This window comes from Mobula birostris, chromosome 24 (assembly GCF_030028105.1).
Source record: "Mobula birostris isolate sMobBir1 chromosome 24, sMobBir1.hap1, whole genome shotgun sequence".
Classification (NCBI taxonomy): Eukaryota; Metazoa; Chordata; class Chondrichthyes; order Myliobatiformes; family Myliobatidae; genus Mobula; species Mobula birostris.
The window spans coordinates 50,652,282-50,724,370 of record NC_092393.1 but is presented as its reverse complement, the minus strand read 5'-3'; the positions used below and the strand labels follow the sequence as shown (position 1 = coordinate 50,724,370).

General features: G+C 43.4%; 1 long non-coding RNA gene across 2 annotated transcripts; it reads right to left on the bottom strand.

Moving 5' to 3' along the window:
• Window positions 1-21,500: 21,500 nt before the first annotated feature.
• Window positions 21,501-66,781, bottom strand: LOC140187407 (uncharacterized). 2 transcript variants are annotated; one of them, XR_011883091.1, is made up of 4 exons: window positions 66,598-66,781; window positions 59,208-59,344; window positions 26,669-26,908; window positions 21,501-24,469 (listed from the first exon to the last, which is right to left on the bottom strand). It is a non-coding gene; the product is annotated as an uncharacterized lncRNA (long non-coding RNA). The 2 variants fall into 2 exon arrangements; XR_011883092.1 differs by lacking the exon at window positions 59,208-59,344.
• Between the last annotated feature and the right edge of the window lie 5,308 nt (window positions 66,782-72,089).

Sequence of the window (72,089 nt, the reverse complement as noted above, 5' to 3'; positions counted from 1 at the left end):
TTAAAGCAGATACATGGACAAACTTTAAAAGGTCCTTGGACAAGATACATAGATAGGAGAGGCTAAGAGAGGGATATGGGCCAAATGCAGACAAATAGGACTAGTTTAGTTGGGAATCTGGGTTGCCATGGACCAACTGGTTCAAAGAACCCATTTCCATGCTGTATGGCTCCATTAACTCCATCTAAATCTCATGCTTTGGAAACTTCTGCTTAAGGCCTCTTTCTCTTTCTACATCTGTCTCTCCAAAAAGGGCCTCTCAGTAGTTCAGCTCACAGAGCTGCTCTCTGATAGGTACACATTCAACGATTCAGGAACAGCTTCTTCCCCTCTGCCATCAGATTTCAGAATTGTCATTGAACCCATGAACACGACCTCATTACTTTTTTTAATTCCTATTTTTTGCTCTACTTATTTGGACCATAAGACATTGAAGCAGAATTAGGCCATTTGGCCTATTGAGTCTGCTGTGCCATTCAGTCATGGCTAATGCTTCTTTCCCCTCCTCAAACGCATTCCCTGGCCTTCTCTCCGTAACAGTGTCCAATCAAGAGCTTATCAATCTCTGTCTTAAATACACCCAATGAGCTGGCCTCCATAGGTGCATGTGGTAATAAATTCCTCAAATTCTCCACCCTCTGGCTAAAGAAATTTTTCCACATCTCTGTTTTAAATGGATGCCCCTCTATCCTGAGGCTGTGCCCTCTTGCCCTAGAATTAATTTAGTTACTATACATATACTTACTGCTTTTCACAGTTTTATTTTTCTTTTATTATTCATGCATTGCATTGTACTGTTGCTGCAAAGTTAACAAATTTCACAACAAGCTTCTTGCTTTATGGCTGCCTACAAGCAGATGAATATCAGGGTAGTATAATTTATACATAAACTTTGGTATAAATATACTTCGAATCCTTTGACATATGCTGGTGATATTAAACCTGACTCTGATTCTGATTCAGATCTGACATTCGTGTCTGAATGTGTGGAGTTTGTATGTTCTTCTATACGTTACATGCCTGGAGAGGAGGAATGCTTATTGAGAATGCTGTTCCTGGGCTACAGTTCAGCATTCAACATCATAATTCCCTCCAGGCTTGACAAAAAGCTCAGAGACCTCGGCCTTAACCCTGCCTTGTGCAGCTGGATCCTGGACTTCCTGTCAGATCTCTGGCAGGTGGCAAGAGTGGGCTCCCTCATGTCTGTCCCTCCGATCCTCAACACAGCAGCCCCCCAGGGCTGTGTCCTAAACCCCCTCCTTTACTCTCTGTATACCTATGACTATGTCACCACCCACAGCTCCAATCTGCTAATTAAATTTACTGACAACACTCCACTGATTGGCCTAATCTCAAATAATAATGAGGCAGCCTTCAGAGAAGAAGTCATCACCCTGACACAGTGGTGTCAAGAAAACAATCCCTCCTTCAATGTCGCAAAAACAAAGGAGCTGGTTGTGGACTACAGGAGGAATGAAGACAGGCTAACCCCTATAGACATCAATGGATCTGGGGTTGAGAGGATGAACAGCTTTACATTCTTCAGCATAAACATCACCAAGGATCTCACATGGTCTGTACATACCGGCTGTGTGGTGAAAAAGGTACGACAGTGCTTCTTTCACCTCAGACGGTTGAAGAAGTTTGGTATGGACCCCCAAATCCTAAGAGCTTTCTACAGGGGCACAATTGAGAGCATCCTGACTGGCTGCATCACTGCCTGGTTTGGGAACTGTACCTCTCTCAATCGCAGGGACTCTGCAGAGAGTGGTACGGACAGCCCAGCGCATCTGTAGATGTGAACTTCCCACTATTCAGGACATTTACAAAGACAAGTGGGTTAAAAAGGGCCCAAAGGATCACTGGGGACCCAAGTCACCCCAATCACAAACTGTTCTGGCTGCAACCATATGGGAAATGGTACTGCAGCATAAAAGCCAGGACCAACAGGCACTGGGACAGCTTCTTCCACCATGATTCAGACTGATTAATTCATGCTGACACAACTGTATTTTTATGTCATATTGACTGTCCTGTTCTACATACTATTTATTGTAAATTACCATAAATTGCACATTGCACATTCGGACGGAGATGTAACGTAAAGATTTTTACTCCTCATGTATGTGAAGGATGTAAAAAATAAAGTCAATTCAATTCACTGGGTTTCTTCTGAATGCTCTGGTGTCCTCCCACGTGCCGTTCAATAGGTTAATTGGCCAGGTAAACGAATGGTGAACCTGTGGGGAACTGATGGGAATGTAGGCAGCGAATTAGGGTAGAGTTAGTGTAAAAATGGATGGTTGATGGTTAGTGCGGAGACAGTAACCGAGGGGCTTGTTTCTGTGCTGTATCTGTCTATTACCCAGTGACTCTACAATCACTATCTCACTCTAAAAACTAGCCTCTTTGGCCAAACTATCTGTCATCCCATCCCTCCATCCAATATCACTCAATTTGGTTTGCCACCTATTTCACCACCATTCCCTGGAGTATCAGAATCAGATTTAATATCACCGGTATATGTCATGACTTTGCGGCAGCAATACAAGGCAATACACAGTAATAGTAAAAAAAAACTGACTTGTAGTCGATATGTATATATGCCGCCTTTTTGAGGCATCACTCCTTGAAGGTGTCCTGGATACTGCGGTGGCCAGTGCCCACAATGGAGCTGACTAAGTTTACAACTGTCCGCAGCTTATTTCGATCCTGTGCAGTAGCTGAAATCTATCTTGAGGTAACTTTTGGCATTAAGGCAAAATATAAATATAATTTGATTATATTTAGTTATTTCTCTCAAGACCAGCATTTGAAATAAATTGCTACTTTCAAAGTAAAATGAATTGCTAAACCTTGATTTGCTCACCCTTCATTTATCATCTTACCTTGGGCTGCTGCAGTCCATTCATCCTACTGACAGAGGAAATGATGCAAGAAGAAAAGACAGAATAACAAACACAGTACCAGCAGAATACAATTAGACCTTCCTAATCTCAATCAGTCATCTTGTTACCAAGGCTACATTGCCCTCTTGAACTCCATCACTTTTTCCCTTAAGCACAAATGAGACTTAGGCTGACATTTTCCAAAGCATCTCAGACATTATTGAGTAGTTTAACATGTCCATTCATCCTCCTTATCTGCAGAAGTACTCGTGCCTTAAAGGCCCTCAAAGCAAGTGCATTCTTCACATACCTAAGTTTACCAGAAGCTTATTATGTGATCCTACCACTCAGTGCTTAGGACACTGAAAACCCCAAAAAGAAATTACTTGGCATATTGCTTTCACAACGTCCCAAGATGCTTTACAAGCAATGAAGCACATCTGAAGATTAGTCTCCATGGTAATGAGGATGGGCAGCCATTTTATATACAGAAAGAACATTTTGACTGGGCAATTTTTTTTTCTTAATGTCGGGGATAATTACTGGACACTGTACTAGGGATAAGAGTCAGGTTCATTTATTTAGCACGTGTACATCAAAACATACTGTGAAATACGTCAATTTGCATTAACAACCAACACAACCTAAGGATCTGCTGGGTGTTGCCACATCCAGGCGCCAACATAGCAGAACAACACAGAACACAATAAGAAACAGAACAACAATAGCAAAGCAAGCCTCTTTCCTCCCTCCCAGCCAGCCTTACACACAGACAATTCTCCAACCCCAAGACAGGCCTCTAATCTCCGTTCCATGGAAGAAAGAGAGGACCGAGAGGGAGCTTGTCGGCAGGTGAGAAGAGGCGAGAGAGTAACCAGAACTTTCTGGAAATGCTGCCTGATTTGCTGAGTTTCTCCAGAATTTTGTCTGTTTTTGTTCAAGATTTCCAGCATTAGCAGAATCACTTGCACTTATGAGCTATATGTTCTTGGCCAGATTGTTCCTGTGAATAATCAGGCACAGCTGCAGTCAGTCATTTTTCCATCTGAGAGAATTTCCTAAGCTATCCCTGTCCCTTTTAGAGTCATAGGGTTGCACAGCACAGAAACAGGCCTTTTGGCCCATCACACCCATGTTGACCCTTTAATCCATGAGTATTAATCCCACTTAACGACAGTAGGACCATGTCCTTCCATACGTTGCCTGTTTAACTGCCCATCTTAATGCCCCTTAAACATCATAATTGTGATGTTAGAATGTTATAAGTTGCAGGAGAGGTTGACTGGGATGCTAGCTGCATTGGAAGGCATGTGCTCTAAGGACCAACCTGGGCTGTTTCCTCTGGAACAACAGATACTGAAGGGAGACATGATAAGTTTATAAGATTCAGAGAGGCATAGATAGACAGTGGCATCTTTTTCCCTGGCTCAGTCTAATACTAGAGCACATTCATTTAAGATTCACTTGGGTGGGGGGGGTAGTTTTTTCACACAGTGGTGGAGTGTGCTGCTCTGTGGTGACAGCAGAGACAAACACACCAGAGGCAAAGACAAGCCCATGAATGTGTGGAGAAAGGAGGGATATGGACATTAATTTAGTTAGGCATTTAATTACTAATTTAATGAGTCTAGCACAACGTTGTGGGCTGTACAGTTCTAAATTAACTCAATCTAGTTCAGTAACATTGATGCAATTGCTGAAAAATCTTTTCAATTGACCCCCCACTCTTCAACTAAGCCTTTGCTTTAAGGAGTTTATGCTTCCAACATCACTCTCTGACTGTCCCGGTATCAGCTTATCCCCCTTATCTTCACTGTGCTTGCTGCAGCCTGTGGTTATATAATTATTTTTTAAATAACAATTTGAAGAAATACTTCGAGAAAACATTTTTAAAGAGAGGGACCTGATTGGCTGAACAGTCAGACAGATGGCTTAGGCTGCTTGCTGTGGCTTACTAAGCATTCGTTCCAGTTTATTGCAAAGTTCCTGGTGAGTGCTCTAAATATGAGTGCAGATTTAATGTGCTCTAGATTGTAAATCACGTGACTTTTCAGAATCACAGGTACCCAAGTGCAGCTGTATTTTTTGAAACATTAACCTAGCTGCCTTGTAAAATCTGTGCCCTCAGGCAACATTCAGCCACTGATCGAGCTGTCTGCTGTAAGGCTCAAAAGTTCAAAGTAAGTTTATTACCAAAATACATATATGTCACCGTATGCAGCCCTGAAGTTCATTTTCTTGCAGGCATTCACAGTAGGACAAAGAAATCAGCGAAGAACTACACACAAAGTCTGACAAGTAACCAATGTGCAAAAGAAAAGCTGTGCAAATAAATAATTATAATAGATAGATAAACAATCAAGTGTATTTATTTATTGAGATACAGCGCGCTTCTGGGATTTTGAGCTGCACTGCCCAGAAATCCCCCGATTTAACCCTAGCCTAATCACAGGACAATTTACAATGACCGACTAACCTATTGATCATCCACCTTTGGACTGTGGGAGGAAACCAGAGCACCCGGAGGAAACCCGCATGGTCACGGGGAGAACGTACAAACTCCTCAGAGGCAGCAGCGGGATTTGAACCCGTGTCACCCGTACTGCAAAGCGTGGCACTGATCACAATGCTACCATGTTTATTCAGTCATTCATGACTGACAGAATAAATAAATAAATGCATACAGACGTACATCCATACTGAGATTTTGAGCTGTAGAGTCCTTGAAAGTGAGTTGTAAAAACTACACTTCATAAAAAAGACACTTCAGATGTGAACCAGCATATTGTCCATTTCATACAACTGAACCACACCTGTTTCATTGTGGGAATGTAATGCTGAACATACCTGGTGAGAGTACTGTAGGTAACTTTGCACTCATTAACATTGTGTTTTTGACATGTCTCACCTTGCTGAGTTAGTAGAACTTTTCGTGGTGACTGGGCAGCACCCTTGTGTTCAAGCACAACTCCAGAGGCTCAGACCGTAGGACCATAGCAGGGCAGAATTAGGCCATTTGGCCCATCGAGTCTGCTGTGCCATTCCATCACGGCTGATTTATTGCAACACTCACAACACGCTGGAGGAAATCAGCAGGTCGGGCAGCATCCGTGGAAACGATGAGTCAACGTTTCGGGCCAGAACCCTTCGTCAGGACTGTAGAGAGAAAGAGCAGAGGCCCTATAAAGAAGGTGGGGGGAGGGTGGGAAGGAAAAGGCAGGTAGGTTACAGGTGAAAAACCAGTAAGGGGAAAGATAAAGGGGTGGGGGAGGGGAAGCAGGGAGGTGATAGGCAGGAAAGGTGAAGAAGGAATAGGGGAAAACACAATGGGTAGTAGAAGGAGGTGGAACCATGAGGGAGGTGATAGGCAGCTTGGGGAGGGGGCAGAGTGACATAGGGATAAAGGAAGGGAGGGGGAGGGAATTACCGGAAGCTGGAGAATTCTATGTTCATACCAAGGGGCTGGAGACTACCTAAGCTGATTTATTATTTCCCTCAATCCCATTCTCCTGTCTTCTCCCCATCACCTTTGACGCCCTTACTAAGAATCTAGGTTGAAATTCCTGCGCACATCCTTCAGAAGTGCCATCCTGATGACCAAGGCTCTATTCGTTGGTGAGATGGTTTTCCAAAGATCGTACCCGGACCTTTTGTAACTTTCATGGTCGCCAAAGCTGAATGCCTCTGATCTGGCCCTCAGCAGATTGCGGATCTCATGGTTCATCCATGGTATCTGGTTGGGGAAGACTCTGAATGATTCTGTGGGGATACGCTTGCTTGCAACTTTTCTTATAAAGTCTGTGAGAACCGTGGTGTACTCTTTCAGATCTACAGATGAGTCCTTGAACATGGCCCAGACCACTGACTTGAAGCCATCCTATAGCGATTCTCTGCATCCTACGATGAGCTCTTTTGTTGTACTAATCTCTGGAGCTTTGCTCTTTAGCCTCTGCCTGTGTGCAGGTACGAGACGGACAGCCAGGTGATCAGATATACCGAAATGTGGTCTGGGCATGCAACAATAGGCAGTCCTTATTTTGTATAACAATAGACAATAGACAATAGGTGCAGGAGTAGGCCATTCTGCCCTTCGAGCCAGCACCGCCATGCACTGTGATCATGGCTGATCATCCACAATCAGTACCCCGTTCCTGCCTTCTCCCCATATCCCTTCACTCCGCTATCTTTAAGAGCTCTATCTAACTCTTTTTTAAAAGAATCCAGAGAATTGGCCTCCACTGCCTTCTGAGGCAGAGCATTCCACAGATCCACAACTCTCTGGGTGAAAAAGTTTTTCCTCAACTCCATTCTAAACTGTCTTCTCCTTATTCTTAAACTGTGGCCTCTGGTTCTGGACTCCCCCGACATCGGGAACATGTTTCCTGCTTCTAGCGTGTCCAATCCCTTAATAATCTTATACGTTTCAATTAGATCCCCTCTCATCCTTCTAAATTTCAGTGTATACAAGCCTAGTCTCTCCAATCTTTCAACATATGACAGTCCCACCATCCCGGGAATTAACCTCGTGAACCTACACTGCACTCCCTCAATAGCTAGAATGTCCTTCCTTGAATTTGGAGACCAAAACTGTACACAATACTCCAGGTGTGGTCTCACCAGGGCCCTGTACAACTGCAGAAGGACCTCTTTGCTCCTATACTCAATTCCCCTTGTTATGAAGGCCAACATGCCATTAGCTTTCTTCACTGCCTGCTGTACCTGCATGCTTACTTTCAGTGACTGATGAACAAGGACACCTAGATCTCATTGTACTTCCCCTTTTCCTAACTTGACACTATTCATAACAGTGGGTTGGGACCACTGGTGCTGCGGGTTATATGCTGATGGTAATTGTGCAGAGTTTTCTTCAAGCAAACCTGCTTGAAGTTCTTGACTATGACTTGAAATGAGTTGGAATGGATTGTTTTTTGTTTGGAGAATGACAACATGCAGCATCTCAAGCACCTGATTACAGTCAGCTGCTGGTGATATGTAAACTGTGGTCAGGATTATGGAGGAGAAGTCCCTAGGTAAACAGAAGAGTTGGCGTTTTACCATTAGGTGTTCAAGGTTGGGGGAACACAAGTTCGACAAAACCGCCACATCGCAGCACCACTGAGAGTTGATCATGAAACATACACCCCAACCTTTTTGTCTTTTCTGAAACAAAAATTTTCAGGTTTGGTTGCTGCATCTGGCTGCTGGAAGAAAGCCACGTCTCGCTCAAGCATAGAACACAGTAATCTCTCATTTCCCTCCGATACTGCAATCTTGCCTCAGGTCCTCATTTTTGTTCTCCAGTGACTGCACATTTGCAACAAGATGCCAGGGAAGAGGGGGCCTCATCTCCCTGTGTTTCATCCTGGGCTTGTAGTCTCCCCTACCAACCCCACCCCCTGCCACCCCACCTCCTGACTCGCTTCTGACCATGGTGATGAACTTTCCTCCACTTAAAGTTTCTGTTATAATAAAAGGAGCAATAAAATATAGATCTTATTCAGTCAGCTCTATTCCTTATGCAGTAGTAGTGCTTGTTCATTAATAGTAAGTCTGAAAACAATTGTTGAAGAATATCATAGCCCTAGATATTGTTGCACTGTTTAACAATAGGACTTTTAAATAGAGTAGAAATCCTGCCCGTAATTCAGTCATTGTATTCCTCTTACTGGAAATGTGAATTCTGAACTGAGGAAACTCTAAAGAAAATAAGCACATTGTAAAAGTGAATGTTTGAACTGTGAGTGTATAGTGTACCCTTCTCACTGAGCACTGAATTTGTAAGCATTTGAATCCAGTAATTTTGTTCTGTAATCTGCTTCAAACTGGTCCTGTCTGGAGCTGGTTAGATTAGTTTTGAAAGAGGCTGCATTGTTTAACAGATGGGGGATCTAGCTATTCAATCCGAAACAGATAATGCAGGAAGCAATCATCAGATCACTCACAGTATCTGAAAAGTGACAGCCTTGTGGGGAAGAGCTTTGAATGCATGATGTGAACTGGACTACCCACCAAAGAATACGCTCCCCTGGCACCTCAGGCGCCAAGACCTTGCCTGGCTGGCAGTGAGAGGGGCCCTCCCAGTCAGACCCTTCCTGTATGCCCAGAGAATTGTCCCCTCATCCCTCTGCCCGCGAGATGACTGCAGTGGGGAGGAGTCAGCGGCTCACCTCTTTGCAGACTGCGGGTTTGCGAAGAGTACGTGGAGAAGGATGGAAGGGGCCCATATCACAGTTCACCCCGTGTGGCTGCGTGGCAGGGAACTTACCGATCTAGGGGCTATTCCCGAGGGCTCGTGAGGAGTCGAACATCAAGTGCTGCTGGCAGATCATCAGCTCAGTGAAAGGGGCCTGAAACCTGTTGCTCTGCCAGCACATGGAGAGATGCTCGTGGATGAACGCTGCCAGCTGGCACATTCCAGCTTACAGGCTTATGTGCTGAGAGACACACAAAAGCTTGGTGCAGCCATTGCAAGGGTTCAGTGGGGAAGCCCACGGTGTAGGGTTCTTCTCAGACTGCAGAAGAAGTGGCTGGGTGGGGAGGGGAGGAAAGAAGCCCTTCAATTATTGTACTAGTTATTTTACCAGCCCAGAGGGCCACATGAGTGGCAGCTGAGCTATTAATGTGTATAAATAAGACCATAAGACCATAAGATATCGGAGCCGAATTAGGCCATTCAGTCCATCAAGTCTACTCTGCAATTCTGTCATGGTTGATCTTGGATCCCACTCAACCCCATACACCTGCCTTCTCGCCATATCCTTTGATGCCCTGACCATTCAGTAAACGATCAACTTCTGCCTTAAAATATGCCCACGGACTTGCCCTCCACTACAGTCTGTGGCAAAGCATTCCAGAGGTCACTACTTTCTGGCTAAAAAAATTCCTCCTTACCTCAGTTCTAAAAAGTCACCCCTCAACTTTGAGGCTGTGCCCTTTGGTTCTGGATAACTCCGCCATAGGAAACATCCTCTCCACATCTACCCTGTCTAGTCCTTTCAACATTCCATAGGTTTCAATGAGATCCCCTTGCATTCTTCTAAATTCCAGTGAGTACAGGCCCAAAACTGCTTAACGCTCCTCGTATGTTAACCCATTCATTCCTGGAATCATCCTCATGAACCTCCTCTGGGCGCTCTCCGATGACAACATATCCTTTCTGACATATGGGGCCCAAAACTGATGACAATACCCCAAGTACGGCCTGACTAGTGTCTTATAAAGTTTCAGCATTATCTCCTTGCTTTTATATTCTATTCCCCTTGAAATAAATGCCAGCATTGCATTTGCCTTCTACACCACAGATTCAACCTGTAAATTAACCTTCTGGCAGTCTTACACAAGGGCTTCTACGTCACTCTGCACCTCTGATGTTTGAGCCTTCTGCTATTTAGATAATAGTCCGCACTATTGTTCCTTTTACCAAAATGCATTATCGTACATTCTCTAACATTGTATTCCATCTGCCACTTTTTTGCCCAATATTCCAATTTGTCTAAGTCCTGCTGCAATCGCATTACTTTCTCAGCACTACCTACCCCTCCATCTATCTTCATATCATCCGCAAACTTTGCCACAAAGCCAGCAATTCCATTATCCAAATCATTGCCAAAACAATGGTGAAAAGTAGTGGTCTCAATACTGACCCCTGAGGAACATCACTAGTCACTGGCAGCCAACCAGGAAAGGCCCCTTTTATTCCCACTCACTGCCTCCTGCTTGTCAGCCATTCCGCTATCCAAGCCAGTATCTTTCCTGTAACGCCACAGGATTCAATCAGTGTGGCATCTTATCAAATGCCTTCTGAAAATCCAAGTAAATGACATACTCTGCCTCTTCTTTGTCCATCCTGCTTGTTACTTCCTCGAAGAACTCTGCCAGATTTGTCAGACAAGGTTTCCCTTCACAGAAACCATGCTGACTTTGACTTATTTTATCATTAGTCTCCAAGTACCTCGAAACCTTGAAACTTCATCCTTAATAGTAGACTCCAACACTTTCCCAGCCACTGAGTTTAGGCTAACTGGCCTATAATTTCCTTTCTTTTGCCTTCCTTCCCTCTTAAAGAGTGGAGTGACATCTGCAATCTTCCAGTCCTGCGGGACCATGCTACAATGAAGTGATTCTTGAAAGGTCATGACTAACGCATCTGTTATGGTTTCAGCAACCTCTCTCAGGACCCCGGAACGTAACAAAACAGTATGGAAAACATTGACCGTGTATGTAAAGAATGAAAAGACACTGAACAATGTTCAAAGTTCAAAGAGAAGTTTATTATCAGATATGTACATGCCACCATATAAAACTCTGTGGTTCTTTTTCCTGCTGGCATACCCAGCAAATCTACAGAAAGTAACTGTAAACAGAATCAGTAAAAGAGCAAGAGCATAAAAGACAACAACAAATACAGTAAAAAGTTACGAGAATATGAAATAACAAGATAAAGATTCCTTAGAGTGAGATCATTGGTTGTGAGGATCACCAGAAATACGTGAGTTTAGTTATCCCCTTTTGTTCAAGAGCCTGATGGTTGAGGGGTAGTAACTGTTCTTGAACCTGGTGGTGCAAGTCCTGAAGCACTTGTACCTGCTACATGATGGCAGCAGTGAGAAAAAATCATGGCCTGGGTGGTGAGGATCTTTGATACTTCCCCACAACAATGTTTCATGTAGATGTGCTCTACAGTTGGGAGGGCTTCACCTGTGACATACTGGACCGTTTGTCAGATTTTCCGCTCAAAGGAACTGGTGTTCCCGTACCAGGCCATAATACAGCCAGTCAGCACAATTTCCACCGCACATCTATAGAAGTTTGCCAAGGTTTTTGATGACATTGCAAATCTCCACAGACACCTGAGGAAGTAGAGGCACTGTCGTGCTTTCTTTGCAATTACATTCATACGATGGGTCCAGGACAGGTCCTCTGAGATAGTGACACCCAGGAATGTAAAGTGACTGGCCCTCTCCACTTCTAATCCTGCGATGAGTACTGGCTCTTGGAAATTTGATTTCCCTCTCCTGAAGTCTACAATCACTTCTTTGGTCTGCTGAATTTTTGTAAGTTATTTTTATTATGAATACTCTGTATAGTCTTTATAAAAAAATTATAAATGCTAGTCATTAGGCCAGATCTTGCCAGACTAATGTGTGGAAGGCTTACAATAAGGCATGTGACCATAAGACATATGAGCAGAATTTGGCCATTCAGCCCATCAAAGTAGATCCACATTCTATCATGGCTCAAGTTTGGATTTACTGCTATCTGACTGTATGTATATACAGTACAACCAAAGGAAACAGCTTTCCTCTGGACTACAGTGCACCCACACAGCATACAGTATATTATGCACATCATGTAAACCAAAATATTATGCTATAAGTAAGTTGATAAATTATAATTCAAAATGCATGTAGTAAAGCACAGCACAGGTAAACAGTACACTGTCCTAGTGACAGGACCTCAATGGTGGCAGAGAATTCATTCTTTTTTCTGAGGGAAGAAACTGTCACCCAGTCTGGCAGTCCTAGTTCTGATGCTTCTGCACCTCCTTCCTGACTGTAGTAGATCAAAGAGATTGTGGAAAGTGTTAGAGTGTATTCTGGAGTTATGATATATAGAAAATACTTACTTCACCAGCATCGGTCATCAGACCTGACTGTGGATTGTAGATTGAACTTAAGATGCAGCCCTGAACAACAGTTTTCCTGGAGCTGTGAACTAGAGTTGATTGCAAACCAGACAATGCTGATTAATATTCATGTTGGGTGTCTGGAGTGTGGGTGCAAAGAAGGAGGTGTGTGAAAACTATATGTAATTCAAAGGAAGCATTGTAGATACTATTCTGCTGCTACCTTTGATCTTTAGCATATCAAAATGTCATGTAATATTGGGCAACCGTGGTCTTGTGATCATGATTGGTCTTGGCAATTTTTTCTACAGAAGTGGGTTGTGATTGCCCTCTTCTTTGCAGTGTCTTTACAAAACGGGTGACCCCAGCCATTATCAATACACTTCAGAGATTGTCTGTCTCTCATCAGTGGTCGCATACCCAGGACTTGTGATGTGCACCAGCTGTTCACACAACCATCCATCACCTGCTCCCATGGCTTCACGTGACCCTGATTCTGGGGCTTGTGGGGTGGGTGCTAAGCAGGTGCTACACCTTGCCCAAGGGTGATCTGCAGGCTAGCAGAGGGAAAGAATGCCTTACACCTCCTTTGGTACACTGCTGTTTATATTTAGTTCGTTTAAAAATAATTGCAGAAATTAATAGATTCTGCAGGACTGGTTTTGGTTTTCCTGGCTTAGTTTGGCCTGTTCCCCTGGCCTTTCCTACTCTCTGTGATAGATACCCCATTTAGTAGTATGTGAGGAGGTGCACGTCTCTCACATCTAGTACAGCCTCTTGGGGTACTGCCAAGTGCTTGTTTCAGTGAGTAAGTTCTTTGTAACAATTATTACACACAGCTAGTTTCTGATCTTTATATGCCAGCATTGTTCCTGACATCTCTTTGTAAACATACCAACAGTGCTTTCTCAGTAGAGTTCCTTACTGTAAATCTATTGTCTATTACACTTGATCTGCCCTCACCATTTCTTTGCCTTTATTTACTGCAATGCCCTGTGGCTTTATTTCTCTTCATCACTTTTTTGTACCAGAACATTGCTTTCTGAGAAATGATGTCAAGCTTTATTACCCAATTAAGTCTGATAGGGTTTCTCTGTAAGAAAATGCACACAGTGGCCACTTTATTAGGTACATCTGTACGCCTGCTTGGTGATGCAAACATCTAATCAGCCAATCATGTGGGAGCAGCTCAATGCATAAAAGCATGCAGGCACAGTCAGGAGGTTCAGTTGCTGTTCAAACCAAACGTCATTATAGTTGAGATATATGTTCTAAGTGAATTCCACTGTTGGTGCCAGACCGGGTGGTTTGAGTAGCTCAGAAACTGCTGATCTCCTGAGATTTTCATGCACAACAGCTTCTAGAGTTTACAGGGAACGGTGCAAAAAGCAAAAAGTAGGTAGATCTGTGGGTAAAAATGCCTTGTTAACGAGAGAGGTCAGAGGAGAATGACCAGACTGGATCAAGCTGATACTAAGGTGGTAGTAACTCAAATAAACAGACGTTACAACAGTGGTGTGCAGAAGAACATCTCTGATTGCACAACATGTGAACCTTGAAGTGGATGGGATGCAGCAGCACAGGACCACGAATGTACACTCAGTGGCCACTTTTTTAGGTACAGCAGGTAGTTAACATAATGGCCACTGAGTGCATAATTAACCTTAAGTTTAAGAAGAATGTTGCAAATTAGTTGGGCTCCATCTTTCTATGTAGATTGAGGGGACCTCTTGTTGAACGCCTTCGCTCTATCCACAACAGGAAGAATTTCCTGCTGCACAAACATTGTAATTCCACTCCCCATTCCCATTCCCATTCCCATACGTTGGTCCATGGTCTCCTCTACAGCATGATGAGACCATTCTCAGGCTGGGAGAGCAACACCTTATAATCCCAATCAAGAGTTGTGGTCGAACTGAGGTCCCATCTGCTTCCCAAGGTGACTACGAAACAAAAACCCCACGGACAAAGGGAGTTACCTTGATACTCTCCCTTAAGAATCATCACCAAAGGAAATGATCTAGGTATTTATTTTATTTTTTTTCATTTAGAGATACAGTACAGTAACAGGTACTTCCAGCCCAATTACACCCACGTTGCCAATTAACCTACTACCTTGTACATCTTTGGAATGTGGAAAGAAACCAGAGCATCTGGAGGAAGGCCACAGAGAAAACGTACAAACTCCTTACAGACAATGACGTAATTGAACCCGAAACGCTGGTGCCGTAGTCGCATCACGCTAACCGGTATGCTACCGTGCCTCCCCTAAACCACATTGCTGTTTATATATTTCTGCATGAGAGCTTTCTATGCTCAAATGGTATAAAAATGACTACATTTTATGAGGACCTCAAAGAATTCTTGAAACAGTGAAAGGAGCCATTTGGCCAATCATGTCCATGCCAGCCCCAGAAGGGGCGGCATGGTAGTATAGTGGTTAGCACAAGGGCTTCACAGTACAAGTGACCCCAGGTTCAATTTCTGTTTCTGCCTGTCAGGAGCTTGTACGTTCTCCCTGTGACAGCGTAAGTTTCCTCCATGTGCCCTGGTTTCCTCCCACAGTCTAAAGACGTGCCAGTTGGTAGGATAATTGGCCATTGTAAATTGTCCAGTGATTAGGCTCAGATTAAAGCAGGGGATTGCTGGGGCAGCATGACTCAAAGGGCCGAAGGGCCTATTCCATGCTGTATCTCAATAATTAAAAAAATAAAATAACTAATCAGGCGAATGCTACTTCTCGGTCTTCGGTCTATATCCTTGTAGATTACAGAATACCAAGAGCTTAGCCAAGTTTCTTTCAAATATGATGAAGGGGAGCTGGCTGTAATACTGATTCAGACAGTGCCTGCAACACTCTCTAAACCCTTCACCTCTTCCTTTAAATCTATGCTCTTCTGGTTAATGAACACCCTACTGAGGTAAGTAGGGTGGCGGGGTAGAGATACGTCCCTACCAAAGGAGGTGTAAGATGCTCCTTCGCTCCTCTAGTCTGCAGATCACCCTTGGGCAAGGTGTAGCACCTGCTTAGCCCCTGATCAGGGTCACCTGAAGCCATGGGAGCAGATAGTGGACAGTCATATGAGCAGCTGGTGCGTATCAAAAGTCCTGGTTATCTGGCCACTGACGTCAGGCAGACAATCTCTGAACAGAACTGATAATAGCTGGGTGTTACCTGTCTTGTAAAGGCACTGCCCAGAAGAAGGTAATGGCAAACCACTTCTGTAGAAAACTTTGCTAAGAGCAATCATGGTCATGGGACCATGATCGCACATGTCATATGGCACCACGCACAACGATGATGTCATACAACACGGCACATAATGAGGATGATGACTGAGGTATGTATTCACATTCTGAACCTATTAAGGCATTGGTCAGACCACACTTGGAGTACTGTGAGCAGTTGTGGGTCCCTTATCCAAGAAAGGATGTGCTGGCGTAGGAGAGAGTCAGAGGAGATTCATGAGAAAGATCCCAGGAATGAAAGGGTTAACGTACAGTATGAACGCGTTTGATGGCTCTGGGCCTCTACATGCAGGAGTTTAGAAGAGTGCCGGGGGGTGGGGGATATCTCATTGAAACCAGCCAAATATTGATAGGCCTAGATAGGATGTTTATTTCAGTAGGGCAGTTTAGAGGGCACAAACTCAGAATAAAAGAGCATCCGTTTAGAACAGGGATGATTAGGAATTTCTTTCGCCAAAGGATCGTAAATCTGTCAAATTCATTCCCACAGACCATTGTGGAAGCCAAGTCATTGAGTATATTTGAAGTGGAGGTTGATAGATTCTTGATTAGTCAGGGCATCAAAGGTTATGGGATAAGCCAGGAGAATGGGGTTGAGAGGGATAATAAATCAGCCATGATGGAATGGTGGAGCAGACTTGAGCCAAATGGCCTGATTCTGCTTCTATGTCTCACAGTCTTATTACAGATTTATGCCATAAACAAGTTGCAGATGGTGGAAATCTGAAAAAAAAACGAATGTTGCGAATACTTGACAGGCCAGACAGCATGCATGGACAGAGAAACAGAGTTAAATCGGGTCTTTTGGCTGGGACTTACTTTGTGAGGCTCTCAGATAGAACACAATATAAAAACGGGAAATGCTGAGAACGCTCAGCTAGTCTGGCAACATCTGTGCAAAGAAACCAAGTTAATGTTTCATCAGAACACATTATATAGATGCTGATCTTTTGTTTCTTTCTTTGGACAGTATCATCAGGGATTTTTGCAGTACAAGACTTTTATTTCTGAAGCACAACTTGCCAGTTCATCGTGGTCTGGAGTTACTTTACTATCTTTTCTATTGGGTTTCTTTTAGTTCTTCTTGATAGTTTTGAATCGATGTTCCTGCGATCTGTTCATTTATTTATCTATCTATCTATCTATCTATCTATCTGTTTGTTTATTTATTTGTTTATTACTTAGAGGTGCAACATGGTACCAGGACCTTCCAGTCCAAAGAGTCCTGAACACCCAAATATATCCATGTGACCAATTAACCTACTAACCCTTATGTCTTTGGAATGTGGGAAGAAACCAAAATACAGGAGAAACCCCATGTGGTCATGGGAGAATGTACCCACTCCTTATAGACAGTGGCAGGAATTGAACCCCAAATATTGACACTGTATAGCTAACGCTACGTACCATGCCTTCCCTCCATTTATTTATATCTATTCCCCCCCCCCCCATTTCTTTGCCACTTCTGGTCTTTGGGTGGTATTTTTAAGTATCCCTGCCTAACAGGACACAGGCTAAGATGAGTTAATATTGCCTGAAAGAAGAAAAGAACATCAAGGCCTTGATCTATTCCCAACGACTTGGTTTATTCATAAACTCTCTTCCATGCAATGGCAAGAAATCCCACCTAAAAAAAACAGGAGTCGTCCTTCAAAGATTTTCTAGGTTGGCTTTATTTGTCACATGTACATTGAAACATACCATGAAATGTATTGTGTTCGGGCCTCTGGAGGTGCAGTTTGTGTTGTATGAACATCATTTCCTGTACATAAGCTGTTTTTGGTTCACTTCCAGCGTGGGTTAACTTGGATTAATTTTGAAGCACACAGTGGAAAGACATCCATTTCCATATCTGTTTATTTGCCCTTGAAACAGCAATATCTGTGTATCTTAAGCTCTGCTAATATTGGTAAACTTTCAGTAGATATATTTTGAAGGAAGTATTATATTTGTTGCTTATCGTTACTAAGATATCATTGCGCACGAGTTCACTCTTGTTTACACAGCATGGTAATGCACTGTTGCATGTGTATATTATCTTGATTGTGAGAATAATCAGTAGTATTAGTATATTTATGTACACAGTGATTCTTTATTCAATACATATTTTACTTTATGCAGTTTCATGAGTACAATCTCATTAAAATGCTGAAGGAAGCTTCTGGCTCGGGTGTTTTTTGGTCAACTCTCTGCTTAGCTTTGCGGGGCAGATGTGCTTGTGTCAATGACCAACACGTTTCGAAGCTGTGCTCGGGGCATACCACAGGTGTTGCTATGTTTCCAGGGCCAGCAATAGTATGCCTACAACTTACGAACCCTAACCCTATCCTACACACCCTTGGAATGTGGGAGGAAACTGGAGCAGCTGAAGGAAATCTACGCAGGGAGAACATACAAATGCCTTGAAGCCAGTGGTGGGAATTGAACCCCAACCGCTGGTGCTGTGCAGCGTTCCACTACCACACCACCTAGAAGCAGATGACGCTAGTCACATCAAAGTATTAGCAAACACCTTGTGCGACAGCTTTCTTGCAAGATGAAGCCTGTGTGGGAGGAGGATCTGGGCCCACTAGATGCCCCAACATGTTTGATGTCTCTTAGTTATTTTTCTTATGGGACTAGAAGTGACTGGAGTTGGGTTAATTCTACTTTGAATCATAGATAAAGTCATACAACATAAAAACAGTCCAAAGAGTCCACACCAGCTGCAAAGCTCTGATTTACACTAATCAAGTCAAGTTTATTGTCATTTAACTATATACATGTATACCGTCAAACTAGACAAAGTTTCTCGGAACCGCGGTATAAAGCACAGAAGTACATACAGCACATATGAAAGTAAGGATGAAACCTACAGATGAATCACTCATAAATAACAAACTAAAGTGCATAAGTTACATATTGTAAGGTAGAGAACAGATTAACTGGTGACATTTTGAATGTAATACGGCAGGGAGTTCAGAAGCCTAATGGCCTGAGGGAAGAAGCTGTTTCCCATCCTGACTGTTCCTGTTTTTATGCTTTGGAGTCTCCTGCCTGATGGTAGAAAGTCAAAGAGGATGCTGGATGGATGGGGGGCTCCTTAATAATACTAAGGGCCCTGCGTAAGCAGCAGTCCTGATAAATATCCCTGATGGATGGTCAGGAGACTCCTGTGATCCCCTCAACTGTTCTCACGGTCCTTTGTAGGGACTTCTGGTCCAATGCTCAGCTGCTTAGACGCAATCCAATTTTATTCTACCGCCACGCCCTCCTTCCTCACTGACCCCTCCCAAATTCTACCAGTCACCTACATATAGCAGGTATATTACAGTGGCCAATTAACTCCCCAACCTTCACGTCTGTAGGATGCAGAAGGAACAGAGTGTCGCATGCAGAGAAAGCGTTGCCTCCACACGGTTTGCCCTGAAGTTCAGGACTGAACCTGGCTTGTTTCATTTGGTTGTATTCATGTATGGTTAAATGATTATTAAACTTGAACGTAATTTCATTTGCTGGTGTTGAGAGGGAACATCTCCAGGGGAGGGTGTTGTTAGAAGCCACGTGTCTATCCTCTTGTCCTTACTGTCTAGAGAAGTTGGTGCAAAAGTCTCTCTCAGAGCCATATATCCTTCTCCTACAGCAGGGGTTCCCAACTTTTATTTTATGCCATGAACCCTTACCATTAACTGAGGGGTCTGTGGACCCTCAGTTGGGATCCTCTGCAATAGACCACTACAGGACAAAAACAGGCCTTTCGGCCTGTCTAGTCCATGCCTAGTCCCATCAACCCACACCTGGACCATAGCCCTCCCTCTCATCCATGTTCTTATCTAAACTTCTTCAAAATGTTGCAGCCCAACCCACATCCACAACTTCCAACGACAGCTCGTTCATACTCACACCACCCTCTGAGTTAAAAAGTTCTCCCTCAGGCTTCACTTTTCACCTTTAACCCATGACCTTTAGTTCTAGTCTCACCCCTCCTCAATGGAAAAATCCTGCTTGCATTTACCCTATCTACACTCTTCACAATTTTGTATAACTCTATCAAATCTCCCCTCATATTGATAGAGTGTGGGATGACGGGTGGGTGGGTGGTGGTTCAAAAAGCAGAGTTTGCACTTACCTCTGTCCAAGCATGTTGACAGCCTTCCAAGGTTACAGCTGAGCCTCCATACCAGTTGGTAGTGTTGTGGTTGGAGTGTTGGACTTCAGCCCAATGTGGACAGAAAAAGAACGACTTTCTAACCAGCTGGACTCCCCCCCCCCACCCCCTCCAACAACCCCATCATAATCTTCCCTGAAAGATGGCATCTGATGTCGTACAAAGTTCAGGAATTTTTTTAACATCTCATCCACCTACTTGTTAAAGATCATGGTTCCAGCAACAGAGAGGCAGGGATTTTCTTTGACTTTCTTACCCCTTGTCTTGGCCAATGCTTTCTCCTCAGCCAACAGCATTTCAAATGGACTAAATGATTAATAGAGAACGATAGGGCACAGGGCAAAGGCTTTGTACAAATTAGGTTCCATATCACCAGCTTCAGGAACAGTTAATAACTGACAACCTCCAGAACCTGTCTGGAGAACGTCAATCACCACTACTCTGAACTGATTCTACGACCTGCAGACTCACTTTCAAGGATCGTTGCGACTCACGTTCTCAGTATTACGGAATTAATTTTTTTATTTGCACGGTTTGCACATCGGTTGTTTGTCAGTCATTGTCTGCTTATGCACAGTTTTACATAGATTCTACTGTAATTTTTTTCCCTGTAGATGCCTGCAAGAAAATGAAACTCATGTTCTCAGTATTAGTTACTTATTGAGATACAGCGTGGAATCGGCCCAGCAATCCCCTGATTTAACCTAATTACAGGACAAATTATAATGACCAATGAACCTATCAAGCACTACGTCTTTGGATTGTGGGAGGAAACCAGAGCACCCAGAGGAAACCCATGCAGTCATGTACAGTTAGTGGTGGGAACTGCACCCGGGTTACCCATACTGTAAAGCGTTGTGCTAACCACTAGGCTACTGTGCCGCCCCGTTGAGCTGCTACTATCTTTTTTTGCACAGTTTGTTATCTTGTGCACAGTGTTGTGTGCTGATTTTGTTTGTGTGTAGTTTTGCACTGATTCTATTGTAGCTCCTTGATCTACTGTGAATGTCTGCAAGAAAATGAAGGTCAAGGTAGGATATGGTAACACATACTGTATGTACAAGATAATAAATTTACTTTGAACTTTGAACTTTTTGATCTGCTTTCTCTACAGCGTCATTTCACTTTCCAATAATTCATTATACCCTATTAATTCAAACAAAGAGATGATTCCCCACCTGAATGACATAATAAATCTAGAAGCTGGTGGGGCTGCAATTGACAGAACAAGTCACTTTTATCCGATAGTTACTAAGTGTGTGAGTGCCCAGGAGAAGGGAGGCTCTGTATTGTAGAAGTGTGTGGATCATCGAATCCATCGAAGCAAATCTCTTTCCCTCTTGTCAGTGCTGAGAACCCCTTTTACAGGCCCCCTAATTCTGCATTATCTGAGATTAACTAACCGCGCACGGATGTGCCAGAGTAAGGCAGCCGACCGTGAAACATAAGCACCAGAACTCTGCTTCCAATTTTGTGCAGGAATGATTGAAAGTAAATAATTTCCTTTGATGTCAGCATGCCACATGACTTCTCAGAACACAAATTATTTCAAAAAAGCGACTTTAATCAAATAATTACATAGAACACACATGAATTTTTCGTTGCTCTTTTTCTGGAGGTATGTTTGTCAGGGAGTCAGCAAGTTCCTTTTGGAAGAGTTCATTTATATAACCCTTTAAGTGCTGTTGCATTTTTGGGAGTTTTTTTTTCTGGAGGTTACTTCATGAAAACAATTCTTCCCATCCCTTAGGCTACTCAAAGTTTGAATGAGATCCAAGGACATATCACATGATTTACCAGCAAGAGATGCCTCACTGAAGGGACTATAAAGGAAAGGGTGAACAGCTTCTAATGCCAGTGGCCACTGACTGTATATTCATTGTCTTGGAAACATAGAAAACCTACAGCACAGTACAGGCCCTTTGGCCCACAACGCTGTGCTGATCATGTACTGACTTTAGAAGCTGGTGGGTATTCTTTTATCAAAGTTACCTTTATCCAATAGTCTTCTGCTACTGTTGCCCATCCACTTCGAGGTTTGACGTGTTATGCATTCAGAGATGCTCTTAATGCGTGGTTATTTAAGTTCTGTCAGCTTGAATCGGACGGGCCATTCTCCTTTGATCTCTCTCATTAACAAGGCTTTTTTTTGCCGCAGAACTCATTGGATGATTTTTGTTTCTCGCTTCATTCTATAAACTCCAGAGCAGAGGTTCCCAACCTGTTTTATGCCTGGACTAATACCACTAAGCAAGGGGTCTGTAGACGCCATGTTGGGAACCCCTGCTCGAGAGACTATTGTGCATGAAAATCCCAGGATAGCAGCAATTTCTGAGATACTCAAGCCATCTCATATAGCACCAACAATCATTCCTCAGTCAAAGTCCCGTAGATCACATTTCTTTCCTAGTCTGATGTTTGGACTGAGCTGCAGCAGAACCTCTTGACCAAGCCTGCATGCCTTAATGCATTGAGTTGCTGCCATGTGATTGGCTGATTAGAAATTTGCATTAATGAGCAGGTTTACCTGATAAAGCCGCCACTGAGTGTAGATGCAACCATTAAGAAGGGGCTCTACTTTCTTAGAAATTTAAATTTGGCATGTCATTGATAAATTTTGACTCATTTACAGTAGAAGGATTTCTGACTGATTGCATCACAGCCTGGTACGGAACACACGAGGCTGCGAAGACTGCACTCGCCTGTTCTGTCGCAGATACATCTCTCCCCTCCATTGAGGGCATCTGAGGAAGGCAGTGCCCGTCATCAGCGACCCTCACTATCTGAACCTCGCTCTCTTCTCACTGCTGTCATCAGACAGGAGGTCCAGGAACTGGAAGACTCACACTTCAATGTTTACCCAAAGCTTCCACATTGGACCATATTTCTCTCAGCTTGCACTAGCATCATTACGTTTACTTATTTAAAATGAATTTCATTTATGTTAACTGAAATTTGTAAAGTACTGTGCTGCTACTGCAGCACAGAGCTAATAATCATGGCATTTATACCCTCTGTATGTAAAATTATGACACTATGACATTAGACTTGAACCCGGACATTGCCATGCTGTTCTGCTATAGACAGGTGGTACATCCAACGTAGAAAGAGAGCATTCAGCCCTTCAGTCTGTACTGGGCCTCTGAACAAGTAAATCAATCCATTCCTCCTCATGAGACCTTTGCTTAATACTGCAGATAACATTGTTATCGGACACGATGGGGGTGAATTCATGCTTCTTGTAAGTGGTACTATGCCTGGCCTCACCTATCACCTTCCAGCTTGTACTCCTCCCCCTCCCCCCTGCCTTCTTACTCTGGCTTCTGCCCCGTTTCCCGACGAAGGGCCTTGGCCTGAAGCGCCGATTGCTTACTCCTCTCCAGGGATGCTGTCTGACCTGCTGACTTCCTCCAGCACTTAGTGTGTGTTGTTCTGAGAATTAATTCACCCTGTCCTCCGCACGGCCAGTCACATTGTATGTGCCATGCACAGAAATGGATGTGTGCTATCAGAGAAAATGAATTGGGCTGTGTTTATATTGGCTGCAGCACTTTGACGTTAGTCCAAAGAATCTCATCCTGTTTCGGAGTTGTTCCAGTGTTGGCATGAGCAGGGAATGAATTATTCATTATGGTACATTCTGAGTTATTTTATTTTCATCTCAATCCAAAGGAAGATTACAGCAGAGTATTGCTGGAGTATCTGATGGATGATGCTTCTCTGGAGAAACCCTGAATCATGCGGACGTAAGAGCTTCAAAGAAGAGCAGAGAGCTTACATGTGTCCTGGCCAACTTTTATTATTTGGACAGCATTTAATGACACATTTATCAGGCTGCTCTTTGTGGGAGCTCATTGTGTTTGCTATCAATGGCCACTTTATTAGGTAGGATCTCCTGTGGTCTTTCCTGCCGTAGCCCACCCACTTCAGGGTTTGTTGTGTTGTGTGTTTGTGGATGCTCTTCTTTATGTCACTGTTGTAATGTATTGTTATGAGTTACTGTCGTCTTCCTGTCTGCTTGAACCGGTCTGGATGTTCTCCTCTGACCGCTCTCAATAACAAGGATTTTTCATCCAGAGAACTGCCACTCACGGGATGTTTTTTGTTTCTCGCACCATTCTTTGTTAACTCTAGAGACTGCCATCTGTGAGTATCCCAGGAGATCGGCAGTTTCTGAGATATGCAAACTACCCCATCTGGCAGCAACAATTATTCTACGGTCAAAGTCACCTAGATCACATTACCTCCCCATTCTGATGTTTGGTCGGAACAGCAACTGAACCTCTTGACCGTGTCTGCATGCTTTTATGCGTCGAGTTGCTGCCACGTGATTGGCCGATTAGATGTTTGCATTAATGAAGAGGTGTACCCCATGAAATGGCCACTGAGTGTATGTTGCCTGTTACATCTCCTGAAGGGGAAACTGTTCAAAAGGTACTTCATTCGCGATCATGTACCTTGGTTCATCCTGAGCTTGGGCCAAGGGAGTGCTGCAAAACAAAAGCTTTGTGCTCAGTAGGATTCATCGGTGGTCATATTGCGAGTGTGACTTTAATGTCCCTGTTGAAAGACATAAAATCAAATTTTGATTAGATCTAAAAATTCATGTGGAGTGTTTTGTGAGTTTTATTTTATTGAGTTTATTTTACGTAGAGATACGGCACACCACAGGCCTTCACGACCCAGTCAGCTCACTCTGCCCAGTCACACCCAGGTGACCAAATAACCCATCGACCCGTACATTTTTTGAAATGTGGGAGGAAACTGGAGTGCCCAGAGGAAACCCGTGCAGTCACGGGGAGAACGTATAAACTCCTTACAGAGAGTGGGAATATCGAACCCGGAATTACTGGCAGACTAACAGCTAGTCTACCGTGCTCTCCTAATAATTGGTACTTCCTCATCAAAGGGAGCAGCATTCATACTGTCATCAGATCTCAGGATAAAGGCATCCATTAGTTTTGCGAGACCATGGACCTGTGCCTAGGAAAGTCTTCAGGCCTGGGCAAGGTTGTATGGAAGACCAGCAGTTGCCCATGCTGCAAGTCTCCCCTCTCCACGACACTGATGTTGTCCAAGGGAAGGGCATTAGGACCCATTTTTGGCACCAGTGTCATCGCAGAGCAATGTGTGATTAAGTGCCTTGCTCAAGGACAAAACACGTTCCCTCGGCTGGGGCTCGAACTCACGACCTTCAGGTCGCTAGTCCAACGCCTTTTCCACTTGGCCACGTGCCCACAGATCTCAGGATAGTTTGCAAGTAAAGACACTCTAGGAGCTATGGATGTAGGAGAAGTGACTCAGAGGAGATCAAGTCTCTGAGGTCCAAAGGAAGTACTGCCATTTCTTCCTTAAGTCACAGTCACAAACTACATATTTAAATAAATAAATCTCTACTCAGTCACGCTCAAGATGGCCACTGTTGCATTTTACGTATGGTAGTGGAGAAGAAAGGTGCTGGTTGTCATATCCAACACTGGCAGGAAACCTGTGTAGGAGAGTTTTTAAAAGTAAAAAGCTATCGCACTGGGGCTCTTCCACTCTCTTGACCTTAGAAGTCTGAGCCCAGTGGTGCGAGCAAGCATCACAGACCGGGGTCTTCCTTGGTTGCAGTGGATGACCCTGACTTCTTCTGTGCCCTGTCATGCCCTTCGCTCTCCATGGAGCATTGCAGTATTGCCTTCCCGGCCATTGGATCTCACTGTAGATCTCATCCACCCAGTCTGCCAGAGCTGACTTCACATGCTGGAACGGGCGTGTCCCTAACTCACCAGCGTATGACGCCACTGGCTACCCTCACCTGGTTTAGCCCGCCCGTCGAAGCGGTGTACCGGGGTGTGGTCGCAGTCGCATGCAAACGGCTACTTGGAGGCCAAAGGTGAGAGCTGAGTGTCCCTTGGGGACCAAAGGTGAGTGAGCTGCCCCAGAATGGACATGACAAGCCTCTTCGCCAGAGGTGCTACCCCTGCCTGGACACCCCACACACCCCGGAGAAGAATACTGTATTAAAATTCACTTGACGGTTTAACTATCGGATATCATTTTATTGGTTTAATTGTATCAAATCAATATCTAGGCCATTGACAATTCCTCAAAAATATTTTTGCATCTTGGAATCAATTTAATTAATGAGGATAGAAGGCGATATGTGTTGTGTCACCTTTTCCCTTGGGTACAACCTAACTGAGTTTGCAGCAGAAAGCTCATGGCCAACTGTGGGAGGGCAGGAGAGTGGTGGATCTGGGAGAAGATGTCAGGGACAAGGGCAGCATCCCGGGCCAACCCTCATGGGGATCAAGGGAAGGATCCCATGGTTAACAACAGTAGCGTTTCAGGGACGAGGTCGATAGCCTGTTATCCTGTTATACCTGAGTAAATTGTTTGTTGTGGTTTGTCAATCTTTATATTTGTGTGTGGTTATTCATTGATTCTACTGTCCTTCACTGTTCTACTGTGAATGCCTGCAAGCAATGAATCTCACATGATGACTCATACTAAATTTGAGAATAAAGTTACTTTGAAATTTGAACTTTGAACTAAAATGGCCCTGACCTTTGCTTTAATTCCCATAGTTAAGAATGATGGGGGGCAATACTGGAGCTGAAACTCTGCTTTGCACGCCTGTCCCCGATAAGATCATTTGTGAACATGTTGCTGTGTTTTAATTAGAATTTGTGCTGCGATATCAGCAGTGTTGCTCCTTCACAACGCCCAACATCAATTGCCGCCGCCCTCCCAACTCCAACCCACATGTCTGACCTTGGTGTCGCTTGAGTCCCATTCCTGGCCTGTAGTGAAATGGTGGACTGAAGAGGTACAGTTTGCACTGGCAGCCCTGTTCAATACCGGTGAGGTGCCAAGGAGTGGTTGTTGACCAAGATAAGACTCAGTAGCTAATGGTGGCTTGTAACTTGTTCTCTGGTTCTCCCACTACGACGTTGCCAAGCCACAGATGAAAGCATTCTTTTGCTACAATCATATCGTGACCCTTGCAATGTTCTGATGGAAGAAGAAAACCTCAGATGAGATGAATCATGGCGAGCTTAAGAACCACTCAGACCGCACTGACCACAGCCACCCTGGTACTCACATTGTGGCTTCTGTTACCTCAGCCAATGTGGGAGGAGGGATGTGACAGAGGAAGATCATCACACAGAACCAATTTAATTGCTGTTTGGGCTCACACAAAACAGTCTGTTTCCATTCTCTTAATCATCAGTCTGAAACCTGTTGTACCTCTGTTTCAGGTCAGAGTATCCAGATTAATATAGAGGGAAGTCTTCCATCACAAGAGATTCTGCAGATGCTGGGAATCCAGAGAACCACATGGAACATGCTGGAGGAACCCAGCAAGTCTGGTCCTGATAAGGGCCTTGGCCTGAAACGCCGACTGTTTATTCCCCTCCATAGATGCTGCCTGACCTGCTGAGTTCCTCCAGCATTTTATGTGTGTTGCTCTGTGAAACATTGGAAATAATTGGACAGGTTTGGTTGAAGGAGCCTTTGGTAAAGTTTTGGTTGGAAAGTGAGGAAAGGGAAAGGTTATAGATCAAATGGGTAGATCTTTTAAAGAGCCAGTTTTGAGTCCAAAGGAGAATGCAGTATTATGCAGAATATTAATGGATCTTGGTGGTATTTATAGGAAATAATCTTATTTTGGTATAAATGATTTATCTGCTGATTAATAGTACGAGTACTGAGTTAAGTATCTGCTGGTTCTGGACTAATGACAGGTACTAAAGGAACTGACACCAGGAAAAACTTGACTTCCTTCTGTCACAGAAATTATGGAGTGAGTTGGATCTGCAACTTCATAGACCCTGTAAAAGCTCAGTTTTGGCTTTGTAATGAGGGCATAACAACTATTACGTAAATGGTAGACTGGTAAATGGATGACTGTGGAACGAGCTTCCAGTAGAAGTGGTAGAGGCAGGTTTGATTTTGTCATTTTAAAAAAATTGGATAGGTATATGGACAGGAAAGGAATGGAGGGTTATGGGCTGAGTGCAGGTAGATGGGACTAAGTGAGAGTAAACGTTCGGCACGGACTAGAAGGGCTGAGATGGCCTGTTTCCGTGCTGTAATTGCTATATGGTTATATGGTTATCTGGCTGAATATCCCTCCTGTACCATCCTGAGATTTAAGTGCTGATGGACAGAGAATGCCTGCTCAATGCAACAATCAGCATGTATCTGACAAACAATCAGTTGAAGAAATAATCAAGACTTGGGGTAGAAATTCTACCTTACTTCCAAGTACTAAAATATACCATGCAAATACACGTGAGTTGAAGTCTTCTTCAGAAGTTTATGCCGAAGTTACTGGTCACCCAGTTGTTACTAGTTTGAAGATTTAGTGCATAAAACAGAAGATGGATTTCCAGATCCTGGGCTCTGGATGTAGGAGAAGTATTTTCACTAAACCAGATCAGAGGTGAATTGGTGAAGGGTCTTGGAATGAAAAATCAACTGTTTATTCCTCTCCGTCGGTGCTGCCCGACCTGCTGAGTTCCTCCAGCATTTTGTGTGTGTTACTCTGTGAGGACGGCAGAGTTCAAAGACAATGTTGTTGTTCTGCAGTCATTCACTAGTTCACTCTCACAATAAGTCACGTGTTTTGAGCACAAAATGGAGGCTATCAATTTGAGGACAGATGGAAATCTGAAGTACCAAGCTACAGCTAAAGTACACTCAGCGGCTAATTTACTTAGCGCAGGAGGAGGAGTTACCTAATAAAGTGAAAGCTGTGTGTTTTTCTTCATGCTTCTGGTCTTCTGCTGCTACAGCCCATCCACCTTAACATTCAACATTTCGTGAGTTCAGAGATGCTTTTCTGCACGCCATTGTTGGAATGAGTGGTTACTTGAGTTACTGTTGCCTTCCTGTCAGCTTGAACCAGTCTAGCCATTCAACTCTAACCTCTCTCGTTAACAAGGCATTTTTGCCCACAGAACTCCCACTCACTGGATGTTTTTTTTGTAATTCATACCATTCTCTGGAAACCCTAGAGACAGCTGAGCATGAAAATCCAAGGATATCAGCTGATTTTGAGATACTCAAACCAATCTGTCTGGCATCAACAATCATCCTGTGGTCAAATTCACTTAGAACACATTTCTTCCCCATTCTGATGTTTGGTCTGAACAACAACTGAACCTCTTGACCCTGCCAGCATGCTTTCCAAAGGTTCAAAGGTTCATTTTATTGTCAAAGTATGTGTGCAGAATAAAACTCTGAGATTAGTCTTCTCCAGATAGCCATAAAATACAGAAAAACCATGGAAGTTGTTGAGCCACCCCCCAAATGAAAAAGAAAAAGGAACAAAGCTCGCAAACCCCAAACACCCAACCTCTCCGTTGCACAAACTCAAACGGATCACCCACCCGAACACATCAGCTAAGAGATCAAACCCCAAACCACACCCCCCCCCAACCACTCCATTGCACAAAAACTAACAGATCACCCACCCAGACACCATATGACATAGAAGCAGAATTAGGCCACTCAGCCCATTAAATCTGCTCCATGATTCCATGATGGCTGATCCCGGATCCCACTCAACCCCATACTCCTGCCTTCTTGCCATATCCTTTGATGCCCTGATCAATCAGAAAACTATCAACTTCCACTTTAAATATACCCACAGACTTGGCCTCCACCGCAGTCTATGGCAGAGAATTCCACAGAGTCACTACTCTCTGGCTAAAAAAAAATTCCTCCTCACCTCTTTTCTAAAAAGTTGCCTCTCAATTTTGAGGCTGTGCCCTGTAGTTCTGGATACCCCCACCATAGGGAATACCCTCTCCACATTCACCCTATTTAGTCCTATCAATAGTCGGTAGATTTCAATGAGATTCCCCCAAACCCCTGCATTCTTCTAGATTCCAGTGAGTACAGGCCCAAAGCTGCCAAACGTTCCTCATATGAGAACCTTTTCATTCTCAGAATCATCCTCGTGAACCTCCTCTGGACTCTCTCCAATGACAACACATCCTTTCTGAGACATGTGGTCCAAAACTCCAATACTCCAAGTGCGGCCTGACTAGTGTCCTATAAAGCCTCAGCATTATCTCCTTGCTTTTATATTCTATTCCCGTAGAAATAAATGCCAACATTGCATTTGCCTTCTTTACCAGACTCAACCTGTAAATTAACCTTCTGGGAGTCTTGCATGAGGACTTCTAAGTCCCCCTGCATCTCTGATGTTTGAATTTTCTCCCAATTTAGATAAAAGTCTGAACTATTATTCCTTTTACCAAAATGCATTATTATACGTAGCCCAATGTTGTATTCCATCTGCCACTTTTTTGTCCATTCTGCCAATCTGTCTAAATCCCACTGCAATTGCATTGCTTCCTTAGCACTACCTATCCCTATACCTTTAATACTAGGCATCCGTTAGTCTCATGAGACCATGGATTTGCGCCTTGGAAGGTTTCCAGGGTGCAGGCCTGGGCAAGGTTGTATGGAAGACCGGCAGCTGCCCATGCTGCAAGTCTCCCCTCTCCACGCCACCAATGTTGTCCAAGGGAAGGGCACTAGAGCCGATATAGCTTGGCATCAGTGTTGTCGCAGAGCAATGTGTGGTTAAGTGCCTTGCTCAAGGACACAACATGCTGCCTCAGCTGAGGCTTGAACTAGCGACCTTCAGATCACTAGACCGACGCCTTAACCACTTGGCCACGCACCAACACTCCCTATACCTATCTCTGTATCATCTTCCAATTTTGCCACAAAGCCATTATCTAAATTATTGACAAACAATGTGAAAAGTAGTGTTCCCAATACTGACCCCCTGCAGAACACAACTAGCCACTGGCTAGAAAAGGTCCCCTTTAATCCCAGTTGCTGGCTCCTGCCTGTCAGCCATTCCTCTATCCATGCCAGTATCTTTCCTGTAACGCCATAGGATTTTATCTTGTTAAGCGGCCTCATGGGTGGCACCTATCAAATGCCTTCTGAAAATCCAAGTAAGGGACATCCATTGCCTCTCCTTTGTCCACCCTGCTTGTTACTTCCTCAAAGCTCTCTCAGGACTCTGGGATGTAGTCCATCTGATTGAGGTGACTTATCCACCTTAAGACCTTTTTCTTTTCCCAGCACTTTTCCCTTTGTAATAGCAATGGCACTCACTCCTGCTCCCTGACACTCACGGATCTCTGCCATACTGCTAGTGTCTTCCAAAGTACTCATTAAGTTTACGTGCCATTTCTTTGTGTCCCCCCCCCCCCATTACTACCTAACCAGCATCATTTTCCAGTGGTCCAATATCAACTCTCACCTCCTTTTAATCATTATATAACTGAAGAAGATCTTGTAGTATCCTGCTTTACATTATTGGTTAGTTTGCCCTCATATTTCATCTATCTTTTTATAGCTTTTTTAGTTGCCTTTTGTTGGATTTTAAAAGCTTTCCAATCATCCAACTTCCCACTCACTTTTGCTACCTTGTATGCCCTTTCCTTGGCTTTTATGCAGTCTTTAACTTCCCTTGTCAGCCACAGTTGCCTAGCCCTGCCATCTGAGAAATTCTTCTTCTGTGGGACATAATTATCCTACACCTTGTGATCTATTCCCAGAAACTTCAGCCATCTCTGTTCTGCCATCATCCCCGCCAGTATCATTCTCCAATCCATCTGGGCAAGCTCCTCTCTCATGTCTGCATAATTGCCTTTATTCAATTGCGATACTGATACATGTGACTTATGCTTCTCCCTCTCAAATTGCAGTATGAATTCAATCATATTATGATCACTTTCTCCTAACAGTTCCTTTACCTTAAGCTCCCTAATAAGATCTAAGTTATTACAGAGCACCGAGTCTAAAGTAGCTTTTCTCCGAGTAGGCTTAAGCACAAGCTGCTCTAAAAAGCCAGCTGGTAGACATTCAACAAATTCCTTCTCATGCAATTCTTACATCAACCTGATTTTCCCAATCTCTTTGCATATTGAAGTCCTCCATCACAATTGTGTCATTATCCTTTCCATGCCCTTCCATGCCCTTTCCAGCTCCCTCAGCAAATCTCAACCCCACATCTTGGCTACTATTTGGAGTAGTCTCCAAACAGTATTTGGAATAGCCTATATATGATTCCCATAATTTTATTTTACCCTTGCAGTTTAACTCCAACCACAAAGATTCAACATCCTCCGACTCTATGTCACCTCTTTCTAAAGATGTAATTCTATCTCTTACCAACAGAGCCACACCACTGCCTATGCCTTCCTGCATGTCTTTTTGTTACAAAATATATCCTTTGATGTTAAGCTCCAACTATAGCTTTCTTTCAGCCACTACTCAGTGATGCCCACAGCAACTATAGCACCAAAACCCAAACCCCACTAACCTCTCCCTCGCACAAAAACTAACAGATCGCATATCCGGCCACAGCATCTGAAACATCAAATCCTTAACCCCCAAACTCTCCCTTGCTCAGAAACTAACAAATCACCCACCCAGACATGACGGCTAAAACATCAAACCCCAACCTCTCCCTTGCAAATAACCAGTGCCAATAACATCAAACGCCCAATCCCTCCCTCACCCAAAAAAGTAACATATTGCTCATCTGCCAATTGGCAACAAGAAAGAAAACACAGAAAACTGAAGGAGGCCAGTATAAACTACAGTCCTCACTGATAATCACATATGTCACAGAATTTTGAAAACATCCTCCGTCAGCATCGAGGAGAGCGAAAGGTCGAACTCGGTCCTTGCATGGGGCGTTCATCCGCCGAGAAGCAGCCTCCCGACATCCGGCCTGAAGTGGCCTTCCATGGGCCGCATGATGGGCTGATTAGATAGTTGAATTAATGACTAGGTGTACAGGTGGACCTAATAAAATGGACACTGAGTAAATTAAGCAGGCATGCCCTCCTCACCATCCCTAGAAGACTTCTCTGTACTACACGAATAACAACAAGAAGACTCTCACATTATTCAAGCTGGTAATTATCTCCATTGTCACTCAAACACTGCCATTCGTACTCAATCCTTCTGTCATATGTGAGTATATTTGGGCCACAGTGCTTGTTTTTGAAACTACACAGCCAACGTAATCCAATCCCCACAAAGTATTTTTGGATGTCATGAGCACACAAAAAAGTGTTCCCCTTCTCAGTTTTTGAATAGCCCATGGCACTCAACAGCCGTCGAAATCCAATCTAAGGTTCAAGAGGCCCAAGAGCCAAAGCACAGCAAGATCCCACAAATAGCAATGCAGTAGTATTCAGATAGTTGGTTTCAGAGTGTGCCACCAAAGACTCCAGCAATTTTTTCCCCGGTGTACTGTGGAGAACGTTCTAACTAGCTGTGTCACCATCTGGTACGGAGGGGCCACTGCACAGGATCGGAAAAAGCTGCAGAAAGTTGTAAACTCAGCCAGCTCCATCATGGCCATTAGCTTCCACTGCATCGAGGGCACTTCCAAAGTCCTCAAGAAGGTGGCACCCATCATTGAGGACTGCCACTACCCAGGACATGCTTTCTTCTCATGACTACCATCAGCTAGGATGTACGGGAGCCTAAAGACCCACGCTCAGTGTTTTAGAAATAGCTTCTTTGCTCCGCCATCAGATTTCTGAATGGACAATAAACCCATGAACAACGCCTTGCTATTTTTGCTGTCCTGTTGCACTCCTTATTTATTTTATGTAACATTTATTTTATTGGGTACATATGTATATTTGCATGTTAATGCAACTATCTAAGCAACCACTCATGTGTCAGCAACTCAATGCATAAAAACAAGCAGAGGTTCAGTTGTTGTTCAGACCAAACATCAGAATGGGAAACAAATGCAATCTAAGTGACTTTGACTGTGGAATGATTGTTGGTGCCAGACAGGGTGGTTTGAGTATCTCAGAAACTGCTGATCTCCTGGGATTCTCACCCCTCAACAGTCTCTAGAGTTTACAGAGAATGGTGCGAAAAACAAAAAAAAACATCCAGTGAGCGGCGGTTCTGTGGGGAAAAAATGCCTTGTTAATGAGAGAGATCAGAGGAGAACGGCCAGACTAGTTCAGGCTGACAGGAAGGTGACAGTAATTTAAATAACCACACATTACAACAGTGATGTACAGAAGAGCATCTCTGAACACACAACACAGTGAACCTAAAAGTGGGTGGACTGCAGAAATAGAAAAGCATGACTATACATTCAGTGGCCACTTTATAGGTACAGGAGTACCAAATAAAGTGGCTACCAAGCTTATATTTCTTTTTGTAACTTCACTCAACTTTCCTTGTCCCATCATTGCAATGTTCCCATAACAAATGGACTGACTTTCAAGAACACTTCATCTCATGTTCTCAATATTTATTGCTTATTTATTATTATTTCTTCTTTTTGTATTTGCACAGTCTTTTGGCTTCTGCATTCTGGTTGAGTGGGCTTTCAATGATTCTGAAATGGTTATTATTCAATAGATTTATTGAGAAGGCCCACAAGAAAATGAATCTCAGGGTTGTATATGGTGACTTTGATAATAAAATTTACTTTGAACATTGAACTTTGGTGTATTTTGTGTATTACACTGTACTGCTGCCACAAAACAACAAATTTCACAACATAAGCCAGTGATAATAAGCCTGATTCTGATTCTGTTTATTTAGGGTTAAGTATTGGCCAGTAAGTCAGGAAGTTCTTTCCTGCTTTTCCTCTTTCCCTTCTCTTGCTTTCTTAATTAAATTCCAAAGTAGTTGTCCAAATATTCACTTCAAAACATTAGTAATTGAGTACAGCCTAACACAGGCAATACTGCATGCCAGTTTAACCCAAATCATGATACACTGTGCATGATTTGTAAGTCTGACAACAAAATTGGTGGCACCATGCTTGGTGAAAAGTTCAAAGTTCAAAGTAAATTTATTATCAAAGTACATATATGTCACCATATACAACCCTGAGATTATTTTCTTGTGTGCATACTCAATAAATCTAGAAAAGAATAATAATCTTAATAGAATCAATGAAAGACCGCACCAACTTGAGCGTTAAACCAGTGTGCAAAAGACAACAAACTATGCAAATACAAGAAGAAAGAAATAATAAATATTGAGAACATGATTGAAGAATATTTGAAAGTGAGTCCATAGATTGTGGAAACATTTCAATAATGGGGCAAATGTTGTCCCTTCTATTTACCTAGCGAGTTCTCCTCCATAATCCTGATTACAGTTTACATACCAGCGGCCAACTACACAGTAATCAAGCGCTTGAGATATTGCATGATGCCGTCTGCAAACAAGAAACAGTCCTTCCCGACTCATATCAAATCATAGTTGGGGAATTCAGCCAGGCTTATTTGAAGAAAACCCTGCCCAGTCACCATCAGCAGGATAACGGGCAGCATCAGACATCCCAACACAGTAGACCACTGTTACACAAAGATCTTCCTGCAGGATTCCCTGAAGATTAATTTGCTGGGTGAATCTGTGGAGAGGAAGTCAAATACAATGTTAGCACTCATCTTGAGAGGGCTGGAATATAAAAGCAGAGATGTAATGTTGAGGCTTTATAAGACCTCACTTGGAGTATTGTGAGCAATTTTGGGTCTGGTATCGAAGAAAGGATGTGCTGACATTGGAGAGAGAGAGTTCAAAGGAGAGAACTCAACAGCTGTTTTTATTGTGACAATTACAAAAACAGACCGGGCACTATGACATGGGGAGAGAACCCATTCAGTCACATATAGACAGGGGAGGTGATTATTACACACCCCAGTTACAGTTAGGGTGACACACAAACAGGCAAGTGATTAACTATGTTGGCAACACACATAAAAGTTGCTGGTGAACGCAGCAGGCCAGACAGCATCTCTAGGAAGAGGTACAGTCGACGTTTCAGACCGAGACCCTTCGTCAGGACTAACTGAAGGAAGAGTGAGTAAGGGATTATGAACTATGTTGGCATTCATTTCAAGAGGAATAGTGTATGAGTAAGGAGGTGTTGATGAGGCTCTGTGGGGCACTGGTGAGACCTCATTTGGAATACTGTGTTCAGTTTTGGGCCCTCTATCTTAGAAGGGATGTACTGATGTTGGAGAAAGTTCAGAGAAGATTCACAAGGATGATTCCTGGAATGCAGGGACTAACATATGAAGAGCGTTTGTAGGCTCTTGGACTGTATTCATTAGAGTATAGAAGAATGAGAGGGGATCTCATACAAACATTTCGAATGTTGATAGGGTTGGACAGAGTAGATGTGGAAAGGCCGTTTCCCTTGGTGGGTGAGTCCAGGACAAGAGGCCACAGTCTTAGAATTAGAGTGTACCCATTTAAAACAGAGATGAGGAGAAATTTTTTTAGCCAGAAGGTCATGGATTTATGGAATTGGTTGCCACATACAGCTGTGGAGGCCCGATCATTGAGGGTGTTTAAGGAGGAGATTGACAGGTATCTAATTAGTCAAGGTATCAAGGGATATGGGGGAAAAGCCGGAAATTGGAACTAGGTGGGAGAAGAGTTTAGCTCATGGTGGAGTGGCAGAGCAGACTCGATGGGCCGAATGGCCTACTTCTGCTCCTTTGTCTTGTGATCTTGTGTGATCCTGTGAACTGTATAACCCAAGCTAAAACGTAACAATAAATGATCTGGAACATCCCACCATAATCCCTCGAATGCATTTTAACACAAGAACAATAAATAGATCAGGCCACTAGGAATGCTGGAGCGGGCCGTCGACCATGCACCCACTCCCCAGAGCACCACAGCATTGAATGTTGAAAGGACGCAATAGGGTGAATGTGGGCAGGATGCTTCCTATGCTGGGGAACTCCAGGACCAGAGAGCACAGCCTCAAAGTACAAGGACAACCCTTTAGAACAGAGTTAAGGAGGAATTTCTTTAATCAGAGGAATCTCTCAGGCTAAACACATACACAAACAGAGAATCGAGGAGCATTTCAACTCCTCGGACCCCCGGCACATGTGGCACAGCATACAGGTCATTACAGACTTCAAACCACCTAGCACCGTGCCCCCTTCCAGCTCTGCTTCCCTCCCTGATGAGCTCAATTACTTCTATGCTTGCTTTGACTGAGAGAACAAGGAGGTCACCCTCAAAGCGGATCTTCCACCTGGTGAACTGCCTCTCTCACTTTCTACCTCCGATGTTTGCGCTACTCTGAGCAGGGTGAATGTACGGAAGGCAGCTGGTCTGGATGGAATACCTGGCCGTGTGCTCAGAGTCTGTGCAGGGCAGTTGGCTGGGGTCTTCACGGACATTTTTAATCTGTCCCTGGCCCAGGCAGTTGTCCCCACAAGCTTCAAGGTCGCCACCATCATACCAGTGCCGAAGCATTCCACTGCCACGGGCCTGAATGACTTCCACCCAGTTGCACTCACCCCCATCATTGCAAAGTGCTTTGAGAGACTGGTTCTATCACATCTGAAATCCTGTCTGCCCACTACACTGGACCCCCATCAATTTGCCTATCGCACCAACAGGTCAACAGAGGATGCCATCTCCACGGCACTTCACTGCCCTGCCCCACCTACACAGCCCCAACTCTTACGTCAGAATGCTGTTCATTGACTTTAGTTCGGAATTCAATACTGTGATCTCCTCCAAGCTGATCGCCAAACTTCGCCAGCTTGGTATCAGCTCACCCCTCTGCAATTGGACTTTGGACTTTCTGACTAACAGATCCCAATCAGTTAAGTTAGACAACCCCTCCTCCTCCACTTTCACCCTGAACACCGGCATGCCTCAAGGCTGTGTGCTGAGTCCTCTTCTGTACTCCCTTTTCAACTATGACTGTGTTTCTGTACATGGTTCTAACTCCATAATCAAGTTCGCAGACGACACCACGGTGGTTGGCCTGATCAGAGGGGATGACGAGACAGCCTACAGGGATGAGGTCCAGCACCTGGCCATGTGGTGTGCCAACCACAGCCTGGCCCTTAACACCCAGAAGACCAAGGAGAGCATTGTGGGCTTCAGGCATGCTAGGAGCCACACTCATGTCCCCATCTACATCAACGGAACTGTAGTGGAGTGTGTATCGAGCTTCAAATTCATTGGTTTCCACATTTCCGAGGAGCTCACCTGGTCCCTGAACTCCTCCATCCTGATCAAAAAGGTGCAACAGCACCTTTACTTCCTGCGGAGCATCAAGAAAGCTCTCCTTTGTCCCAGGATACCGACGGACTTTTACCGCTGTACCATTGAGAGCATAGTCACCAACTGCATCTCAGTGTGGTATGGCAATTGTCCCGTATCAGACCGCAAAGCACTCCAGCGTGTGGTGAAAACTGCCCAGCAGATTATCGGCACCCAATTGCCCACCATTGAGAACACCTACCATAAACGCTGCCTGGGCAGGGCGAAAAGCATTATCAGGGATGCATCTCGCCCTAACCATGCACTTTTTACTCTCCTCCCATCCGGTAGGCGCTACAGGTGCCTCCGCTCCCGCACCAGCAGACACAGGAAGAGCTTCTTCCTTGAGGCTGTGACCCTGCTGAACCTCTCATCACAACGTTAAGCAGTATTGCATCCGTATTGTACTGTCTCAGTACTTTTATATTTGTGTGCTGTAGCACTTAACTTTTTATTCACAGTTAATTTGTAAATAACACTATCCTTTGCATTTCTGGTTAGATGCCAACTGCATTTCATTGGCTTTGTATCCGTACTCGGCACAATGACAATAAGTTGAATCTCATGTAATCTAATCTAAATTCACTGCCACAGACAGCTGTGGAGATCAAGTCATTGGGTATATTTAAAGCGGAGGTTGAGAGATTATTGACTAGTCACAAAAAATTGAATAGGCTAGGTATTATTTTCCTGGAATGAAGGAGGTGAGAGATGACAAGATAGACATGTGTACCATTATGACAGGCATAGTCAGTCCCTCACGCCTGTTCTGGGGTTAGAGGACTCTGTATATTTGTGGGTGGGAGGGAGGAATGGGACTTGTTTTGCTGTTGTTTTGTTGCTTGTTATGTCCTGTGTCATTCTGTCAAGCATTGAGAGCACGTTATGTTCCAACACTTACAGGCAGCCCTCAGCAAATTCTCGGACATGCTGCTTGCTAACGCGAAGGACCCGCTTTACTGCATGTTTCCATGTACATACGAAGAGTAGACTTGAAATCTGAATTTGTCTCCTATGGAAGCAGCCTCTTAAATTAGAAGTTGGAGTGAGGAGGTTAAAGAGGACCTGAAGGGCAACTTAATCGCAAAGAGACCGGTTGGTATCCGGTATGAGATGCCTGAGGAAGTCCCAGTACCAACATTTAAAGGGCACCTGGGCAGATTACTAAGGACCTACTCCACCACCACCACCCCTCTCCTCATTGCAACCATCAGGGAGGAGGTACAGGAACCTGAAGACACGCACTCCACAATTTAGGAACAACTCCTTCCCTTCCGCCATCAGGTTTCTGAGTGGTCCACAAACACCTTACTACTTTGCTCGCTTTCTGCACTGTTTATATATTCCTTTACATTTCTTGTTGCAACCCACAGTACTTTTTGATGCATTGCACCGTAATGCATTGCGCCAAAAATCAGACTTCAGTGTTTGCAAGCCTGGTTCTGATTGAGAATGGCACCAAGGATATAGAATTAATACAGAATCAAAATCAGGTTTAATAGCATGGGCACAAGTCGTGAAATTTGTAGTCTTTGCAGCAGCAGTACAACGAAATTCATAATAATGGAGAAAAAACATGAATTACAGTAAGTATGTATATTTTGAATAGTTAAATTAGTGCAAAAATAGAAATTAAAAAAGGAACATAAAAGAGTAAATAAAGCAGATGGGTAAATGAGATTAGTATAAAGATGCATGAAGGTTAGTATAAAACTGAAGTTCAGGAAAATTTATTATCAAAGTACACACGTTACCATATACTCCCTTGAGATTAATTTCCTTGCAGGCATTAACCAGTGGTCCAAATGGCTTGTTTTTATGTGTATGATTCTATGACAATCCCATTGTACACTTTGTACTTTCTCTAATCACTGTTTCGTTTAGAAAGACTGGTTGTGTAAACATCTTGAAATGCCTTGCAAATGGTGATTGAATGGATGGAAATTCATGGATGGTTTAGTGTGAATTAATTCAACTCTAATCCTCTTTAGATAATAAAGTGCGTTCTCTAAAATGTATTGAAATGGCTGATGCAGCTTCATGCTAAGTAAATAAATACAGTTTAACCCACTGCTGCTGAAGCAAATTAAGCCTTTTCCTGGGGTTGGGCCAGAACTTCCCTGAATTCTCATTTACAAAGAAACATATCAATTTTCAAATATATAATGGCAATTCCCAAAGGAGGTTTTTCATTGAGAGAAGAGGTTGCAAAACATTAATAACATCTGGGCAGCCACAGCAACTATGCTCTCTCCATCAAATTTGTTTTTTTTTCTGTTATAATTAAATTCTAAAGATAAATCAGATTGCAGATCACGTTGACATTCAGTTATCAGTCAGTGACACTGTGCCTTTCCTCTGAGACCTCAAATGCACAGTAAATGTAATTACATGATTTGTCCTATGGAACAATGTTTTATTCTCTGTCTTTAATAAATCTGCTTGTATTGATATATAAAGTCAAATCTCGTTTCCCACTGAGGTTGGATGAGACTAGAGCTAAAGGTCATGGGTTAAGGATGAAAGGTGAAATGTTTAAGGGGGACATCTTCACTCAGAGTGTGGTGAGTGTGTGGAACAGGTGGATGGTGGATGCAGGTTTGATTTCAACATTTAAGAGAAGTTTGGATGGGAGCGGAATGGAGGGTTGTGGTCCAGGAACAAGTCAATGAGACTAGGCAGAAGAATAGTTTGGCACGGACTAGGTAGGCCAAACAGCCTGTTTCTGTTGCTAGAGTGCTCTATGACTCTGACTCTAGTTCCTTTTGATCTGAAATATTTTAATGTTTCGGCACTAATTATTGATTAATGTTCCTATAATATGTCTTAAAATAATCAGTACTATCTTTGCAGATGAATGATAGGGCACTGAGGAGTGCATTAGAGCAGAGGGATCCTGGTATACAGATCCATAATTCCCTGAAAGTGAATTGTGGGTAGGTAGGGTCGTAAAGAGAGCTCCTGCCTTTCATTAATCAGAGTATTGAGTACAGGAGGTGGGATGTTAAACTGAAGTTGCTTAAGACATTGGTGAGGCAAAAATTGAAGTATTGTGTGCAGTTCTGTAGAGAGATCAATAAGTTTGAATGTGCACAGAGAAAATTTACAAGGATGTTGCTGGGACAAGAACCTGAGCTGCCAGCTGAAGTGGTGGGCACAGGGTTAATTGCAGCATTTATGTGGAGTACCTGGATGGGAGGAGTATGAAAGGCTATGGCTCATGTGCAGGTTGAATGAGCTAGGCAGAGCAACAGTTCTGCATGGACTAGATGGGCCAAAGGGCCTGCTTATGTGCTCTATGACTCTATGACTCTCTGACTCTCTAACATTATTGCATATTTAGATCAGGTGATGGGACTAATCTTGCAGAATTGGAATTCTTTAGATAGGATGGGGTGGATTCAGAACTGGCTTGCCCATAGAAGACAGAGGGTAGTGGTTGAAGGGGCTCATTCAGGTTGGAGGTACCTGATTAGTGGTGTTCCACAGGGATCTGAACTGGGACTTCTGTTGTTTGTGATACGTACAAATGACCTGGATGAAGATGCAGATGGGTGGGTTGGTAAGTTTGCAGCGGATACATGTTGTGGATAGTATAGAAGGCTGGCAAGATCCTTAACAGTGTTGATGAGCAGAGGGATGTTGAGGTCCAAGTTCATAGCTCCCTGAAAGTGTCTACACGGGTTGATGGGGGTTAAGAAACCACATGGCTTGCTTACCTTTATTAGTCGAGGCACTGAGTTCAAGTTGTGTTACAGCTTTATAAAACTCTAGATTGGCCCTTTCTGTAGTATTGGATACAGTTCTAGCCACCCGATTAAAGGAAAGATGTTCAAAGCTCAAAGTACATATATGTCACCACATACAAGCCTGAGATTCATTTTCTTGTTGGCATACTCAATAAAATCCTATAACCATAATAGAATCAATGAAAAGACAGCACCAATGGTGGACAACCAGTGCGCAACAGACAACAAATTGTGCAAATACAAAAAGAAAGAAGAAAATAAACTATTAATAATAACTAATAATATATATATGTAATGGATATTGAGAACATGAGATGAAAATTCCTTTGAAAGCGAGTCCGTAGGTTGTGAGAACATTTCAGTGATGGGGCAAGTGAAGTTATCCCCTTTGGTTCAGGGGCCTGAAGGTTGAGGGGTAGTATCTTTTCCTGAACTTGAAGGTTGAGGCTTTGGAGAGGGTACACAAAAAGTTTACCAGGGTGTTTCATGGATTAAAGAGCATGGACTATAATGACAGGTTGGACCATCTTGGAGTGGTGCAGGCTGAGGGGGGATCTGTTAAAGGTTTATAAGATTATGAGAGGCCGAGAGAGAGGAGACAGACAATATCTTTTTCCCAGGGTTGAAATGTCTAATGCCAGGGGGTTTGCAGCTAAGTTGAGAGGAGTAATTTCAAAGGAGATGCAACGGGCAAATATCTTGCACAAAGAGTGGTGGGTGCTTGGAATGTGCTGCCTGGGGTAGTGGTAGAGGCAGAAATTGTAACGGCTTTTAAGAAACATTTAGATAGGCACATGGTTGTGAGGATAATGGAAGGATAGGGACTTTGTGTCGACAGTAGATAATAGTTTAGTTGGCCATTTGATTACTAATTTAATTGGTTCAGCACAACACTGTAGACCAAAGGGTCTGTTCCTAAGCTGTACTGTTCTATGTTCTCTCTTCTCTGTTCTAACAAGCAAGGATATTAATCTGTTGCTCACCAAACCCATGCCCCATTATTTCCCTCTCTTGTGATTGTTCCATTCTGAGATTAATTGTTCATGTTTGTGTCTGATATTCCTCTGCTCTGCGCAATTCTGACCTTCCCAGTCCCCCAGCAGATCAGGAGGAAGTACAGCAGCATTATAGCTGTGGTGCAGAAAAGGACATTGGTAGCAATGCATTTAGAGAATCAGAGCGGCTCTGTTATCACTCAAGTTATGATTTCTAGCAGAAGCTATACGTTTTTATCCGGGATATCTCTGTATTTAGCAGCACTCATCTTCCCCCATCAACCCTGACTAGATTTCCAGTCCCTACTGCTGAAAAGCATCTCCTTAGCACACTGCTGCCTCCATACTTTACAGCAGGGATGGTGTTACCTGCTGATGCACAGTATGAGATTTACACCAGTCACACCACTTAGTGTTGAGGCCAGAAAGTTCCCCTTTAGTCTCATCCGACCACAAGACCTTCTTCCACATCTTTACAGTATCTTCTAAGTGACACTTTACAAAGTCTTTATGGGCAAGGATATGCCTTTTTTTTTTTTAGCCAGGGCTTCTTCCGTTCCACTTTTCCCTTTTTTGGCAAGAACTTGGGGATTGTGGAGCCAAGAACTTCATCTTCAGTTGCAGCCACTGACTGACTTCTCCAGCTCACTCAGAGTGACTGCTGGTATTACTGTAGCCTCTCTTACAAGTGCCATTCTTCTCCAGCAACTGAGCTTAGAGGGGCTGCCTGACTCAGACAGTGTGACTGTGGTTTCATATTTTTTCCGCTTTTTCGTGATGGACTGCACTGAGCACTGAGGTAGGTTCAGTGGCTTTGAGATGGTCTCGTACCCTTCCACATTATCTCTATTATCAGTTCCCTGACGTCTTGAATACTTTTATCTTCATTTTGATTTGGTTTGTTGAAAATCTATCATACTGTTGGACTTTAGATGGGATATTTCTTCTTATGAATTCAATGAAAACAGGTGATCCTCCAATTTTCTTCATCAAAAAAAAAATTGATGGGTCGGTAAGGTAACCCACACCAGCTGAAGCTGAGGAAAGTTATTGTAGTAATTACAAATGGGATGAACTTTTTTTTCAGCCTCACAATTTTGGTTTTTAATTTTTAGTAAATTGATGACGGGTTTTGGAATTTTTCTTTTGGTTTTGCATGATGCACAATGTTTGATAGATAAGCTCAAAAAAATCCAATTTCAATATATTTTAATTTTAGAAAGTGAGACAGTAAAATGTGAAAGCAGTTGTGGGGGCTGAAAACCTTTTCAAGGCATGGTATATTTGACCTGCTTTTCACCTATTTAGCACAAAGAATCTTCCTCTCTTCCATCTGCTCATCGTTCTGTGCCATGTTCCAGTTTCTTTGTTTTGGCTCATTCTCTTCCTCTCCCCTGAGGTCTGCTCAGTGAACACATTTGTCGTGCAGGCTGCAATATCCTTCATACTGCATGTTTGGTTTCCATTGGACTGAGCCAAGTTGCACCCGTCTTTAATTAAAACAGGACAGGGAACACTAGGAATGGATTCCTGAGGAAGCATGGTTTATTGCTTGTTAGGTGGCCAGCTGTTATTGCCAGGGTGTGAAGGCTGGGTTATGGTTTTGATTACTATTGAGTTTTTGTTCAAGTAAAATACCTTGGCAGCCGTTTCTGTTTCCAGTCCCTTGTCTCTGCAGACTCTTTCCAACAAACAGAAGTATCCTGTGATTAATAAACTGCTGAAGTTCATCCGGTCCTATTGAAAGGTTTCAGCCCAAAACAGCGATTGTTTATCCATTTTCGTAGATGCTGCCTGACCTGCTGCGTTCATCCAGCAAGCTTGTTTGTGTTGCTTTGGATTTCCAGCCATCTGCAGGACCTTGAACACGAGAAGGTCTGCAGTTTGGTCATGTTTGTGCTATGGCTTGCCCCCTCGTGTCATTCTGTCTCTTGGTCTTTGCCTCAGCACAGAAATTCCCTTTATTTACTGTTTGTTACACTGTCAGCAGAGAGAAGACTACACAGCAACCACACCAGGAGCACTACACTCGAAAACAATTACCTTCCCCAAGCAGTAAGGGTGATCGACACCTCCACCCACTAACTCACCCCCACCACACCCCCAATCGCCTATACTTTATCTTTCCTGTCAGAGTCAGCTTATGTGCAGACACTCCCATGCCTAGCATCACTTTATGGACATATGATCAATCCGTGTATATAAGCAACCTTATGTATTTATGTCTATTGTGTTTTTTTTAAATTGTTGCGTTCATTATCCAATTGTGGTTTTTTTTATGCTGCTCCAAATCCGGTGCAACAATTATTTTGTTCTCCTTTACACATGTGTACGAGAAATGACATTAAACAGCAACCTTGCAACATAAAACACATTTGTTTTCCAACTTTTACAAAGAGTTCTAGCTGAAGGTTATTGACTTGGCTTCTCTCTCCGCAGATGTTGCCTGACATGCTGTGCATTTTCTGACTTTATTTTAAGCACAAAGCAAGCTCTGGGATTTTGCTAGAGGGGCTAATTGTTCAAAGTTCAAAAGTAAAATTTATTATCCGAGTACATACATGTCTGAGATACTTTTTCCTGTGAGCATACTTAGCAAATCTATAGAATAATAACTGTAAACAGGATCAATGAATAACAAACTGTGCAAATGCAAATATAAATAAATAGCAATCAAAAACGAGCATGAAATAACAAGATAAAGAGACCTAAAAGTGAGATCATTGGTTGTGGGAACACCAGAAATATATGAGTGTAGTTATCCTCTTTTGTTGCTGAGGATGTTCTACGAGTCTGTGGTGGCCAGTGTGATCATGTTTGCTGTTGTGTGCTGGGACAGCAGGCTGAGGGTAGCAGACACCAACAGAATCAACAAACTCATTCGTAAGGCCAGTGATGTTGTGGGATGGAACTGGACTCTCTGACGGTGGTGTCTGAAAAGAGGATGCTGTCCAAGTTGCATGCCATCTTGGACAATGTCTCCCATCCACTACATAATGTACTGGGTGGACACAGGAGTACATTCAGCCAGAGACTCATCCCACCGAGATGCAACACAGAGCGTCATAGGAAGTCATTCCTGCCTGTGGCCATCAAACTTTACAACTCCTCCCTTGGAGGGTCAGACACCCTGAGCCAATAGGCTGGTCCTGGACTTATTTCCTGGCATAATTTACATATTACTATTTAACTATTTATGGTTTTATTACTATTTAATTATTTATGGTGCAACCGTAACAAAAACCAACTTCCCCCGGAATCAATACAGTATTGACTATGACTATGACTATTGTTCAAGAGCCTGATGGTTGAGGGGTAGTAACTGTTCTTGAACCTGGTGGTGCGAGTCCTGAGGCTCCTGTACCTTCTACCTGATGGCAGCAGCGAGAAAAGAGCATGGCCTGGGTGGTGAGGATCTTCGCTGATGGATGCTGCTTTTCTACGGTAACATTTCATGTAGATGTGCTCAATAGTTGGGAGGGTTTTACTCGTGATGTACTGGGCCGAATGCACTATATTTTGTAGGATTTCCTGCTCAAAGGCATTGGTGTTCCCATACCAGACCGTAATTCAGCCAGTCAGCACACTTTCCACCACACAGCTATTAGAAGTTTGCCAAGGTTTTTGATGACATGCGGAACATCCGCAGACTCCTGAGGAAGTAGAGGTGCTGTCGTGCTTTCTTTACAATTATGTTTTTATGATGGGTCCAGATCAGGTCCTCTGAGATAGTAACACCAGGAATTTAAAGTTACTGACCCTCCCCACCTCTGATTCCCCCAATGAGTACTGGCACATGGACCTCTGGTTTCCCTCTCCTGAAGTCTACAATCAGTTCCTTGGTCTTACTGACATTGAGTGAGAGGTTGTTGTTATTATACCACACAGCCAAATTTTCAATCTCCCTCCTGTATGCTGATTCATCACCACCTTTGATACAACCCCTAACAGTGGTATCATCAGCATACTTGCAAACTATTACCTCTGGGACAGTGAGGGCAGCTATCTCACTCATCATGGAAGGCATCACAGCCATTCAAGCTTATGCTCACAGAGGGAGGTGATAGGCAATTGAGGAGAAGAGAAGGGGTAAGAGGGGAGCCAGAATAGAGGATGGAAAAAGTGCGAAGGGGAGGGGGGAAAATTATCTAAAGTTAGGGAAATTGATGTTTATGCTGTCAAATTGGAGGCTACCCAGACAGAATATGAGGTGTTGCTCCTCCAACCTGAGAGTGGCCTCGTTGTGGCAGTAGAGGAGGCCATGGACCAACATGTCGGAATAGGAATGGGGATTGGAATTAAAACGGTTGGCCACTGGGAAATCCTGCTCGTTGCAAATAGAGCAAAGGTACTTAATGAAGTATTACCTCAACCTTTGATGCAGAGGAGGCCAACCAAGGAGCTTTGGGGCATTAAGAAAGCAGTTACTGAAATGCAAATCTTTCTTTTAAATATAATGCATGGGCTGCATCACAGTGGCTGGCAATTCCTACATTGTCTACACCCTCGCATTCTCCCCACACGTCTCACAATGAGAGATTCCGGTGTCACTTATCACTGGGATTGGTCTTGAATAGTTTAGTTGTTTTCTGCATGTCTGTGGGAGTGTGGTCACTCCTGTTCATTATGGTTGACAGCAGTCCTTGGGGACCTGTGGCACTTACCCTTTACTGGAAGAACTGCCAGATACTGATTGACTTTCACTGACACTATTCCTTTTCTGAACAGAAAACTGAGTTTATTTTACCAGAAGGAATTTTCAATGAAACATTCCAACTCATTCTTATTGACCCCTATCCTCAATTAATTTTGTCAAATATTCCCAGCAGATCCTGTTTTGATTAACTTTGTAAATGGCTATGCCTGGAATATTAAGATTAGATTGGCAGGATTTTTTTTTCTGATTTTGAAGTTAATGATACAAAATGCAGAAACTAATCAGCAGGTCAGACTGTAACCTAAGGAAGAGTTTGTTGCCTGTGACAGAAGATTATGAGAGGAGTTTATTTTGTATTGATGACAAGGCTAAGATGTATGCCTGGCCCTCCAATCAAGTAGCTTGTCAGACCATTTCATAAGACTCTTAAGTCAAATGCTCTGCTTATACAGTAATATTGAGACAAGAGTTGTTAAAAATAGTGCATTTCCTTCACAAGAGAACAGCAATGAACCAGATGTTTTTTCTCCCCAACGACCTTGTAGCTTTGTGCAACCCCTGTTAAATCATTATCATTATGTGTCATATCGTATGATATAGGCAATTATGGCTGATCAATGGCCATGATTGTCTTTGGCAAATTCGACAGAACTGGTTTGCCATTGCTTTCTTCTGGGCAGTATTTTCATAAGATGGGTGACCTCAGCCATTATCAATACTCAGACACGAGGAAATCTGCAGATGCTGGAAATCCAAGCAACACACACAAAAAATGCTGGTGAACGCAGCAGGTCAGGCAGCATCTATAGGAAGAGGTACAGACGACGTTTCAGGCCGGGACCCTTCGTCAGGACTAACAATTGAACTGCATTGTCAATACTCTTCAGGTTGTCTGCCTGCCATCAGCGGTCGCATAACCAGGACTTGTGATATGCACCAGCTGCTCATACGTCCACCACCTGCTCCTATGGCTTCATGTGGCCCTGATCTTGGGGATGCGGGGGCTAAGCAGGTGCTACACCTTGCCCAAGGGTGACCTGCAGGCTAGCGGAGGGAAGGAGCACCTTACACCTCCTTTGGTAGAGACGTATCACCACCCATTAACAAAAGATTCAGAGGATTAAAAGGGGCCGTGTTGGTGCCCATGGCAAGTAGGATTAGAAAATTAGCTATACAAGATTACGAGGGGTACAGATAGAGGAAATGCAGACAGGCTTTTTCCACTGAGGGTGGGTGAGACTGAAACTAGAGGCTTAAGGTGAAAGATGAAATATTTAATGTGGACCTGGGGGGGGGGGGGGACTTCCTTACTCTAAAGGTGGTGAGAGTGTGGAACGACCTGTGGCGAATGCGAGTTCGATTTCAGCACTTAAGAGAAAATTGAGTATGAACATGGATGGGAGGTATACGCTTCTGGAATTTTCCCCAGTTGTTGAGATTAAACAGACTTGCCTGCAGTTAATACTTTTTTTTCCCCGCAGCCTATTTTGTGCAAGAGGGTAACATATACAGTTTTCATGTCTCAGGAACAAGATATATGGAAGAAGCTAGCCAATGTGTCTGCAGGTGGCCAGATCTATCTATTGTTGCTGAGACTCCAAGAGTATCTTCTTCTGTGGTGAGACTGATGTAGTGCATTCTTTTGTTTCTCGGACATGCTCCTTCAATGTCATGAATCTCCCAGACATGTCATCCCATTTGCCCCAGGAAAGGGGATGGCATTTCCACAGATCCTTCCTTGACCTTCTCACTGACTGCTGCTCTCTGGCTTGTTCACTTAAGCACAACCAGACCCCAACTATAGACAACTGCACCAAAAGGGATCACAACTTCAAGTAGGAAAATGATACCATAGGTCCACACACCAACTCTAAACCTCGCCGGTCGTCCAACTTCAGCCAAGGAGGGTTTGATGTCAGTTTTTCAGTGAAGAATTACTTTACCAGTTCTAGTTTAATCCTTGTACGAACAGCCATTAAAGACAAAGGCTCTACAGTTATAGTTAATTCCCTACTTTTGAGAGCCAATTTAAAAAAAATATTTTCTTGGGCTTAAAGCACATAAAACACATTTAGCTTTCCCCATAAGCTCTAGCTGAAAAGTTAAATACCAACAATGGAAAAAAAATCAATTCATATTTTGATTTCCTTTCTATTAATAATGTATCATTATGTGTCATTTAGTAAAGTATGAACAAACAGAAAAAACACAGACCTCAACAAAGACCATCTTGAAAAAAAAGTGTTGCATTTTAACAGGCCAAATTCAACTAACATAGCGGTGGAGAGGTCACATTTTGGTTCAAAACATTTTCTCTTCACTCTCCCACCCCTTTTTATATCCTTTCAAAAATAACGACATGACTTAAGCACCAATTTTTATGGTGATTACCCCGCAGGCATCTAGAATGAAAAGAAAAATTAAACAGTTCGATCTCGCAGGGGCCATTGATCCTCATTAGAAAACTGTTCTCAGCATGTACAGATTGAATACATTCAAAAAATCACAAGAGATTCTGAAGAAGCTGGAAATCCAGAGTCACACACTCAAAATGCTGAACAAACTCAGCAGGTCAGCAGCATCTATGGAGGTAGACAAAGTGTCAGGTCAATATTTTGGGCCAAGACCTTCATCAGGACTGGCATTTTGTATGTGTTACACTGAAGATCTTGATTTTGTTATTCGTGATACTTGAAATGGAGGGATGTTTTCCTGAATTTTTAGTATCTCTGAAGCAAATGCTTCAAGACACATACTCAGTGGCCACTTTATTAGCTACCTAGTATTACCTTCTGCAGCTAATGAAGTGGTCACTGAGTGTATGTTCGTGGTCTTCTGCCGCAGTAGCCCATGTACTTCAACGTTTGACGTGTTGTGCATTCAGAGATGCTCTTCTGCACTCCACTGTTGTAACTTGTGGTTCTCTGAGTTACTGTCTCCTTCCTGTCAGCTTAAACAGTCTGGACATTCTCCTCTGATCTCTCTCATTAACAAGGCATAATCGCCCACAAAACTGCCGCTCACTGGATGTATTTTTTGCTTTTTTGCACTGTTCCATGTAAACCCTGGAGACTATTGTATGTGAAAATACCTAGGAGATCAGCAGTTTCTGAAATACTCAAACAACCCCATCTGGCACCAACAGTCATTCCGCAGTCAGTCACTTAGTTCACCTTTCTAGATGATAATAAACTTAGTTCTAATTCTGATTCTTATAACGGGGTATTTAAACAGCTGTTTCTTGTGATCTTTTAACTCACTTCTACTGCTTCTAATGCAGTCCCATAAAATGTTCACTGCTGAAACAAATATAAATCTTGAAGCCATTTACTATGACTCATAGATTGTGAAATCAATAATGTTTTTCTAACATTTTCTGGAAAAACTCTTTGTGAACAGCTTTGCATCTTGCTAGCTGATTTCCTCCTCCTCCTTCAGTATCTTGGTAATTGCCTCAGAGTTGAGGATGATATACCTCCATCCACTTCTGTGAGTTCAGAGGTGTTTTCATCTTCTGCTGGTCATGCATGGCCCCCACGCGGTCCTGTGAGGTACCGATTGCTTCCAGATCCTCCTCCTCCATTTTAAGGGTCATTGGTCAGGAATTCCATGGCTCTGTGAGGCTGCTAGGCTTCTTCCAGTTGGATTCTGAGAAGATTTCGGTCTTTCTGGGATCCCTTGTGAGAGAACTTTGAGTACTATGCATTTTCGGGAGGGCGGTCTGTCCATAGGATTGGTTTAACCCATTCAGGGTCTCAATATTGTAAACATCAGCCAAGGAGAGGATTATAATATTGGTTTGCCTTTCTCACCAATAGATTTGGATCCATGCGGATACTGAAACCTGTACTTCTCCTGGCATTTGAAGTTCCACTAGGTCCGATGTTTGACATCCTGATCTTCAAATACTGTTCTGCTCAGAGAGCAGTAAGCCACTTGGCATATTGGAAGCAGGATGACTGTTTTTCTCTCAGCAGCGGCTGCCTTCCTTGAGAAGTGAATTCTGAGAATATGGAAACTGATCTCATTGTGGGTCTTGACTGTTAGGTGGCAAGAACAGGTTAATCATGTTTACTGGATGTTTTACCGATTGTGAGGGAGTCAGTAATGAATCCGAAGCTCACCCCCTAAACAGCACATGTACAATTCTCTGCAAACGGTAAATTGATGACTGAGGTCAGAGTGATCTTAATTCTGGAGTGGAGTTGACAAATTTTGCCCAGATTCTGCTTCAGAGTATGAACTAAACCTCCAGTCAACTACACCCTGCATATTATTATATTTTAAGTGGATAAAATGTTGATCATTCCTCTAAATCGGGGATTCCCAACAATTTTGAAGTCTTATCATTAACCCAGGTCTGTGAATGGGACCCCTTTTCATAACAGTTGATGTTTTGGGCTGAGACCCTTCACCACAAACATGAGAAAATCTGCAGATGCTGGAAATCCAAAGCAACACACACAAAATGCTGGAGGAACTGAGAAGGGTCTCAGTCTGAAACGTTGACTGTTTACTTCTTTCCATAGATGCTGCCTTACCTGCTGAGTTTCCAGCTTCTTTCCAACTGTGATAAGACTGCTGAACAGATCCTGACCCAGATCTGGGCCGTACCCTCCAAATATCCAGACCTGCCTCTCGGTTTTTTTGCACTATCTTACTTCCCATTTTTCTATTTTCTATTTATGATTTATAACTTAATTTTTTAAATATTTACTATCGATTTGTAATCCAGGGAGTGGGAAGCACAGAATCAAATATCGCTGTGATGATTGTACTTTCTAGTATCAATTGTTTGGCAACAATGAAGTATAAAGTATAAATGCTTATTTGCAAAGTGGTTAAACTTTTTAAATATCTGGAGAGATAACTTCGATTAGTTTCTGCATGGTAGAAAGCTATGGACAGTCAGACTGCATAGGATCCAGGGAGAGCTAACTAACTGAATGTGCAATTGGCTTGAAAGTAGAAAGCAGAGAGTGGTAGTGGAACACTGCTAATCGGACTGGAGGCCTAGTAACCTGTGATGAGCTCCAGCGATTAGTGCTAGGCTCACTGATGTTTGTTATCTACACCAATGATTTGACTGAGAATGGACAAGGCATTGTTAGTAAGTTAGCAGGTGGTTTATAGGCAATGAAGATGGTTATCAGGATTTCCAAAAGGATATTGATCAGTTGGGTAAATGCGTCAAGAAATGGCAAATAGAGTTTATTTATTTAGAGATACAGCACCGAATAGGCCCTACCAGACCGGCTACCCAGCAACCCCCTGACAACCACCCCCCCCACCCCGATTTAACCCTAACCTAATCACGTGGCAGTTTACAATGACCAATTAACCTTCTAACTGTACCTCTTTGGACTGTGGGAGCAAATCGGAGCACCCAGAGAGAACCCATGGATTCCATGAGGAGGATGCAGAGACTCCTTACAGAGGGCGCCAGGACTGAACTCTGATGCGCCAAGCTGCCATAGTGTAGCGCTAGCTGTTCTGCTACTACTGTAACAGGGACAAATGCAGGGCGTTACACTTTGGGAACGCAAATGAAGGGCAGGACTTTCACAGTGAGTAGTAGGACCTTAGGGAGTGCTGCAGAACAGAGGGACAAGGAATGCAAGTATATGGCTCCCTGAAAGTGGCTTCGAGGTAGACAGGGTGGTGAAGAACGCCTTTGTCTTGCTGGCCTCCATCAGTCAGGGCACTGAGTACAGAGCTGGGAATGTTATATTGCAGTTGTAAATATGTTGGTAATGCCACATTTGGCATATAGAGTTCAGTTTTGATCACCCTGCTAAAGGAAAGATGCCATTAAGCTGGGAAGAGTGCAGAGGAAATGTATGACGATGTTGCTGAGACTCAAAGGACTGAGAGGTTGAGCAGGTTGGGACTTTATTCACTGGTAATAGGAGAATAGGGGGTCGACTCACTTTACACCGCACGCTGTCGGAGCAGTGCTGCCAGGATAACCAAGGACATGACCCACCCAGCCAACACACTTTTCGTCCCTCTTCCCTCCGGGAGAAGGCTCAGGAGCTTGAAGACTCGTACGGCCAGATTTGGGAACAGCTTCTTTCCAACTGTGATAAGACTGCTGAACGGATCCTGACCCAGATCTGGGCCGTACCCTCCAAATATCCGGACCTGCCTCTCGGTTTTTTTGCACTACCTTACTTTCCATTTTTCTATTTTCTATTTATGATTCATAATTTAAATTTTTAATATTTACTGTAGATTTGTAATCCAGGGAGTGGGAAGCGCAGAATCAAATATCGCTGTGATGATTGTACGTTCTAGTATCAATTGTTTGGTGACAATAAAGTATAAAGTAAAGACTTATAGAGGTGTACAAAATCATGAAGGATATAGATAGAGTGAATGCTCAGCTTTCCCTCACCCTGGATTGGGATTCAAGAACTAGAGGACATAGGTTTTGGGTAAGAAAGTAAGAGGTTTAATTAGAACCAAAGGTGCAACCATTTTGCCCAGAGGGTGGTGAGAATATGGAATGAGCTGCCAGAGGAAGTGGTTGAGGCAGGTAGATCTGATCAACATTTAACAGGTACTTGGACAAGTACACAGGTAGGAAAATTTTCACGGGATATGCTCCTGAGCAAATTTCACGACACGTGCCGGTGATAATAAACCTGAATACAAGCAAATGGCACTGGCTTAGATGGGAATCGTGGTCAGCACGGACAGTTGGGCTGAATGGCCTGTTTCCTTGCTGTATGATTTTATAAGTTGATGTCACCATAATTCTAGGGGTACACTGAATTGTGTTTGTTTAGTGCAAGTTTTCTTTTACCCTTTTACCACCCACTGGATCACTTGAGTGGTAAAAGATTTAACCTGAGAAAAGCGAATTGAACATCTTTCACAGAATCCCTTGATCAACTTATCGATGCCATACCGCCAGAGCCTGATCATTATGATGAATTTGTCCAACTAATCTGGAAAGTAGAGCAGCAGAACATAGCTAGAGGCCGCAGAACCAAATATATTCGGGGATTGACTGGTGATATCAAGCAATGTCATGATGAGTATGTCAACTTACACAACCAAGACCCATTTGATCAAGACACAATTGAAATGGGAGAGTCAGTTCTGTCCCCACTGAGCCAAGAGAGAGACCAGCGTTGGCAGGAACTGATAGAAAACACAGGCATGACCAAGAACATTAAGAAAGAACACACATAAAAAATGCTGGTGAACACAGCAAGCCAGGCAGCATCTGTAGGAAGAGGTACAGTCGACGTTTCGGGCCCAGACCCTTCATCAGGGTCTTGCCCGAAACATCGACTGTACCTCTTCCTATAGATGCTACCTGGCCTGCTGTGTTCACTAGCATTTTTTATGTGTGTTGCTTGAATTTCCAGCATCTGCAGATTTCCTCGTGTTTGCGAACAGTAAGAAGGCATGGGCAGCTGTTCGGAAACTCAACTCGGACAATAGACCACCACAGAGAATTGCTGCCGTAACACCCAATCAGGTTGCCCACCAACTGATACTAAATGGTCGACCAAATAACAAGGAACAGAGCCAAAAGAAAAAGCAACATCAGGAGATGGAGTCAGCTCTCTTGAACGGGAATAACAGCTTCCCACTTCTCACCCTAGAAGAATTAAAGGATGAAATATCACACCTAAAATCCAACAAAGCTGCTGGCATAGATGGGATTCTTAATAAATTCCTCAAACATCTTGGACCTAAAGCACTCCACTGGCTTCTGTCCCTTTTTAACTGTTGCCTAAGATCATTAAAAATACCTAAAAAGTGGAGAAGAGCCAAAGTTGTGCTCTCCTAAAACCCAATAAAGACCCCAAAATTCCTAAAAACTACAGACCAATTTCCTTGCTCTGCACCCTCTATAAACTCTACGAGAGGCTCATACTGAAAAGAATATCCCCCTTAGTCAAAGATCTTCTAACACCAGAACAAGCCGGGTTCAGGCCAGGCCACTTTTGCTGCGGTCAAGTCCTGAACTTAATCCAGTATATTGAGGATGGCTTTGAAATGCGACAAATTACAGGGGCAGTGTTCGTTGATTTAACAGCAGCATTCGACACCGTGAATCACAGAGGTCTTCTACTGAAGTTATCTAAAATGTTAAAGAATGAAACCACAATCAAAGTAATAAGAAGCCTCCTAGAAAATCATAGATTTTATGTAGAAATGAATGGAATTAAGAGTAGGTGGCGTCCACAAAAGAACGGACTACCACAGGGATCAGTCCTGGCACCTCTACTATTTAATGCCTACACAAATGACCAACCAACCTTTCCTAACACATGTAAGTTTATCTATGCAGACGACCTATGCATAGCAACACAAGCTAACTCCTTCCAAGAAGTTGAAGTACGACTTACAGCAGTCCTCAAAGCAATGAAGCAGTATTATGAAAAATGGTCTCTGAACCCAAATCCATCAAAAACTCAAGTGTGTGCATTCCACCTGAGGAATCGAGAAACAGCTCAGAAACTCAAGATCTTCTGGTGTGGGAAGGAGCTCGAACACCATCCGACTCCAATTTACCTGGGCATGACACTGGATTGGACGCTCTCATTTGCCACCCACATCCAAAAATTCCAAGGGAAAGTTGGTTCTCGCAATTCTCTCTTGAAAAAATTAGCAGGCACGAAATGGGGAGCTAATACTCACACACTTAGATCAACTGCCCTAGCACTCTGCTATGCACCTGCAGAATACTGTGCACCTGTGTGGGGCAGATCAGCCCATGCGAAGAAAATAGACCCATTGCTCAACGAGGCCTGCTGAATAATCACGGGCACACTGCACCCCATACCCACTAACATCGTTTACAGACTTTCAGGCATTGCTCCCCTAGAGATCCGAAGACACACTACAACAAAAATTGAAAAAGGTAAACAGAACTCGGATCCAGGGCACCCACTACACCATCGTGTGCCAGTTTCCAACTGCCTAAAATCGAGGAAAAGCTTTGCTACAATGGAGGAACTACTGCACAGAACATCCCCCCAAACATACAGGATTGACCTCTGGCAACAAACAGAAGCCAGAACCCCACCAAACAATACAGTGCAAGACCCCACAGAAATGTTGCCAGACGGGGCACTGCTTGACAGACGGAAGTGGTGCACTCTCAACAGAACGAGTGCGGGAGTTTGTAGGACGGGAGACAATATGGTGAAGTGGGGTTTAAAGACCTGTGAGTGTGGCGAAAGGGTGCAGAACGTTGAACATGTTCTGCGCAACTGCCCACTCTCACCTGATTTAGCTGACACTGACCAGCTCAACATTAACCAAACAATGCTAGAGTGGCAGGCTGTCTGGTGTGACAAGCTATGATGATGAGTGCAAGTCTGGCTTTTCACATCTTGGAATTTTTCCTGTTGTCATGCCAGAGGAAGAAAAGCATTGCCGGATGACTTCAACCACTTTATTCCTTTCCCAGTGATCTGCCCACATAAAGATCAAAGTTCAAAGTACAAATATGTCACCATGTACAACCCTGAGATTCGTTTTCTTGCGGGCGCACTCACTAAATCCAAAATAGAATCAATGAAGGACCACGCCCACAGGGCGGACAACCGGTGTGCAAAAGACAACAACGTGTGCAAATACAACAATACAAATAAACACTAACTACCCGAGAGTGAGGAATGTCGGCTCTGTCTTGTGATTCTCATTACGATTGGCACTTTTGCTAAAGAAAATTAACCTTCAGTCTTCTAAAAGGAAATATTTTCTTCCACAATTACAATCTTACATAAAAACCAACACTGAATTTTTTTTATGTAGTGGGAAGGAAGTGCAGAAGGTTAAGAATTCTTTCTTGCCTCTGACTACTGTAGACAATGCCTTCAAACTAATTATGTGGAATATGTACTTAATGTCATGCAGGTACCCATTAGCAAACGCTAGACTATGATTTAGATGCTACCACTGCAGAAGCTCAAGCAGTATAAAGCAGTCATCTGAAGCTCAAGATCACTGCCTGGTAATTCCCAATGGAATCAGCTTAATAACATTTACCAGTTCTACTTCATCAGACTGAAAGCTGCTGTTTGGCTGATTCTTCAACTGATAATACAAACATGGCAGTAAATCTTAAATAGTTGACTAACACTTAAACTCTGCCTCGAAGTGATGGAAAAGATGTAGTGATGTATTGCTCAGAAACTGAACTAACAGATTTCAACATTCTGAAAATCACACAGCCTTTTTCTTGGCAACAAGTGATTCTGCACGCAAAATTAGCTTTCTCAGCAACCCAGGAAGAGAAGGAAAACAGAGCCAGAGGAATATGTACTTAAGGTTGATTTATACTTCTGTGTACTAGCCTACGCAAGTGGCCTATGCCATTGTGAGTATTTATATTTGTGCGTTGGTGTGTCTACATCGCTCTGCAATTCACCACCAAAGCGCTAGTTGGTGGTGGGGGTTCTATGCCACTGTGTTGAGTTTCTTCATGTTGAGTTTCAACACGAAGAAACCCAAACCTCAAACAATGGCGACTGAAACTGAAGGAGGGTGAATTTTCTGTGCTTGTCCGGCCACTGTGAAACATGGACAAGGAAATGCATTTCAAATATTTTCGGATGTCGGCAGGTAGATTTGACGATTTGGTTCTTCATCTCCAACCATTTATTTCACATCAGTGTACACACAGTATACTCAGAGACTGGCAATCACCATTCAAGTTTTAGCTTCAGGTGGAAGTCAACAGGCTGTAGCAGCTAGCTACAAACTGGCGTCAAGCACAGGGTCCTCCATAATTTCGGAGGTCTGTAAAGTTTTATGGAAAGCATTGCAGCCAGGGTTCCTTCCCTGCCCTTCAGTTGCCCAACTGGAAGCTATTGCACGTAGGAGGAAATGTGATGCTACCAAACGGACCAATCACAGCTGTTGTGGTCTGTGTTGCCGCGACGCGTAGTTACATTTTTGGGGAGGTGTGCGTCAGGCTACGGCGTAGAGTATGGCATAGGGTACGCGGCTACGCCGTACCTACGGCGTAGTTTTGACAGAGACGTATAAATTGGCCTTTACCCATCTATCACCTGCCAGCTTGTACTTCTTCCCCTCCTCCTCTCCTTCTTATTCTGGCCTCTGCTCTGTTCCTGATGATCTCAGCCCAGAATGTCAACTGTTTATTCCTCTCCATAGATGCTGCCTGACCTGCTGAGTTCCTCCCTCTTTTTGTGTGTGTTGCTCTGGATTCCTAGCATCTGCAGACTCTCTTGTGTCTCTGATGACATGTCACTGACCTGAAATGTTAACTCTGATTCACTCTCTCTATATGCTACCTGACTTGTTGATTATCTCTGCACTCTCTGTTCTTACAACTACTTCGAAAATGTCAATTCTATTTTGCTTTAACATCCTGTCTTCAAACCATAATTTGTTCAGGAACAGTTATTACCATTTAACCATCAGGCTCCTGAAGCAGTATGTATAACATCACACATCAACTGAACTGATTCCACAACCAATGGACTCACTTTCAAGGACACTACAACTCAGTATGATTAATTGATTGATTCATTCATTCAGGTATCTATTTATATTTGCTCAGTTTGTCTTCTTTTGCACATTGGTTGTTTGTCAGTCATTGTGTATAGATTTTCATTGATTCTATTGTATCAAAGGAGCTCTGTTCTGTTGTGAATGCCTGCAAGAAAATGAAACACATGTACTCCATGGCCACATCATTAGGTTTGCAAATGCAAATTTCTAAGCAGCCAATTACGTGGCAGCAACTCAATGCATAAAAGTGTGCAGATGTGCAGCATCTGTTGTGCTTACATCCTTACCAATTCCTCAGGCATTCACTGATCTCGTTTCTCGAATGGACTTTATTTGCTCATTCCTGCTGTCACATTTCCTTTGTATTTCTTTAGCCCTGGGATAGTAAGCTGAGGTCCCGGTTTTAAAATGACTTCCAGAAGAGCTAGTGGGTAAATCAAAAGATTGTTTTTCACAAATATGAGAAAGTCTTGCAGACGCTGGAAATCCAAAGCAACACACACAAAACGCTAGAGGAACTCAGCAGGCCAGGCAACATCAATGGAAACGAGGAAACAGTCAATGTTTCCGGCCGAGACTCTTCTTTAGCACTGAGAAAGGAGGAAGATGCCAGAATAAAAAGGAGAGAGGAGGGGAAAGAGTCTAGCTGGAAGTGATAGGTGAAGTCAGGTTGGTGAGGAAGGTCAAAGGGAGGAGAAGAAAGGATCTGATAGGAGAAGAGGGTGGACAATTGGAGAAAGGTAAGGAGGAGGGGACCCAGGGGGAAGTGATAGGCAGGTGAGATGAAGTAAAAGGTCAGAGTGGGGAATAGAGGAAGGAGGGGAAAATTGGTCACTGGAAGAAAAAATTGATATTCGTTGGTGGGTACCCATAGGATTGCAAAGATTGTGAACGCACCGACTGAAAAAGTAATAAAGGAATGAGTAAGTTCTGAAAATTGGTAAGGGATAATTGATATGAAATGAGTACAGAGTTAGTTTACACGGATGCTACTAAGACTCGAGGGCTGAAGTTATAGGGAAGGCTAGGACTTTATTCCTTGGAACAAAGGAGATTTAAAAGGTCTCTTTATAGGGATCTATAAAACCATGAACATACAGTTTTTTCCTCCCAGGGAAGGGGAACTTAAAAACTAGAGGGCATAGGTTTAAAATGAGAGGTGAAATATTTAAAAGGGACCTGAGAGGTAACTCGTTTAGGCAAAGCATGATGTACATACAAAATGAGCTGTCAGAGGAAGTGGTTGGTGTAGGTACAGCAACATTTATAAGATATTTGGATAGGTACTTGGATGGGAGCAGTTTAGAGGGATGGGGGCCAAATGTGGGCAAATGGGACTAGTTCGGTAGCACCATGGTCACCATTGGTGCGTTGGACCAAACGGCCTGTTTCCATCCTATGCTACTCTATGTCTCTACAACCTGAAAAGATAACTCTATTCCCCTTTCCACAGACACTGCCTCACCTTCTGAGCATTTTCTCTTTTTATATCAAATTACTCAGGAATTTCCTAAAGATGATTTATAACATCGTCTGTTTTCTTTTTTGTCTCTCATTAATCTATTAACCATACTGCTCTGTAAACCTCAAAGCTCCGATCTCACCCTACCAGGTTTATTTTCTTTGGTCCCATCATCTCCCCCCAAGCTCCTCTGCAATTTACAATAGCTTGTTTTCTCACCTTCCGAGACAAACGGTCTTCAGAATCAGGTTTGATAACACTGGCGTATGTCATGAAATTCAACATAAAATATTAATCGTATCTCCGTTTTCTGTTATGTTTTGTAACTCTAGACACTAATTGCAAGCAAAACACAGGAGCCCGGAGATGCGTGGCTACCTAGTTCATCTCATAGTGAGGCCGCTCACATATGACGTGAGGGCGTAATGACATACGCCATTCACATACTTCTTATGTATAACCCATAATGAATTATGTAAGCAGACAAAGAATGTTTAATCAACGCAAACAACAGGAATTCTGCAGATGCTGGAAATTCAAGCAACACACATAAAAGTTGCTGGTGAACGCAGCAGGCCAGGCAGCATCTCTAGGAAGAGGGCAGTCGACGTTTCAGGCCGAGACCCTTCGTCAGGACTAACTGAAGGAAGAGTGAGTAAGGGATTTGAAAGTTGGAGGGGGAGGGGGAGATCCAAACTGATAGGAGAAGACAGGAGGGGGAGGGATGGAGCCAAGAGCTGCACAGGTGATAGGCAAAAGGGATACGAGAGGATCATGGGACAGGAGGTCCGGGAAGAAAGAAAGACGGGGGGTGGGGACCCAGAGGATGGGCAAGGGGTATATTCAGAGGGACAGAGGATTCTGACATGTCCCACATCCCACTCCCATTCTGACATGTCTAATTCCACATCCCATTCCCATTCTGACATGTGTAATTCCACATCCCATTCCCATTCTGACATGTCTATCCACGGTCTCCTCTACTGTAAAGATGAAGCCACACTCAGATTGGAGGAACAACACCTTATATTCCGTCTGGGTAGCCTCCAACCTGATGGCATGAACATCGACTTCTCTAATTTCCGCTAATGCCCCACCTGCCCCTCGTACCCCATCTGTTACTTATTTTTATACACACATACTTTCTCTCACTCTCCTTTTTCTCCCTCTGTCCCTCTGAATATACCCCTTGCCCATCCTCTGGGTCCCCCCCCCCTTGTCTTTCTTCCCGGACCTCCTGTCCCATGATCCTCTCGTATTCCTTTTGCCTATCACCTGTCCAGCTCTTGGCTCCATCCCTCCCCCTCCTGTCTTCTCCTATCATTTTGGATCTCCCCCTCCCCCTCCAACTTTCAAATCCCTTACTCACTCTTCCTTCAGTTAGTCCTGACGAAGGGTCTCGGCCTGAAACGTCGACTGTACCTCTTCCTAGAGATGCTGCCTGGCCTGCTGCGTTCACCAGCAACTTTTATGTGTGTTGCAATGTTTAATCAAACTATATTTACAATTTACTCAAACATTACTGAAATATTAAATACACTGCATTCCTTCCTGCTTCGCAATAAACTCTTATTCAATGTAGAATCACCCTAACTCAAATATGCTCTCTAGTCATTATATGTATTCATACACACACATAGGGTATACTGTACAATACAACTACTATATAGACGTCCACAGCAGAGTCAATTTTAAATTGTCCCATTCAAGCCTAAAGATTGTGGGATATTGTCTTTCTTGACAAGGGCAGTCACATTGTTTGGCAGATGAAATATCAAACCTCCTTGTTTGAGGAGCCCTTAGTTTGCCTCAGCTGTTTCTTCTGCATACTCTTGAGCTTGAGTTTGAGAAGATCCAAGTGTGAATGCAAGGGACAACGCAGGAAATGCATAGCTGGAGAGCTGGTGGTCGTGGAGTGTTCTGCATTGCAATTTATTTCCTTTTCCAAAGGTGAACAGGGCAATCCATTTGGCATTTCTATGATTAGCTGGTCTTTTGGATTCGACCTTGTAATTGTGTCCTCCAAGAAACGGAGCCCATCTTTGTATTTATGCTGTTGTCATTAATGGAACGTCCTTCATCCACCAGCGGTTGATGATCAGTAATGAGGGTAAACTCTCTCCCATACAAGGACTGGTTGAAACGTTTTACACCACAAATGGATTAGCCATAATGAAATGACGGAGCAGAGTCGATGGGCCAAATGGCCTAATTCTGCTCCTATATCTCATGGTCTTATAGTCAAACCTATCAGATCTCTCACCTGCCAAGCAGAGTGACCACCATTGTCATGAAAGCATTACCTCACAATAGCAAGAAACCCTCCACAGCGATTGATAATCCACAGATTCAAGGCCTCTCTGTCAATCTGTGCATATTTTTTCTTTGCAGCAGAAAGGGAATGTGATGCAAAAGCTTCCACCATTCATAACATGAGATGTGACGGCGCCTTTACCATAAACCGAAGTGTCAGAGGCAAACTTCACTGGACAAAGTGCGAGTACAGTATCTGACGTTACCATTTTCTTTGCCTTTTGGAAAGCTATCTCACACTGCTTTGCCATTTCTTCCTGATCTGTGTAATGAGCTCAAGGGTTGGAGCACAAATAGATAGGTTTGGCAGGAACCTGTTATAGTAACTGATAAATCTTAAAAAGGACCGCAACTTCGGGCATCTACCACTGCTTGAATTATTTCAGCACCTGGTGTACTCGTTGTGCATCAGTAGTGTGACCACCGTATGTGATGCTTGGTTTAAAGAATTCATACTTGCTGTGCTGTGCTCTGATCCAACAGTCTTCTAATCCTTTTAACACTGTCTTCTGATATATTAGATATGTTCCTGGTCATACTCACTGGAACAATGATGTCATCCAGGTAACACTAAGTGCCTGGGCAGAACCTGGTCCATAGCTTTCAGCCAGAGTGCAAGTGCAGATGCTACTCCAAAAGTAAGCCTATTATGGCAATGCAGCAGGCCAGGCAGCATCTCTAGGAAGAGGTACAGTCGACGTTTTGGGCCGAGACCCTTCGTCAGGACTAACTGAAAGAAGAGATAGGAAGAGATTTGAAAGTGGGAGGGGGACGGGGAGATCCAAAATGATAGGAGAAGACAGGAGGGGGAGGGATGGAGCCAAGAGCTGGACAGTTGATTGGCAAAAGTGACTAACTGAAAGAAGAGATATCTCTTTTTTCAGTTAGTCCTGATGAAGGGTCTCGGCCTGAAGCGTCGACTGTACCTCTTCCTAGAGATGCTGCCTGGCCTGGTGCGTTCACCAGCAACTTTTATGTGTGTTGCTTGAAATTCCAGCATCTGCAGATTTCCTCGTGTTTGCGCTATTATGGCAATAAAGCCCTTTGTGCATGTTTATGGTGAGAAACACCTTGGACTCTTCTTTCATCTCCATCTCTAGGTAGGCCTCAGCTATGTCCACTTTGCTGAAGTGTTTCCCTCCAGAAAGGTTTGCGAAGATATCCTCTATCCTGAGCAGAGAGTATTAATCTACTTTCAGTTCTGGGTTGATGGTGACCTTAAAATCATGCCAGTGCCTGACAGACCCATCCTTCTTGGCTACTGGGACTACTGGAGTTGCCTATGGGCTCCACTCAACGTTGGAAAGAATTGCTTCAGTCTGGATACAATCTAGCTCGCTGGCTACTTTATCACAGATGGTATAAGCAACTGGACAGGCTTCGCAAAACTTGGGTGTGGCATTTTCATTTAACACTATTTTACCCATGCTATGTTTGAGTTTTCCAAAGCCTTCCTTGAACACTGCTGTGGCATCATTAGGTACCTTTCTTAATTTACTTTCTGATGGCAATATTGCATGGCATGTTGCATGCAAATAGTGGATAGATCTTCAATCAAGTTGTAGTCATCTCAGCCAGTCATGCGCCCACTATGCTGCCCTTCCCATTTTTACCACACGCAAGGCTTGTTGGAAGTTGTATTGCACTGTAATGGATGTCCTTTCTCCACTATAAGTGCTTAGTTGGATATCTGTAGGTTTCAGTTCTGTATCTTTGAAATGCTGTTCAAACTCTGTTTATGTAATGACTGAAACAGCTGAACTAGTGTCCAATTCCATTTTAATTAATTTGCTGTTCACTTCTGTAAGCCATATTACTTGTCTCTTGTTAGTTTTCACATTGTAAATCTCAAGGCTACCCTTGTGATGAGTCACTCACATCATTATCAGATTTTTCATCAACTGTGTACAGATTAGTGCTCTTTTTGAAAATGCAACTAGTTTTTTTTTCTATCTTTTTCTAATCACTGTGCCTATTTATATTTGTCCGCCTGACGAGCTCTTTGGATGTGTCCTACTTCGTGTATTTTCTGCAAGTTTCATTTTTAAACCTCTTCTGGTCTGTTGTATATGAGCCCCCGCCGCAGCAGAAACACAATTTTTTCATCCAGGCAGGTTTCTGTTTAGATGTTGCAATTTTGTTCATGTTCGTTTTCATTCTTGTCTGCAACTCATTTGCTTCTCTGGGTGCTGTGATGCAGTGATTTCAACTGCTCTTTTAAATGTGAGGTGGCTTCAGTTAGGTTTTTGAATGCTTTCTTGTAAGATTCCTGAAAATAACCGCCCTATCAGTGCATAATTAAGTCCATCACTGAACTGACAAAGCTCAGCCGATCTCTTTAATTCAGCTACACAAGCTGAAATGGACCCCCCTTCCTTTTGATTCTACTTATAAAACCTAAAGCACTCTGCGAATGTTCCTTCGTTATGGTCACAATATCAGCAAAGCTCTCTTCGGCTGGCTTGGTTGGAGTAGTTAAAGTTCAAAGCAAACTGTATGCTTTTGCACCCACTGCACTCAGCAACGCAGGCACCCATTTCTCATCAACTGTTTCATTTGCTTCAAGATACTGCCCAATTCATTCAGTATACATGATCCAATTAACAATTATGCAATCAACTGTGTTATCCTTCTGATGTAGCCAGCAATGTCTGCTTTTTTAAAAAAAATATTATCACCAGGTACTCACTATTTTTAAACTTGTGAATTTTGTTCATTTTCTCTGCTTTTTTTTTAACTCGAATATCTGTCCCTCTCCCCTTCTGAAGAACAAGTTGGTAGTCAACTTTGATCCATTTTAAAACTTCCTTATCGCCACTGTTATCTATTATAACTCCAGAAACAAGTCGACTGGGAAACACGGGGGCCGAGATATACGTATCCTCTTAGAAAAACAACAGGAATTCTGCAGATGCTGGAAATTCAAGCAACACACATCAAAGTTGCTGGTGAACGCAGCAGGCCAGGCAGCATCTGTAGGAAGAGGTGCAGTCGACGTTTCAGGCCGAGACCCTTCGTCAGGACTAACTGAAGGAAGAGTGAGTAAGAGATTTGAAAGTTGGAGGGGGAGGGGGAGATCCAAAATGATCATCGTCTTAGATTTTGTTTCAGTGAGGCTGTGGTTGCAGAATGTTATATACCATTCACATACATCAAACAACATATTTACAATATTACTCATATGTTATTGAAATATTAAATACACTGCAGTTTCCATCTCAGACATATAGCATCTGCATTTTTTTTAATTTTTAGAAAATATTTCATTCCATTTTTTCATTTTAAGCAAAACTGAATGTGTTGCCCATTTTAGAGTGTTCTTGAACTTGATGCACACGTTTGAGCCTATAGGTCTGGTTAGCATGTGGGTCAGATCAGTTGATGACAATTTTCCTCTCATCGAGTACATTAGTAAATCCTTTGGGATTTTAACACCAGTCCAGTCATTTCATGATCACCCTTAAAATAACAGCTTTTTATTCCAACTCTAATTTACTGACTGAATTTTTTAATTCCTTTTTTTTAAACAAACTGAATTTAAACTCCCCAGCTGCCAAATTAGATTTTATCTCACTGGATCGATAGCCCAGGCCTCTCGAAGCTCAACCATTAATTTAGTCACATTTCCACTACATCTCTTCAGTCTTGTGGTGGCAAGCAGAAGTCACAGTTCTAATATAACTGGCAAAAGAACTTGTGAGGAAATAAAGAGAATAACGTCATCTGGAACACACTACCTAATAGATTAATAGAGGCATGAGAAAATTCTGAAGAATTTGTTTATTATGTTACGCTTTCATGGCTGATTTATTATGCCTCACAACCTCATTCTCCTGCCTTCTCTCCATAACCTTTGACGATCTTACTAATCAAGAATCTATAAACTTCTGTTTTAAACCTACCCAGTGAATTGGCCTCCACGGCCATCTGTGATAATGAATTCCACACATTCACTACCTTCTGGCTGAAGAAGCTCCAGCTGTTCTTTGTTCTAAAGTGACGTCTGTCTTTTCTGAGTCTCCGGTTCGAGATTCCTCCATTAAAGGCAACGTCCTCTCCACGTCCACTCTGTCCAGGCCTTTCAGTATTCGATAGGTTTCAGTGAGGCCCCCCCCCCCCCATTCTTCTAAACTGCAATGAGTACAGGACCATTAAACACACCTCATACGTTAACCCTTTCATTCCCGGGATTATTTTCATGAACCTCCTCTGAACCCTCGCCAACGCCAGCACATGATTTCTTAGCTAAGAGGCCCAAACCTGCTCACAATGCTCCAAGTGCAGTCTGACCAATGCCTTATAAAGCCTCAGTATTACATCATTGCTTTTATATTCTAGTCCTCTTGAAATGAATGCTAACCTTGCATTTGCCTTCCTAACCACTTACTCAATCTGCAAGTTAACCATTAGGGAATCCTGCACAAGGACTCTCAAGTCCTCTTTGCATCTCAACATTTCTGAATTAGCTTCCTGTTTAGAAAATAATCTAAGCCTTTATTCCTTCTACCAAAGTGCAGGACTATACGTTTCCTTATAATGTATTCCATTTGCCACTTTTTTTGTGCATTCTCCTAATTCATTTAATTCATAGAACATAGAACATAGAATAGTACAGTACAGTACAGGCCCTTCAGCCCACAATGTTGTGCCAACCCTCAAACCCTGCCTCCCATATAAGCCCCCACCTTAGATTCCTCCATATACCTGTCTAGTAGTCTCTTAAACTTCACTAGTGTATCTGCCTCCACCACTGACTCAGGCAGTGCATTCCACGCACCAACCACTCTCTGAGTAAAAAACCTTCCTCTAATATCCCCCTTGAACTTCCCACCCCTTACCGTAAAGCCATGTCCTCTTGTATTGAGCAGTGGTGCCCTGGGGAAGAGGCGCTGGCTATCCACTCTATCTATTCCTCTTATTATCTTGTACACCTCTATTATGTCTCCTCTCATCCTCCTTCTCTCCAAAGAGTAAAGCCCTAGCTCCTAGCCCTAGTTCCTTCTGTAGACTTCCCTGCTTCCTCAACACAACCTGCCCCAACACCTCTCTTCGTATAGTCTGCAAACTTGGACACAAACCATCAATTTCACCATCCAAATCACTGACATACAATGTGAAAAGAAGCAGTCCCGATACTAATCCTTGCGGAACACTAGTCACCCTTTAATCCTACTGTCTGCCTCCTGCCAGTCAGCCAATACTCTAACTGTGCAAATACATTTCCTGTAATACTGTGGGCTTCTATCTTAACTACCAGTCTCACGTGCAGCACGCTGTCAAAGGCTTTCTGAAAATCCAAGCAAACAACATCCACTGACCCTTTGTCTATCCTGCTTGTTATGTTCGAAGAATTGCAACAGATTTGTCAGGCAAGAATTCCCTTTGAGGAAACAATGCTGACATCCATTATTAAGGATGTGTAACATTCTTAATGGACTCCAACATTTTCAGCTACTGAAGTCAGGCTATCTAGTCCAAATGTTCAAAATAAATTTATTATCAAAGTACATATACGTCACCCTGAGATTCATTTTCTTGTGGGCATACTCAAAAAAAATCTATAGAATAATAACAAAAACAGAATCAATAAAAGACCACCCAACCAGGGCATTCAACCAGCGTGCAGAAGACACCAAACTGTGAAAATAAAAAAAAGAAAAAGAAATAAATAAGCAATAAATATCAAGAACTTGAGATAAAGATTCCTTGAAAGTGGTTGAGTTGAATGTTGATAGGATGCAAAACTGGGCTGAGAAGTGGCAGATGGAGTTCAACCTAGATAAGTGTGAGGTGTTTCATTTTGGTAGGTCAACCATGATGGCAGAATGCAGTATTAATGGTAAGACTCTTGGCAGTGTGGAGGATCAGAGGGATCTTGGGGTCCGAGTCCATAGGACACTCAAATCTGCTGCGCAGGTTTACTCTGTGGTTAAAAAGGCATACGGTGCATTGGCCTTCATCAGTCATGGGACTGAATTTAGGAGCCGAGGGGTAATGTTGCAGCTATATAGAACCCTGGTCAGACCCCACTTGGAGTACTGTGCTCAGTTCTGGTCGCCTCACTACAGGAAGGATGTGGAAACCATAGAAAGGGCACAGAGAGATTTACAAGGACATTGCCTGGATTGGGGAGCATGCCTTATGAGAATAGATTGAATGAACTTGGCCTTTTCTCCTTGGAGCGATGGAGGATGAGCGGTGACCTGATAGAGGTGTACAAGATGATGAGAGGCATTGATCATGTGGATAGTCAGAGGCTTTTTCCCAGGACTGAGATGGCTAGCACGAGAGGGCACAGTTTTCAGGTGCTTGGAAGTAGGTACAGAGGAGTTGTCAGGAGTAAGTTTTTTTTTACGCAGAGTGGTGAGTGCGTGGAATGAGCTGCCAGCGACAGTGGTGGAGGCGGATACGATAGGGTCTTTTAAGAGACTCCTGGATAGGTACATGGAGCTTAGAAAAGTAGAGGACTATGGGTAACCCTTGGTAATTTCTAAGGTAAGGACGTGTTCGGCACAGCTTTGTGGGCCGATGGGCCTGTGCTGTAGGTTTTCTACGTTTCTATATTTCTATATTGTATTCTCTTCGGGATCCTTTGCCCTGCGAAAGTGAAAATACTTTAGTTTATGTCACTTGTACCAAAGCATTCAACAGATGACATCTTTACTCTCTCTGGTGCCCTGCATCGTAATCTGTTCAGCTGAATTTCAACCATTTTTTAATTATAGGAACAAACAGAGCTGCTAAGTGGCAATTTTCACTAATAACATAGGGGTCAATATGTTAGCTGCATTTGTTAAGAATGCTGCCAACCCAGGGAATGCACTCAACTCTGGATTTCAGAAGGTCCACATTGCCGTTGAGTAGTCCATGATGCTCAGAGAGCTCCCCTTCCCCACCCTGACCTCACCCTACCCCTCCCTGCCATGTTGCATGGACCTCCAATAGCAACTGACCCACAACTCTCCTCAAACACCTTCCCCCTCATGATTTCCAACCCGTCACATTGCTAGACCACCAGTCAGCAGTAGGTAAGTAGACCAATCACAAACAAGAGAAAATCAGCAGATGATGGAATTTCAAGCAACACACACAAGATGCTGGAGGAACTCAGCAGGCTAGGCAGCGTCTATGGAAAAAAGTGCAGTCGGTATTTCAGCCCGAAACGTCGACTTTACTTTTTTCCATAAATGCTGCCTGGCCTGCTGAGTTCCTCCAGCATATTGTGTGTTAGTAGGTAGGTAGTAACATTTTCCAGCAAACATTGTCCTTGGTCCTTGCTTTAGGCTCTGAAATCTTCTCTCCATCTCTATCATGCTGAGATGTTTCTCTCCCGACAGATGCTGCCTCATCTGTTGAGTGTTTCTGGGTTTAAAGATTAGAGATCTAAAAATTAGTTTTATTTGCCACAAGTACATTGAAACATATGCATCAATGACCACAGTCCGGGGATGTTCTGGGGACCGTCCGCAAGTGTCTCCATGCTTCCAATGTCAACATAGCTTACCCACGGCTTATTAAACCGAACTCGTATGTCTTTACCCTATGGGAGGAAAATCAAGTCAAGTCCAGTTCAAGCCAAGTTCATGGTCATTTAACTATATTCATGTAAATAACCAAATAATGTATATAGAAAAGAGACAATGTTTCTCTGAACATGAGTGCACAGTAGTACACATAGCACACACAACACAATAATTAATAAATGCAAGGATAAAAACTATACATGAATCATGTATAAATAAGAAAGTAAAGTGCATAAATTATGTATTGTAAGGTACAGAACAGGTTCACCTGTGACACTTCGAATGTGATGCGGCAGGGAGTTCAGAAGCCTAATGGCCAGAAGGATGAAACTGTTTCTCTTCCTAGCCATTCTTGTTTTTATGCATCAGAGTCTCCTGCCTGATGGTAGAAGGCCAACGGGGATGCTGACAGATGGTAGGGATCCTTAATAATACTAAGGGTCTCGTGTATGCAGCGCTCCTGATAAATGTCCTCAGTGAGTGATAGGAGACCCCCTATGATCCTCTCTGCTGTTCTCACAGTCCTTTGTAGGGATTTGCAGTCCGATGCTCGGCTGCTCCCATACCAGGTGGAGATGCAGCTTGTCAGGATGCTCTCAATGGTGCTCCTGTAACACACAGTTAAGGGGTGGGGTGGGGAGAGAGCTGTTTGCCTGAATTTCTTTAGGAAGTGGAGGCACTGCTGTGCCTTCTTGTTCAAGGAGGTGTTATTAAGGGACCAGGTGGGGCCATCCATGATGTGAACTCCCAAGAACTTGGTGCACTTAACTCTCATTATGGAGGAGCGACGTATTCGCAGAGAGGGTGGTTCATTTCCATCTTCCTGAAGTCCACATGACTCTGGTGTCTCCTGCCCGATGCTAGTAGCCATTTGCTCAAGGTTCCAGCATCTGTGATCTCTCGTGTCTCTAGCTTACTACTTCACTCCCCTCCCAATATGCTGCCTGACCTGCTGAGCTCTCCGGCATCTTTTGGCTGTTTCTCACTTCAAGTGTCTGCAATTTTTTAATCTTTTTATTCACAGGACTGTTTCCTCAGGCAAAGCTGGAATATCTTTTGGAAATGCTGAGAGCCCATGTTGACTGGAATTTGGACAAATTAGAGAAAGGATACGATTCTGAGGGTCCTTGATGGGGTGGCTGATGACAAGGTGTTTCTTATTATGGTGAATCTACAACAACTGTGTCCTTCAGAATCAGATCTGCCCGTTTAAGGAGAGAGTTGGGAATAAACTTCCTCTATCAGTGCAGTTTTAATCTTCAGCGTTCTCCACATCAAACAGATATGGCGGCATGGTGGCATAGTGGTTAGAACAACGCTTTTTACAGTACCAGCGACCAGGGTCCAATTCCTGATGCAGCCTGCAAGGAGTTTGTACATTCTCCCCTCCACCCCAGGACAGAGTAGGTTTCCTCCGGGTGCTCTGCTTTCCTCCCACAGTCCAAAGACCTACCGGTCGGTAGGTTAATTGGTTGTTGTAAATTGTCCCGTGATTGGGCTAGGGTTAAATTGGGGGCGGCGTGGCTCGAGGGGCCAGAAGGGCCTGTTCTGAACTGTATCTGAATAAAGAAGGAGGTGGAGTCAGTAAATATAATCATGGCCGAGACGGTGTTGAGTTGAATCCGCACCACAGGGAACAGCCAGGGAAGAGGAGGTGAGAGCATGAGTAGACTGGCTATGATTTTACTGAATGGTGAAGGAGGCTCATGGGGTCAATTAGCCTACGCCTGCATTGTATGCCAACTATTTCAGCTTCTCCTGTTACAGTGGGTAATGTGCCACAAGCAATTACGACTTGCCCTCAGGATTGGAAGGCACCGCCGAAGTCTTTTTCCTCTGGGTAGGGGAATCCAAAACCAGAGGACGTAGGT